We start from the raw sequence: 56,904 nt of genomic DNA on the forward strand, positions 1-56,904 counted from the left end.
AAACCATGAAATCGAGTCACTTTTTAGTTTCGTGTTGTTCATGATTTGACGTCGCCTTCCGGTTTATATCTGTCATTCACAGTAATAAAGGAACCGAAAGGTGAACCTTGAACAGTAGGAAGGCAAGAAGGGACGAAGGGACATGAATAACTTTACACAAACTCTGCCATTTCTTACACCAAACTAATTCAACCGATTCAAAGAGCAAATAATTAATTTGGCGAGCTGGTAATGATATTAATAATATTATGATAGTATAATGAGTGTATAGTCCAGAAATTCGAGAGACGCGATAGTTCAGTGAGTAGGACGTTGGCTCGTTAACTTGTAGGTCCCGTGTTCGATCCCTGCGTTGGTCGAAAATGTTCATCGGTATTTTCCGGCGTGGTTCCCCATTGTCAGTGATGTAGGACGCATAGCCGTTCGGGTAGGACGAAAAACCGAGGTGCCGTGTACAAATTGATGAGCACGTAAAAGAACCCTTGACGTTAAGTAAACATAGTTTGACACGTTACTTGTCATTGGAATTTATTGCGGAGCTCTTTTTGGGCGCTGGTTCAGCTGCACCGTACACAAAATGGCTAACAACTCTGTGGTGCCACCTTCTCTTGGTAAACAATTATGTGGTGCCACCTTCCCTTGGTAAACAATTCTGTGGTGCCACTTTCCCTTGGTAAACAATTCTGTGATGTCACCTTCCCTTGGTAAACCACTCTGTGGTGGCACCTTCGCTTGGTAAACCACTCTCCCCCCTCCTTGTAAACCACTCTCTGTCCCCCCATGTAAAGCACACTCTGGTGCCACCTCTCCTTGGTTAACCACTCTCTGGTGCCACCTCCCCTTGGTAAACCACACTCTAGTGCCACCCTCCTTTGGTTAACAAATTTGTGGTGCCACATCCCTTTCTTGATAAACCACCCTCTGGTGCCACCTTTTAGTAAACAACTCTCTGGTGCCACCACCCCTTGGTACACCATTCTTTGGTGCTGTGTCCCCTTGGTAAACCACTCTCTGGTGCCACCTCCCCTTAATAAACCGCACCGTGGTGCCACCTTCCCTTGGTAAACTACCCTCTGGTGCGACCTACCCTTGATAAACCACACTCTTGTGCCACCTTTTGGTAAACAACTCTGTGGTGCTACTTCCCCTTGGTAAACCACTCTGTTGCCACCTTCCCTTGCTTAACAACTATAAGTAGTCAGCGCCCCCCACCTCCCCCACTTCGGTAAACAACTCTGGCATGTCACCTTCCCTTGGTAAACCACATATCCTTATTTTGAATAGTGGTTTATACAGGGCTGGTGAAATTTTCTTTTTTGTTAATTTCCCATTATAACCCAAGCACATCAAAGTAATTGTTTTAAATATTTTCTAGAATAAATACCAAGAATAAAATATTAATCTAATATTTAAATATTACATCTAATAGCTATTTTGATATACGCTTATTTAAAAATAAAACAGTTCTTTTATTTTTAGCTAATATTTGTTTTTTCAAGAAGTACAAAGGCTATAATTTTTATACTTTTGATTAAAACAATACATTATTTGTGGCGTATAGAAAAACGCTAATCGCTTACATAAATTGGCTACTGATACTTTCCGGTTGGATCTGTAAAACTAATATCAGCTGCAAAAATGGTCCAATTCCGTTTACTAATAAGAAGTGTAGTGGGACTGCACCACACACAAAAAAATTACATAAGGCAAATTTACGGACAAGACACGTAATACGCAGAAATCACAAACAAACATACATATCAGATTTAGTGAATTGATCCGGGGCTAGCCGTAAGCGCCCACTGCGCTGAGCAGTCCCGGGTCTGTAGTGACACAGACTTCACTCAAAAATGAAAACTGAAAATAAGGAGGAATATTTCCCAAACGTTGTATAATACTGCTACTAGTCATGATCTGTTATAAGATATGATGAACTGAACATCTGTCAACATTTGGCCATCTCCTAAGGCGATATAATTAACACCATTATCACCTGCCACGATTGCCTTTAATTCCGATTGAATCCAAGCCGGGGTATATTCAGTGTTGACATTTTGACATAGCGTAGTCTCGATTTTCATTGCTACCGTTGTTACGATAATAAACACAGTCTCGATTATCCATATTTAAATTAAATATTTTAAATACATTATTCAAGTGCTTAATTTACCTATTACAAGTTTTTCTTTAGGCTTTAAATGCTATATAATTTATTATTTTATTAACATGACAAGACCACAAGCAACAGCTTAGCCATTTAATGATTTCATTTAAAAATTGAGAAGCGAGGCTAGGCCTCGAATATACCAGTAACGTGGTTACGTTGCACAGAATAAGGTAATTTGAATGAAATATTCAATATATTCGTGTTTGAACTTTTATAGCAAGAACGCACAGCTCTTTATCTAAATCTTACATAATGTATCTTTAAATAACGATGATGTTTCAATCCGTTTAAAATCACGATCATCTAGAGAGTTGATAATTGTCTAATTATTAATTTATATACAATCAAAGCCAAAAGAAAGATGTGTAATAGACAGTTTTAGCTTTTACATAAGGCATCTTTGATTAAAGGTTAATTAATCAATTTGAATACATTTGAGCGTGGATTTGCAAATGACGCACCAAGACTTAAAAATTTGGACAGAAAAGGCAGTAAAAAAAAATACTTTAACAAACTACACCACACCTTTAAAAGGACAATAACACTCTTGCTGGCTTGAAAGCTCCAGAAAATAAATAATATCTCTATCTAAGTACTAGATGCTTAAGTGTCCTACCTGTTGTGTAAATTATCCATTACATCATATTTTACTTGTCCAGAGGGTTCGAAAATATTTTTAAATCGAAGTTTCATTTGAAAAGGTTTACGTTAGACGTTTCAAACCATTATGTTGAATTTTTCAAAATTTTTAAATAAGGTGTGTTAAGATGAAATTTGTATCATCAACTAATTGAAATATTGTAAAATAGTACAATTTGTTGACCAGAATACAGATTGGGACATATTATTCAGTTACAAGAAGAGTGGTATTGACCCTTTAATATATTTCCTTGCTTGGCTGTTTTAATAGAATTGTTTTCTATAACTATACATATTATTATTTCTTCTTTCAATTAGTTCTTTGATGTATAAAAACAAATACATTGATGATTTTTAAAGAACTCTTCTGTTTAGATCCATTTTCAAATATTGTAAAATAAATATCAAGCTCATTTATAAATCGTCATGCACCGTTTCTTTCTTTGAATATTATTAAAAAAAAATATTCTGAGATATTTAAAAGAACATTAGCAAATTTGCACGAGTTGTTTAAACCAGGTTTCCAGATATAGAAAGAGCATCATTACTTAATGAACAAAAGGACAAATAGAAAAAGTTTTTTAAATTAGAGAGTTTCGATCAATTTAATTGCTTTGTTGAATCGATTATGAAAGGTATATATTCTCTTAATTTTTAAAGTGCGTCTCATTAGCATCTCAATTAAGCGTTACCAATTAAATAATCCAGTTCTTTGATACGAGATAAAAACACATAAGTATAGGACAAAGATACAGAGTTTGGGCGTGTATTTAGAACAATATGGTGGAATTTTACGATATACTTATTCTTAATTTATAGTCTATATTAGTTATGAATTCATCTATTTATAATAATCAATACGCCATCGCGTGCATATAAAGTGCAATATTATTCCTATGGTTATCCGGTGTATAATCGGAGGGTTGGATGGCTGAATGGTCAGCGTGTGCGCGCTGTATCATAAAGTCTGTCATTGAGTCAACTGGCGTGGTTTAGAATCCCCGGTTGTACGTGACAAGGAGTAGGGTCGCCTGTCCAACCTCGTGGGTTTTCTCCGGGTCCTCCGGTTTCCTCCCACTGCTAAAGACCCCTACGCGCATGCGAATTATTGAAATAAAATTAAACCATATGTTAGTCCCGAAATGACCTAGTGTCGAGTGGACGTTAAACCCCATTTCTCTCTCTCTCTCTCTCTCTCTCTCTCTCTCTCTCTCTCTCTCTCTCTCTATCTCAAATAGACTATCGCGAGACTAGATTCACGCTTATTACTGTATAGAAATCTTCCATGTGAGCAATTGCGGAACATTTTGGCTGGTTTTCGATGAAGCGGGACTTGGAAACATTTTGCGGGACTGTCCCGCGAAATGCGACACGGGTGGTCACACGAGGTTTGTCACTACTAACATTGGATCTGAATCACGACGCTAACATCGATGAAATGTCTTGTTATATAAAATCTCTCTCTCTCTCTCTCTCTCTCTCTCTCTCTCTCTCTCTCTCACACACACACAATGAGGTAAATCTTAACCAATTTTCTCAAATTAAGTGTGTATGCTATTTTAGCTTGGGGGTCATGGTGGCTAAGTGGGTGAGACGCTTGCTCGCTAGCCTGGAGGTCGGGTGTTCGATCCCTGCATTGGTCGAAAAAGTTCACCAAGAACGGTGGCTAAGTGGGTAAGACGCTGTCTCGCTAGCCTGGAGGCCGGGTGTTCGATCCCTGCATTGGCCGACGAACTTCATCCAAATTGTCCGGCTTGGTTCCCCTTTGTCAGTGATGGAGGAATGAGGGACTGACAAGGACGGTTGTCTAGTCGTTCGGATGGGACGAACAACCGAGGTCCCGTGTACACATTGGCGTGCACGTAAAAGATCCCTGGACAGCTGGAATTCGATATAAGAGGAGGCCTTATAGCACACTGTATGGCGTATGCCCGTCTTCATTAGCCCAGTCGGAGCAGAACAGTAGGACGTTAAACTCCATTTCATTCCATTCCATTTCGCTATTTTAGCTGAAAATAATATGTACTTAAACGAGAATTATATTAGAGCTAAATCTGGCCTATTGTAGGCCTTTCTTTAGCGGTTCGGTCATTTAGTAATTTAATTTAAAAATGGTGAAGCGAGGTCTAGCCTTGAACAACCAGTACGGTGGTTACAATCAGTGAACACATCTTGTCAAATCTTCAAAGGCTAATATCTTCGCTCAGAATAAAGTAATTTGAATGAAATCTTCAACATATTCATTTTGCAATACCTATTTTTGAACCGTTGTAGCAATATCGACCATCTCTTTATCTAAATCGTACTGCTTCTTTGATAAAACGTTATCAGACTGCAAAGTCGGCAGCAGATTACTACGCATGCCCAGAACTTAACCTTAAATATGATCCATCTTAAAATTAAAGGTTAAATGGCCCCCATTCTGTAACGCACCATTACCATTATCGGTAACTGAACTATCAATTGAAATTTAGTGGTCATATCATTTGGGGCGATAGCGGCAAAATTTAATGGCGACATCTCAGGTACCGTTAGTCAATCTAAATGAAATGAAATGAAATATTGTTTAATGGCACGTCAGCGCTAACCGGGCTCTAGTATTCGAAATTAAACCGTATACAGCCCAAATTAGCATATCAGCAGAATTTCGGCTAAATCGAAGGGGTGGTGTTTAATAGTTTCAATCTCGAGGGGAGGGGGGGGGGCAAGGAATGGCCACATAACTAACTATTCGACGTTTTTAGGACTATCTAAACTATCGATAGCTCTGAACGATTATATATGAGTTATGTCCCTTGTATGCTTCATGTAATTCGATAAAACATATGATTTCATCCAAAACTTCTCCATATATGGTAGAGATTAAGCCCAAAATCAAAACAAAAAATTAAAATTCGAATGCAGATTCTTGTACAAAACTGATCATCATGAAGTTATTATACAATTTATATGTTTAACTGGTTTCCTATAGCGAACAAACACACAAACAAACAAGTATTCTCTGTTATATCTAAAGATGAGTGAGCCTGGTGTTTTACGTCTGCTTCCACATAAGTGATATCGCAGATGAGTGAGCCACCCAGCCTGCGCAGTAATAGGTACAATTACAACCTCTGTGCCTAGTTTATTCATTTATTTCCAGACCTTATCATTGTCTACCTTTTCCAAACCATTGCTCGCAATGGCGAATTACCCATGGCGCACATGGCGTACCTGTACCAGTCCCCCAATGTTTAGGAGCGAGAGTGACAGAACATTGTAGCATTTATTAACATTGAGGGTGACTCGGGAATTTATCTTTTCAGATATCATTTATTCCTTTAGTGCAGTAACGACACATAAAGAACTAATTGTATTGTAGATTACTGAACAACAATTTGACACTTGACATACTTGATACTAAACATACTTGATACTAAACATACTTGTTACTAAACATACTGGATACTAAACATACGGGATACTAAACACACCTGATATTAAACATACTGGATACTAAACATACCTGATACTAATAATACTTGATACAAAACATACTGGATACTAAACATACTTGATACTAAACATACTGGATACTAAACATACTTGATACTAAACACACCTGATATTAAACATACTGGATACTAAACATACCTGATACTAATCATACTTGTTACTAAACATACTGGATACTAAACATACTTGATACTAAACATACTGGATACTAAACATACTGGATACTGGATACTAAACATACTTGATACTAAACATACTGGATACTAAACATACTGGATACTAAACATACTGGACATTAAACATACTTGATACTACAATGACCATTCACTGATTTCAGAGTGTACTTTTCTGTTTATAATGTACATTGCACAATCAAATATTTTTTTTTTTTGTGATTAAATTTCAAATAAACTTAACCTATTCTGGGGAAGAGGTTGAGCAAGGGCTCATGTTTACTCCCGTGTGCCAGCACTGTCAATCCAACACTGATTTATACAGTACGCTTCGGTCCAATAAACGATACCTCAGCATTCGAGAATGTGAAAATGGCTTAAATTTTTTGTTCTATAAATGTTTTGTTTTAAACATTTGGTTGGTGACGTTTGCATAAAAAAAATTGTAAGGCTAAAAATTTTCCGTTTTTGAAGCCAGATGGAAAAATAAGGGAATTTTTATGTTACTTCTTTATTTTCTGGCGTCATAGTCTTAATTAATGACCATCATATTATACACTATAACTCTATAAATTATTCCTTTGTATTCTTTATATTTATTTTCTAGCGTCATAGACTTGATTAATGACCATCCTTTTATATAATTTCTTTAACGCGGTAGTAAACATACGTCAAAGATGTAGAAAAATATCGTAAAAAGTATTAAAAAGATGTAAGACATCCTGTTACATTAGGCGATTCTCCTGGCCCCGTGACCTCTATACGTATATATTATATATGTTTGTATGTTCCTATGTGGTAAAACTATATATTTTGTGTATATATGTACGTGTAAGTCTCATAAAACAAATGAAATGAAATGAAATGGGGTTTAACGTCCTACTGTTCTGCTCCTATGCTGGGCTAATGAAAACGGGCATACGCCATACAGTGTGCTATAGGGGAAATTTTGCCCGGGCAGCGGCACTATCGCCTACTAATGAAAGATCATGGTCTCTCATGTGATAAAGTACTCTATAGCTTTCATCAAATTGAACGATCATTTAGGTGCATAAAACTTACTGACCTCCAGCTGGTTTTTGATAATATATATGATATTGACTTTTCAACTCTGTATATACTTCTGTTAGTCATGTTCTAATTAAACATGTAATTAATCCCATATGTCCTTTACAAGCTACATATGATCTGTGTACAAGCTCGCATGATTGCAAAGTAAATACGCATCTGGTCAGTTAATCATACCATGACGTGGTCAATAGACAATTCAATATTATGATCATGACTCTTAACCATTTTCCCTATTGTCGGAGGCTATGTAACCAGGAGTTTGATGACAGACGAGACGGGCGGAGAAGAGGGGAGTAGAGACTGAGAGAGAGAGATTGAGAAGAGGGGCTTGGGCGAGTGCATGGACTCCTCAGAGTTCAGCCACTTCCTTGGAAGAGAGGCCGAATGGTGGATTTAATATATTTAATGTACCGTCTTGAGGTGTTCCTGTATAGTTTAAGGTCCTGTATAATTTAAGTTCCTGCATTGTTGAGGTTCCTGTTGTATTTATGTATCTGATTGATATTCTGTTCTTGATGTAAATAAATCATATATTTACGAAACTGATCTACTGTTATCACTAGTAAGAACTGCCAGTTCTTTATCTATTCTACATAATGCAGCTCTATCTTTAAGTTTAAGAAAATATAAGTTATTTGCTCACAGTCTCGGAATGACAAATGTATTAACATATGATCTATTTCCCAAGGACATTTTCTAATTTACGGTACATTAGCAAGCTAAAATTTTAGATAAATTATAATTCTGGCGCTAATTACACTACGAGAGAGAGAGAGAGAGAGAGAGAGAGAGAGGGGGGTAACATCTACTCGGCACAAACTATATAATTTCGGGACGAACACATGGTTCAGTTTTATTTCATTTTCTTATACTTATGTATCCACTGCAGTGTAATTGAACTATACCGATGGTATACCTGAACACAATACATTTATCATTTTGATAAATTATAAAAATACCGTTAAATATGAGAATCCATGATCAACCTCATGCTTATTGATTTATCGTTGGAATATTCATTCTACCACGATCTCATTCATCTGTCTGTGCCGTTTTTATGCCATGAAAATATGATATAAAGGAAATGAACAATAAATCCTGCTTTTTACTTGATAGAACTAATAGATTAAAGACGTATTAATGACGTAATATTATTTAAAGATACATTATGGAAGAATGGTGGAAGAGCTGGCAGTTCTCTCTATAATAGTTAAAAACTAGAATAATGTAAAGGGGGTATTTTGAAAATTTCAGTCAAATTGGTTCACATTATTTTAGAATCACTGTAGTCTTGATTGTTATTGTTACCGCTGTCACGGTAATTAACCAAGTCTCGATTATCCATTTTTGCGGTTAATCATCAATGGGTATTGAACACCAGATCGGATTCAAATCCAATGAAATTCGAACAGATAAGATGGCATCGAGAGTTGATTATGGTCTTTTCATGTTAGTAAATGTCTAATTATATATAGTTTATATAACATTTCAGGCCTAAAGAAAGGACTGCAATAGGCAGATTTAGCTCTTGCATAATGTGTTTAAATTTTAATCATAAAGTAAATTCATTATAGTTGAGAGACTAACATTATGCTATAGTTTTAATTCAATAATCGACTGAACGCAGAGATCCTTGGTACAAGGACAAATAGGGTGAACACCTTTGCTTGATCATATTGCGAGACATTGTCTTTTTTTTAAAATAAAAACTGAGGCAGTATGCATAACAATGTTGATATGTTACTTCACTTTTCGTCATAGCAACAATAGAAAATCAAACTATGAAATATTCACACAAGCCTGTTTGTATTTGTGTGTCATATGATATTTACCACGAATCTTTTAGGATAATAATACATAGCAACAATATAAATTCAAGTCATATAATATTCATATAAGTGTTTTGTATTCGTATGCGAGCTTCATCTTGCATTTTAAAAAAAGGGAACACAATTTCTTTTGTAGCTCTAAAAATACCTTTCTTTCATTTCAAACAAAATATATAAATTACTGATTTGTGCAACTCAACCGTGTAGATATATATCATGAGGTGGAATGAAATGTTACAATCAAATGACTGCCGAATTATCATCAATTTACATTAATCATTTATCGCTAAAATGAAATCATACCGACGGTAGTGAAACGTATTGAGATTTTATCGCTAATGTTTTAATCAAGCTAAATGTTGTGAAACTGATTGAGATTTTATAATAACTGAGTATAAAGGATGTTATATGCTGGTTAAAGATGCATTATTTAAAAGCTAGGGGGTTGGATGGCCGAATGGTTAGCACGTGCGAGCTGTATTATAAGGTCTGTCACTGAGTCAACTGGCGTGGTTTCGATTCCCCGGTTGTATATGGTATATTCGAGACTTGGCCTCGTCCACTGGTTTCCTTCCAAAACAAAAGACCTTATGTGCAAGCGAATTATAGTTTGTGTCGAGTGGGCGTAAAATCCCATTTATCTTTTTCTCTCTCTCTTTTCTCTCTCCCTCGACTGTTTTGACAATAATTGGCGTTGGTAGTTTATTCCATACAAAAGGTCTAGCATATGACAAAGCACGTTTTCCAAGTTGAAAGTTAGTATTTGGAGATTTTAGAAGATGTACTGTCTGAGAACTGAGATTTCTACTGGTATTGCAGGTCTTTACAATATTTATTAAAATATAATATGTGAATTAATTATATTCATTTAATTCAATTTTATTTTCTTTGAGTATGGTGACGGTCGTGGTGTTGTCCCGCGAAATGCGGGGCGGATGGTCACACGAGCTTGTGATCTAAAATCTCTCCCAGGAGTCGTGGTGGCTCAGTGAGTAGGACACTGGCTCACTAACCAGCAGATTTAGGGATCACTGCCTGTTTTCCACGAGAAAGCTCCTCGGGATTTTCCTGTGTAGTTTCCCTTGTCAATGGTGTAGGACAGAGTCTAGCTGTCCGGGTGATACAAAAAAACCGAGGTCCCGTGTAACGCGTTGCTAAGCAGGTGAAACACAGTTGGAAATAAGAGCAGACCTCATCTCATTTCGTTTCCAATTTTAAAAATACGTATAATTATGTGTCATTATCTTTTAAGAGAGAGAGATGGGGTTTAACGTCCACTCGACACAAACTAGGTCATTTCGGTACTAACACATGGTTAAATTTTATTTCGATAATTCACTGGCACATAGGGGTCTTTAACAGTGGTGGGGGGACTGGAGGACCCGGAGAAAACCCAGGAGGTTGGACAGGCGACCCTACTCCTTGTCATGTACAACCGGGGAATCGAAACCACACCAGTTGACTCAATGGCAGTCCTTATGATACAGCGCACTCGCGCTAACCATTCGGCAATCCAACCCCCCTTTATTCATAGCACTCACTAGGTTTATTAACTGCAACTTTTCAATGAGGATACTCTCACCGTTATCAAGGAATGATACAATCAAACATGTTACAAAAAGTTATCTACAACGGGTAACAAAAATATAAATAACAATTAAAAGAAGTAAGCTATTCAAAGATACAGTATATGGTGTTATGTGTCAGTTGGATATGAATATTATTCCTAACAACTGTGTATTTTTTCATATTAACATTTAGAATAATACGTAACCCGGATAATGATTCTGACAGGTCAAAGGAAATTTAACAGCTCTTTGGTGTTTTTATGACGTCAGACATTTCAAAGCGAGATGAGTTTAGACACCTTGCGCCTTACTCTTGTCAAGAAACAAATGGATTTTTACTTGTAAAGCTGGACTAATGTAATCCTTACAACGAATAAAACTGGATTTAACTTGCCTGTCATATAACAGATCAGTCGGAATAAATCAGCTACGAATAAAATCTGGTATTAACTCGGCGAAAGCGACCAGATATTTTGAACGTCCTCAACTGGTCTCAAGAAGGTTTTAGTGAGTTGACCATGTTTGCAACTGGCTGCAGACAGTTCGATAGTGTTGTGTGACTTTATTTCATCTATGATACTAATGGCTGTTGAAATGAAATGAAATGGGTTTTAACGTTCTCCTGTTCAGCTCCGACTGGGCTAATGAAGATATCTAATGGCGGGCTTGGCTAATGTGATGCTATCGCAAAATGGCAAAACCGCCATGACTAAACGTCACAGAAGAGTGAGAATGGCCCCGAAAGAGCCCACGAGACACGATATGTTAAAGAGCACGACTGTGTCGTTCTCTACGGGGGTCGGGACTGCGAATTTATTCTTTGTTCATCCATTCCCGTCCTATGCTGAACTAGCCGGACTCATTTGTCCAGTGTCTTAGGAACATGCGTCTATGTTAGTGGGAGCCATTGTCAGGGCTGTAACTAGCTCAGAGCAACGAGGTGGGCGGGAAGTGTTGTCAAAGGTGTTGTAAAATTGACGGACAATGTATATCTATTTTCTTATGGTCGAAAATTTTTTCACAGGTTTTGGGGGGGGGGGGGTGCAAAAATTTGTGCAGGGGGCGACGCCCCCGCCCCCCACGCCTTAGTTACGGGCCTGGCCATGGTGAGTAAAACGCTAACCAGGGGGCATATGGTTCACTTCCCGTGTTGACCGCGAAAGTTCCTCGGAATTTTCCGGCGTAGAATTCGAAATAAGAGTAGATCGTAGCGCCGCTGACCTGGTGGACACTGAATGGTGTATGATCGTCTTCATTAACTAAGTCGGTGAAGAAAAATAGGATGCTAAACCCTATTTCATTTTGTCTGCGATAGCACGCATACGTTAACTGCCACGAGCAAAACTTTAAGAGCCGAGTCCATGGATGAATAAAACTATCTCTGAAAATAATCCCATAAAGTATATTTCATTTGCATGTTTATAAACCATTAATTGTTATTCCATATGTATATCTTAAATTGTTAAGTCCCCATTACACCAAATTATCTTGAGTCGCGTTGTAAAGCTGGTTACGGTCTTCGTGGATTGCGAAGGTCGCCGTCAGATCTTGGTGAATCGGGAGCAGGTCTGAACCACACAGAGCTTGGGTCTGACCGGAGCTTTACGCTTAATTTACTAAATGTGACTCTAAGAAGTAGGTTTTATTTTTCCGCTACTGTTGCTTGTTTGTGAAGTTGGTCTATTGACCGGGGAGCATTTATTAATCTCATATTTCTCAGAATACACGTCTTAGGTTTCTGAAAAGTCTACACATAACTCGATTTTCATTTTAATCAATTATATCGTCTTTTATGTTCCCTGGAGTAAAATTGGTTTAAGTTTAACTGTTTACTACCCTGCTCCCACTGGGCTAATGACGACGTGCATACACCGTACAGTGTGCTATGAGGGAACTCTTATATCTAATTCCAACTGCCAAAGGTTTTTGTTTTACGAGCACGACAATTTGTGCGCGGGAACATTGTCCCCTGCCTGGTCCTGCCCTGCACTACTGACAGGCATGCACAACTGACAGGGATGAATCACACAGAGAAATCCCGATGAACTGTCTCGGCCAACACTACGATCGAACATGGGACCGACAGGTTAGCGAGCCAACGCCTTATCACTGAGCAACTAGCAACATAGTATGATGTTGAATGTAATGATCATACGTGTTATTGTTTAGTTAAAAGTAAAATGGTATGATTCTGAAAGTAATGTTAATGCATATATATAGAGAATCTCCTACGAGTCTTTTTTGATATAAAATAAAACAAGTAGCAGATTTTATTTATCACCCAAACCTTTCTTACATGCACAAATAAATAAATATAATTCTTTGCTATAGATTTCACTTTTACTGAATCTGATTACATTACGGCGTAGTGATACATCATTTTTTGACAGTAATTCAACCATTGCAAAGTCCTTTATATTGACTAAGTGTTTCCATAAGGTCATTTAAATAAAGATAGTTCATTTTTAATTTTAAAAAAAGTTACTTTTAATAAAAAAAAATGAACTGTTCTTTGAAAATAAAAAAAGTAGTTCCTTTTCAGCTGACCAATCAAATTCATGTAAAGTGATATCTCCTAAGGAGATATCGCAGTAGATTATGAAATTCGTCACACAAGCGATATCAACTGTAGAATGTATTATTGGGTGATAAATATGTTTAATAGTAACATAGTATGATTTTCAATATAATGTTCATACGTATCTGAATTTTTTTTTAAACATAAAAAAGTATGATTCTAAACACAATGTCCATATATCTAATGCTGATGATTACACTTTGAACTCCATCCTCAATGTCATGAAGAGTATGTCAGATGCAGAAGAAGATGTGGTGTTTCAGTATATCAGGAAATGTGCCATAGGTTAGTCTTTATATATATCTTGTTTTTATGTTGTCTTCATAAACAATGTTTTACTCTAGGTAGAATTATGTAAAAAAAAATGCTCTAGGAATACCTTACTGAACAGGCATTTACTAAACCTTAAAGATTATTTCATATCTAAAATAAAAGCACTAAATTTATCGAGATACTTCCAGCGATGTTTGTTTGTTGGGTTTGTTTTGTTTTGTTATCATTTTTTGTTGCGATTTTCATTGGGTTTTACAAAAACATAGATATGGTCCACGAAGAGAGAAATTTTACAATAGAAAGAATTAAGTGTGCTGGATATTGAGCATGCAAGACAAATAGATTTTTTGAAATGGCAATTCCTAAATCATTTCATGTGTGTAGTTGTATTTCTCGTGCTTATTACAAATATCGTACTTTCATATGACCTTATTATCCTGGGGGAACGAGAGAAAGAGAAATGGGGTTTAACGCCCACTCGACTCAAACTAAGTCATTTCGGGACTAACATGAGGTTTTAGTTTTATTTCAATAATTCGCTTGCGTGTAGGGGTCTTTAGCAGTGGGAGGAAACCGGAGGACCAGGAGAAAACCCACGAGTTTGGACATGCGACCCTACTCCTGTCACGTACAACCGGGGAATCGAAACCCCACCAGTTGACTCAATGACAGACCGTATGATACAGCACGCACGTGCTACCCTTCGGCGATCCAACACCCCTATTATCCTGGAGGAACTATATTTTTAATTAAATTTTATGAAGGTGATAATATTAATTTTATCAAAATCCCAATTCCAGATGGATATCATCAGAATCGCCAGAATAGAGGACGTTGGTCTCACAGACCAATTGTAAAAGATGGTACATCAAGAATATGTAAAAATCCAAACACAGCGGTCGTGTTTTATTTATTACAGTTATCGTGTTTTGTTTATTACAGTAACCGTGTTATGTTTTTTGACTAACTTCCCGTCTTCATTGACGCAGCCGGAGCAGAACATTTCATTTCTTTTATTACAGTAATCGTGTTTTATTTATTACAGTAATCGTTCTATGTTCATAATCATGATTTGTTTATTAATCGTGTTTTGATTATTACAGTAATCGTATTTTGATTATTACAGTAATCGTGTTTTGTTTAATACAGTAATCTTGTTTTGTTTAATACAGTAATCATGTTTTGTTTATTGCAGTAACTGTGGTTAGCGTATCTTGGGTAAGAAAATATATGTTATTAGCTCACGGTCTAGGAATGACAATGAAGAATTCATCTTTTTTTATCTTAACATATGGTCTAGCCTATTTCCCAAGGACATCTTTTTTTTCTAATTTACGATACATTAGCAAGACAAAATTGTAGATAAATAATTAGTCTGGCGCTAATTACACGACAAACTTGGTTTCACGACATTCCTTTAAGATAGCACTGACTTATAATATATTGGTAACAAAGTTGACCGCAGAAAGTATGATGTAGCTTTGTACAAGAGAGAGAGAGAGAGAGACGTCGTCAAATATAGATGTGTCTTCAAACGTCACTTAAAGATGCCTAAATTTTTTGATTCTTTTGTATCTAAGGATAGAGAATTCTAGAGACCTATGTAATTAAATCCACGCAACTCTCGAGCTTTATTAATCGCCCGTGATAAATGATTCGTATATTAAAGTAGCTAAGTCTCTAACTCAGTATCACCAAAGTCTGACACGTTGAAAATACGAATTATTTGTCAAATCAAATCAACATTGATGTTGTTATCTTACAAGGAAAAGGTAGGCTTCTGATATCCAATATTTAAGTCCAAACAGAAACAATTGAATGTAAATCAGTTAATATACAATCAGATTACATTATTATATGCGTTGCGACCCATTTTAGTCAATTTCTAGGTCCCAAATATTAGCGATTTACCTCCTTTAAAGTAAATGAAATGAAATAGGGTTTAGCGTCCTACTTGTGCGCACCGACTGCGCTAATTAAGACGGACATACGCCAGTGGCGCTATGGATTACTCTTATTTCGAATTCCAACTGTCAAAGATTCTTTTACGTACTCCCAATCCGAACACCAACACCAGGAGCGAGGCCGATGTGTACACGGGGAACTCGATGTTTCGTCCCAGTCCGAACGCCAACACGTGGATCCCTTATCACTTCATAAATGGATAAGAAGCCTCCGGTAATTCATGTTGTCGATAGCTGAAACATATATTTACCTATATTACTATTGGCCGGAATTATTTAACACGGTTTTTGTGTAATAAAATCCACACGATTTTCACAAATAAATCAAGGCGTCGCGTTAATGGAGGTGTGATAAATTCTAACATCCTAATTATCTAAATTAAAATGAATGTATCACTTGTTGGTCTCTGGTCTGAAATCTGGTTTATCGCGAACTTTATTAGCCATACGTCCGTGATAAATGATTCTTAGACTGAAGTAATAATATGTTTTCCTTTAACGTTTCGACTAGGCTTCTCGAGTCATTATCATTAATAAGCAGTAATAAGCAGTAATTGTATTACATAGACTTGTGACCTGTTCAATTACTAAATGCCTTTGAAACAATTTATTTGTCAGTTGCCATAAGGGCTACTGAAATGATTGTGCAGCTCGAGTGTTGGATTGAATGGGGTTAAGCGTCTCGTCAACATAACACGTGCTAAATTTATTGTATATCTATAGTTAAATGCTCAATACCACTCTTGTTGTAACTGAATAATATGTCCCAATCTTCATTCTGGTCAACAATATTCCAATTAATTGATGATACAAATTTTATCTTAACACACCTAATTTAAAAAATTGGAAAAATTCAACTAAATGAACCCTTTGGACAAGTAAAATAGGATTTAATGGATAATTTACACAACAGGTAGGACACTAACACATCTAGAACTTAGAATAAGGCTATTTTTTAATTTTTGGAGCTGTCAAGCCAGCAAGAGTGTTATTGTCCCTTTAAGTGTGTTATTTACTCTTAATAAATAACAACCACGCCAATCCATTTCAGATTTCAAAATGGCCGAATGGTTGATTCCGCAACTATAAACGGGTTATTTTACGTACTAGCCCATGTTTACGAGGGACCTCAAACGGTTTTTCAACCTACAGTTAGAAAAGAAAAAAAACTATGTTTTTAAATAAATCTGTTTAATATCAAATGAGATATATGTACAGGTACAAGAAAATATAAATCAAATCATATTTTATATATAGTTGACAACTGTGAATTCTATTTTAATATTCAAATAATATCACCTTTTAGCACTCAACAGAATAACACGAACGTCTTTGTGATTAATACTTAGAACTTGGCTCACAGTCACAGTGTCATATGTAATGCTAGGGTCTCCACTATCGCGATTCATTCTACGATTGAAATCGTGGTTTTAATCGTAGAGTAAATCTGGGTGATCCTATCAGGTCTTATCATATATTGAGGTCAGTCGTGGCAATCGTGTTGATCGTATCAAAACGTATCCGAACGTACAAGATCGTGGACTCAATAGGGACAATCCTACCGTAACGCACCGCACGACAGTGGGAACCTAACATTACAAAAACATAGTGGACTGCAAATTCTACCGGGAAAGATTTGTATAAAATATATTGGATTTAAGCGAGGTAATACTCGATGCAGTTGTCCTCATTTATTATACGAATGATACTTTTTATGAACCGAATCGTAACGTTAATGGTTAAAAAATATCCAAAATATATTAAAGATGACATATGTAAGATGCAGATAAATAGCTGGCTGTTTTTGCATAATAGTTCAAAAATAGATAATGCAAAATGAATATATCGAAAATTTCATTCAAATTACTTTATTTTGAGCGCAGTTATCATCGTTTAAAGTTTTGACAAGATGTGGCATAGATTGTTTATTATCGTAACAACGGTACTTGGTATTCGAGACTTAGTCTCGCTTCACCATTTTTCAGATAAATCATTAAATTGCAACGGTGTTTTAATTCGTTTATATCTCAAGATTATATGCTTGTCATGTGAATAAATGTATAGGTAATGATGTATAACTTTTGAAGCCTATTTAAAATTTAAATACCTGCAATAGGCCGAGTTAGCTCTTATATAACGCAGCTTTAATGGAGACGCCTTAAATTGCATTGTTACAGAATATATTACTTTTATGCAACCTAAAACAACTATAACTTGTCAGATCTTCATGTAGTGTAGGCCATCGAGAGTATAAAAAACGAAACGAAATATAGATCTGTATTTTAATCAGATTGTATACGAATGATACGTTTTTTTTTTAACCCAACCGTCACATTAATGGTTGAAATAATCTCCAAAATGTATTAATGGAGACGCCTGAAATTGCATTGTTAAAAGAATATATTACTTTGTGAATATATACAGTTGGCCCACTTTTCTTGGTATATTACCTATATACATGATATATACACCCTATAAAAAACTTTATCACAATATCTTAACTTTTTATGATTCTTCATCGAGTTAACGTGGCATTTAGCGACCTCAAATTATACGATACACATAGAATAGAGGCCCTAGGCACTTTAACGTATTTGGTACCCCGATATATATATATAAATCATTATTAATCACACAATATATTTGCATTTGTCAAAATGAGATTTATATACATCATTGATAATTGAGACAAAGCAGGTAACAGTAAGAAAAGATACAAACAATAAAAAACTAATTCAAAGTTCATAATTAATTTTTCAATTAAACATTTTAAATTTTTCATTTAACAAAGCAGAAATTCTGTGGTACCCCTTGTCGTCCAATGATGCCCTAAGCGTTGCTTAGTTTACTTACCCAGCCCTGTATAGACATCCACACTATAACTAAGTGGACAGTCTGAGGCTAGTTATTATCTCCCTTGTGACCTCAATGATAAATCAGTGGCCTATAACACATTTTTTTTAACACTCCGAGGAATTTAATTTTTATACAAAAATAGACCCCAATATGTCACAATCATCAGATAAAAATATTGAAAGGGGATAATAACCACAAGACAATCGCTGAGGATTTAGACCACTAATTCTATCCCCACTGTCAACATTTCATGGCCTGTAACATTCTTTTGAACATTCCGATGATCTTTATAACCCCAAGGAGTCTAATATGTCACAATCGTCTGATAAAAATATTGAAAGGGGTTAACCATTTCGATTATATGCCAAGTCTGATCAACGAAATCTATAGGCAGTGACGTCATTTTAATAGATGATCACCCTAATTCATGTAGGTTTACTGCATGATCCTTCCGCCTCAAAATCATGAAGTTCCCACAAACATGGCAGAAAATGGAAATTCATAAACTCTAGACCAAAATGTCAGCAAAAATTGTCATGCGAAAAGGGGCGGGGTTGGGAAAGAAAGAATTGCTATAAATTCGTCATCATGAGATCAGCAATTACTGAATCGGGTCACTTAGAGTGCTTTGTATGTGTTGTTAAAGCTACCATATAACAGAAACATGAACATGACCGTATTGCATCATTGCACATATTTCTCTGAGACTAGTTTAAACCTGAATCAACTCAACAAAACAACTCCAAATACGAAGTCTTTTTTCCACATCACGATTATCAAGTCATCAAACCGGATATAGGTCGACATTTAAGAGTCTGTGTATTGTCGAAGAATGTGTTAAACAATCTTCTGTTCTAATCGACTTCGTGCACACATCAGACTTCAATTGAGTTTCGTTTCCCGTTATAATTGTTCCGAACATGAAATATACAATCACCCAGGAGACAAGCCATATCACATTTCTATGTATAACACAGTATCATTAAAGGTATCCCTTTTATTTAAAGGACTTCCGTTCATTTTGTGTTGACTTTACGAACACTATAGTTATCGCAGTCAACCACTTTGTGTCTTTAATCTCACTCCAAGTTTCGCAATATTCGAACCTTTATAACATCACGTGTAATAAGGTCAAAATGTAGTGACGTCAACTCGTTTATGACAGAAGCCTTCGTCTCGTTGACGTTTTAGTCCAACCGGTTTGAGTTTGATGTTGTTTAGCGAGTTCTGATTTTCCTCAATGATAATACTTTTTAACGGATACACATAATTATGACTCGGTGGTGGCTCGTCCATCTCTGGTAAAGTTTTATCAAATCCCTGTTTTCCTTCCAGGAAGTAGGTAGTCATTAACCCCTTGCCCTTGACCTCTATCTCACCACGACAGTGTAAATAATATCCACTTTCGTATTCCGATAACATTTCTGCAGAAATACTACTCAGATGAATCTTCAATGCTGAAAAATAAAAATATCACTAAATAATTCGCTCTATTTATCGAGCAATGGACTACGAAGCGATGATTTGACATTGGGATTCAGAAGCCGTGGGCAAAATTTGGACAATTACCACCAACCAACGTGTTTCAATATGACCAAATAGTAGTTAATAAGGCCCTTCTTCTTCTTTGATTGGCATTAGCTTTTTGGAAGGGAGGGAGGAAGGAGGTAAGGCGTGGTATTAGGTGTTCCATTATTCCTTTATAAAATATTACCAAATACTGACAACGAGTTCAATGAGTAGAAATCAAAGATGATTCGCAATTATAAATCTTAGACGATAAAGAATGAAAGAATGAGATACGTACGTGCACCGGTGGATTCCATTCTGGATCCCGTATTGACTGTATCACCGAATAAACAGTATCTAGGCATAGCTAAACCTACTACTCCTGCTACAACTGGACCTGAATGAATTCCTGAAACAAATGTATACAAATATTATTTAGCACATAAATTGATTTTATATAACGAAGGAATGGGTTCACCTAATTATGCAAGAACCCAAAAGTAACATTCTATTTTTGGGCGAAACTTGAAATGAAATGGGACTTTTTTTTCTATCACTATATATTTAATAAATATTTACATATTATAAAGTACAATATATAATTGTGGGATTTGAAAACGAGCCGGAGGCCGGAGCTTATAGAAATTCATCTCCCATAAGAAATTATTTATAAATACATTGTTTAAATTTATAATCATAAATTATATATTGGTATAAAAATACAAAGTAAAAGTGTTTACTTTCAATTAATTAATCAAAATGATAAATATATTGGATATAGTACAAATCAGTTCATATACAGAATGTAGTAGAAACCTAGTGTGGTTAGCGAAACGATTAACTGAGGCTTGACGTCATTTTAATATGTTATCAAGGACATTTGGCCCTTACGATTCCCAAGTGTCAGAGGATAGGGGCGTATTGTACTTTCATTTATAGAGACACGACGTAGGAATGTAGATGGCATGTTTTTCGATTACTGGCTTGATTCATGTCGTAATGAATATTATTGTATTTTTATCATTAGGTTGATGAATGTTGTCATGGAGATACTGTATGTTGGGGATTGAGAGATTGGTGCATTTAGTACGGAAATCGAAACATATTTTACGTATTGAAGCATTGGGTTGATGAATGTTGTTATGGAGACAATGTATGGATTCATAACAATGTTATTATAGAGATACAAAATTATTCTAAGTTTGTTATTACTATTAGGTTGACGTGGTATACTGAATGTTGTTATATAAATACGAACCTATTCTAAGTTTTTAATTAGGTTGATGAATATTGTTATAGAGATACGAACCTATTCCAGTTCTAATTTTTTATTAGGTTGATGAACATTGTTATAGAGATACGAACCCATTCTAATTCCTTTTTTTTTTTAGGTTGATGTAGTATACTAAATGTTGTTATAGAAGATACGAACCTATTCTGATTCTGAGTTTTTTATTAGGTTGATGTGGTATACTAAATGTTGTTATAGAAGATAATAAATCCATAGAACAATCAGCTATTTCTTTTATATGACGATCACCATTTCTTTTCGGTAAACCACTAGCTAACATATAGGCATCCCCAATAGTTTCAACCTGAAAATTAACATTATATATATAATGTTTTGAACAATATTTGAAATGTTTACAATTGTGTATTTAAATTAAAATAGCTTTCGAGATTTTCTTCAGTTAGTGGATACCTTACCATAGATTCAACGTCTATTGATCAATTTGTTGTATTCGTCTGTGCTCATTTGCTTTTGACTGGATGCGACCAGCGACAAATGACGCTTACATATAAACTTAAAGTCTGTTTCATTCTTTTCACTGGGCATTACTGTGTGATATTAGACAAGCTCTTTATGACCGGATAAATACATAGGAAGTTTGAAAAATTAATAATTATCAACTTACTTTATAGACGTCATAGTTGGTGATGATGTCATCAAATAGTGTGTACAAACTGTTTAATAAATTTACGACCTGGGAAAAAAAAGAATTCATTACATTTTTATTTTAAAGTATTAAAGGAGCTATTGTTGTGATACGCATAACAGACTTATTAATGGAGACTATCGGAAACAACGGAAACGGAACTGACAGTCCTGTGCTTCGCATCATGACAGCATGGAGGCAGGCTGACCCTACATGTGCCTATAATAAAAGGTTTATAGGTCATATTTCAGGGATGCCATATGACATAAACTTTATTATGTTAAGGAAAATCTTAAAAAGGAAGAACGTCACCGTTAACTAGCTAGTTTAGCGCATACGATGGTCCGCGGTTTCTATGATAAATTAAGAAAAAAAACAACAATGTTAGGACGTTCTTACCTCTATAGGAGTACTCTCTGAACAGATCTTGGTAAACCCCACAATGTCTGAGAAATAGATCGTCACGTGGTCAAATAATTCAGCTTTTACTGTTTTACCTAATCTTAGATCCTCAGCTACTGACCTACATTATAAAAACAAAGTAAACACATGTGATTCGATTTTACAAATATGAGAGAGAGAGAGAGAGAGAGAGAGAGAGAGAGAGAGAGGGGGCAATCTCGGCTCACAGAGTGAGGTTTACCGATCGTCTCTCTCTCTCTGGGGAATCAGTCTGAATTCGGTTCCTTAGCTCCTTCCCGAGTGGCTCCTGATTGGCTGGATTAGTTTGAACGAAATGATGCCGATTTCTCGACAATTAGGCATCGGTTCGATGCATGAGTTACATATGAATAATCAATGGAACATTTTCCACATCTTGATATCAAACATCAAAATTTCATTTGAAAACAGCCCATTTGATGATTTACCGGGAACTATTTTTAGCGCGCAATGGGATTTTGAGTCGCCATCTTGGATCTTTGTGAAGCGATCGGCGGACGGATACATTATATGACATTCAAAATGGCCGACGTTTCCCCAGAGAGAAACGAACGGTAAACTTCTCTCTGAGAGCCGTGATTGAGAAGAGATGGTCATTTTGGACTAACAAATGCTTCAATTTTATTTCAATAATTCGCTTGCGCATAGGGGCCTTTAGCAGTGAGGGAGGGGGGGGGGGGGGCTGGGGAGAAAATAACGTTACAGAAACAACACTAGTGCATACTCACTGAGGTAACATTCTGTAAAGGAGATTTTCTGTTTTCTTTTTCTCTGCGTCAAGCTCACTGGTTCGCTCGGCTACAAGTTCCTCTAGATGATTAGCATACTTCTCTAACATGGCAATCATATTATCTATCATAGTCTTATGTCTAAAATAAAAAAAAAACAATAAAGGTCAAACACAGTCCATTGTGAACTGGAGTCCGTTTCATGAAAAAGTAAGCTCAGTACAGGGTTCAGTAAGCGAAGCGGATACAGCAAACTGGGCGTATTTCTGTATTCATTGGAACCTTAAAATAGACTAAAATGGGTCAACACACATATATTAATGTAATATGAATATGTATAAAGTGATTTGTATTCAATTTTTTTTATTGTAATTTCTAATCGTTTATGTTCTATGAAATACGTGAACAGTCCAAATTGGGCGGCGGTCGTTTACGCTTGCTTAGTTCATTCTACACGTTTGTTTTATTATTATTTTGTCGTTTGTAAATCAGCCAATACTAATTACTTCTGCCATGTCTTGTAGGATATGTTTTTCTTTGTTCACTACTAATGGCGTCCGAAAGCATATAATACACGACTCCAGTACTGATTTTAAAATGTCCATTATGTCTTAAATATTGGATATTAGGACCCCATATTTTCACAGCAAGATAACCACATCAAAATTGAAATTTAAATTCGTATTTTTAATTTCGAATTGTAATGAAAATACTGAGTTAGAGATTTAGCCCCTTTAAAGTAAACTTTAAATATACATACTTGGAAGGATTGACTCTGTGTAGTGTTTTTAAAACTCTAGAAGGCGATGGTCTAACATTCGGATCGTCTGCCCAGCAGTCTTCTATTAATGACGTCAATTCCACATTCTGACGTACCTCGCGCGACAGGAATGGTCGGAAAAAAGTTCCATGCTGAGAATTTCTTACTTTATTGAGAATTTCTGAAATTATGATAATACTCATACAGACAACCCATACATTAGAAGGATAGAAGAGAAAAGTGCAGTGTGCTATGAAGGAATTTTCCCCGTACAACTGTCCTTACCTGCCCGCCCATGTGTACACAGGATCTCGGATTTTCGTCTCATCCGAACGACTAGACGGGGTCCTTGTCAGACAAGGGGGGAACCACGCTGGGAAATTTCGGATAAATGATCAATCCCGGGACCTACTGGTTAGTGAGCCAATGCCTTAATTAACTGAGAAGAAATGTAGGCCGTTAAAACCAATTTCATTTTTGTTTAATTCGTTGTGGGAGTATTACGCAGTTTTGATCTAAGATATGAATTTTACCGTTTCGAGTGGGTTTATTCATAATTTTTTATATTAAATTACTTAATGGGATTTATCACTTCCAGACGATTGATAATCGCTACGGCGCAAGTCTCTTACCCAGAGATCATCAGTGTTTCTAGACGTGCTTTGGCTTATCAATGGACCCGATATTAATAACTTAACGTTTTGTAATTATTAAAGTCTTTAAAGTGACAAAGTGTCTAGTCGATGGGTATGCCTAATTGTGTTAGGCTGCAGCCACTGCAATCGGCCATAGTGACTTGGTCAGAATGACGCTAGGTCGATCCTGATGTTAGCTGAGGATGTTATTAGAGATTGTCTAGCATAGTGTTCCCCTAATCCAGTAGTGCAGCACAGAGGACAGTTGAAACTGGCTGTTGAAATTCTATTAAGACTAGGCGGAAACGTCTCTGCCTGGCCAACAGTTCCGTATAACATAGTGAATGGCGTATGTCCGTCTTCATTAGCCCATTTCATTTCATTTCGATACAACTATATTGTCAGGTTGACATTGTCAAAAACGTTGTAGGTCTATATTTTAATATTCATTATTGTACAAGAAAGGTGGATGACTGACACACAGCTGGGTGTGCGTCATCTTTTGGTAGAGGGAGCTATGGGCAAAGGTTTTATCATCCGAACAAATTTGACTTGCCGTGCAAAAATTTCGTTGACGCTACGCCTATGCAAAAGATGATGGTCATGAGTTTCTTTTTTCATTAGAATCGTGTGTTCTAATCTTCAACCGTTTGTTTGTCTGAAGGGTGTCACGGTGGCTAAGGGTGTTCGATCCCTGCATTGGCAGAGAAAATTGTGATCTGTGTATCTCCTTGTTTGTAGATTATGTCGTTAAGATTTAGAGTACAACATGGTCTAAATAGGTCTTTACGAAGCTCTTTATCAATCCACTTGACCTAACCATTTTTATGTCATTAAAATTAGGGGATCACGTGGCTAAGTGGGTAAGACACTGGTTCGCTAGCCTGGAGGTCGGGTGTTCGATCCTTGCATTGGCCGGGAAAAGTTCATCCAGATTTTCCGGCGTGGTTCCCCCTTGTCAGTGATGCTGGACGGAGGGCCTGGCAAGGACAGCTGTCTAGTCATTCGGATGAGACGAAAAATCGAGGTCCGGTGTACACATTGGTGTGCACGTAAAATATCCCTTGACAGTTGGAATTCGATATAAGAGTAGGCCGTAGTGCCGCTGTCCGGACAAAATTTCCCTCATAGCACACTGTATGGCGTATGTCCGTATTCATTAGCCCAGTTCAGAGCAAAACAGTAGGACGTTAAACCCCATTTCATTTCGTTTGTCTGAAATAAAATGACCGTGTAACTTTAAAACATATACAATAGCTTCTGTTCCACATCAGTTTCTTTGTAGAAACGCAAATAGAAAGTTTTCTCCGCCAGAAACAACCCCCCGTCGCTTAAACAACATTAATATCTTCATCAATATCGTAGCATCGACGGTGGTAAGTGATTTATCTTTGATGTCAGGCACCCGATCATGATAACAGAAATTAATGTTTCTAAAAAACAGACTATATGAATAAGAAACGCATTTATTAACTCTAAATTGAATATTTATACGTCATGTCTAGCGTCAACATGTTAATTTAAAATCAGGAAACATATTAGTATTACCATATGAGAACTAGATCTCAGATTAAGATAGTTAGATTATCTAAAACGCTTACTGTTTAGTAACATTTCACTGCCTTTTAAAATTGTCTTGGCAGGTGCAAACAGTTAATTATTCAATATTTAAATTTATGAAAATAGGCGAGTTTAATTTAGAATCAAGGCCTGTATTTAATAAGAAGGGATTTATTTTAACTGTGACCTGTAAAAGTTAGTCGATATCTATAATCTGTTTCACATTACTGAACGCGTTTACCAACACAGATATTTCACCTACATCGTAACCCTTTAGTTCGTCATTCAAAAATGAGTTTTTATCTATAATCTGTTTCAGGTTATCGTTACTATTAAATAACATAGAAAGTCCACCGTTATCTTAACCCTTTGTTTAATCATTCAAAAATTAGGTTTTATCTATAATCTGTTTCAAATTACTGATACCGTTGAAGAACATCGGGAGTTAAAGGGGAAGATCAACGATTTTTAACAAGGTTTCCATAAATCTTAAATATATATTGATAAATAATCCCCTCTGTAACACAAGCAAAAAAAGTTTCTGTAAACGAGAAATTATTTTTTTATTAAAACCGGAAGTGATGAAGTTGGTTCAACACGCTCACTGGTCTCTATATAGTAAGCGTACACATTTGGCATACGTTTGCTGCTGTATTTTGTTCACGCGTCGTCCTTTGGCCAAACATCTGATCAATGGGCTGTTTATTAGAGATTTTATATGAATATATATTCAAGATTTTTGGAAACCTTGTTGAAAACCGTTGGTCTTCCCCTTTAACTTTTCATCCTAATTTTATTTCGTTCTTCAAAATTAGTTAATATCTATAATCTGTTTCAGATTACAGTCACCGTTGAATAATAATACAGAACCCTCAACCTTAATCTTAATACTCATTAATGGCAGTCCTTTATTTCGGCATATAAAACTTAGTTGTTACTTATAACCTATTTCAGATTACAGGTATAGCAACTTCAACTTCATCTTAAAGATACATTATGTAAGAGCGAAATCTGTCTTTTGCAGGTTTTTTTGCTTTTGGCCTCAAATTTTATACGAACTATTAATTAAACATTTATTAACATGGATGGACATAATCAACTCTCCCAACAATCAGATGCTCTCAGGTACAGGATCTTCAACTTCATCTTAAAGATGAATTATGAAAGAGAGAAATCTGTCTATTGCAGATCTGTATTTTGACCCAAAAGGTTATATGAATTATTATATAGGCATTTTGTCCACATAACAATCCTATAATCAACTCTTTAGACCATCGAGGCTAAGTCAAGGTTACCAAGTACCGTTAATACGACACTATTATACACTATATCTCCAGTCATAACGTCGCTCAGATAAAGTAATTTCAATGACATTTTTAATATATTCATTTTTCATTATCCTTTATAGCAAGAACGACCAGATTTTTATCTGAAGCTTACATAGTGCATTTTTAATCTAATAATTAATTAGTTGATGCCTATAATCTATTTTAGATTAGAGTTATAGGAACTTCAACTTCGTCTTAATCGAATTAACGACAGGCCTTTATATCGGCATGTAAAAAATCAACAATTCTTTTCGGCTTCTAATTTTGACTTACCCACAGAACTAAGAAACTGGAATTCTGAATAAGGACTGGAACGTGTGAACACTTCTTTAATGATAATACCAACAGCATAAATATCTACTTTTAGGAAATCTACATTACGTTCATTTCTCAACACTTCTGGTGCTGTCCACAATTGCTCTAAAAATAGAATAGTACGATTATAAGTCATGGTAATTGTACTTGGGGAAGCCACCGTGGCTAACTCGGTAAGACGCTGGCTTGCTAGCCCGGAGGTCGTGTACGATCCCTGGTATTTTCTGACGTGGTTTCCCATTGTCAGATTGTCAGTGGTGCAGGGCGGAGGGTATGACAGCTGTCTAGTCGTTCGGATGGGACGGAAAATCGAGGTCCCGTGCACGTAAAATATCTTGGCATTTGCAATTCGATATAGTGCCGCTGCCCTGGGCAAAATTTCGCTTATAGTTATAGCACACTGTATGGTGTATGCCCGTCTTCATTAGCCCAGTCGGAGCAAAACAGTAGACCGTTAAAGCCCATTTCATTTCATTTCAGTTGTATTTGGTCTGTCTATTTTAGGAGATTTTATTTGATGTATAGAGATTAGAAAACAGACATGAAACAATTTAATACGTTCTAAAATGTCTAGACGCTAGTCATTTGAGATTTAATGAGTGTTGACAACAGATGGATAAGATATGTCCAGTGGTTGTATCCATCTGTTAAAACTAAAGACAAAGTCACACTAGTGGATTTCGAGCCTTCAAAACAAACCTTATAGGACAAATCCTTTAGGTTATTATTATTCTTGGTTTTGCCCTGGTTGAGTTCGGCCTCAACCGTTTTGAGAAGAAATGCTGGTCAGTTCGTAAAGGTAAAATCCTATACGGGCGTTTGTATGCGTCAAGATTTAGGATTTATCACTCGGCTATAAATTTATAACTTACAGAACAGGTTTTACTATTCATATGAAAAGATAAATCGACTAGTTTGACTCAGCCCTTAGTGGATAAGCTGAGTAAATTACAATAAGATATTTATCTATTTCCAGCTTGGATGTAATCTTGGTCTATTGTATTTTTAGAAGCGGTTGTTTAAAATATTATTGCCAATGACAAAGCATCCTTAGATATAAAAACGAAACAGAAACGAAAGTAGGGTATATAATAGGTCCTCATAAAAAAAATACATACTATCGCCAGCTTCATCTCTACATCTGATTCTTGGTACCCCAAAATCTGTTAATTTACACGTCCATCGGCTATCCACCACGCAGTTAGAACTCTTTAAATTACCATGGTAACCAACAGAACTCTTGTGTATGTATTCCAAACCCTGAAGTTTACAACAAATTAATAAATACATTTACACCCTTTAGAAGAAGGATAATGCATGTCATTTGTATTCTTTGACATATAGCTGACTGAATCCTGGTTCAACAGCTCGGTAAAGGAGATTTTTATTAACACAAGGTACAATTTTATGGATACACCATTACCGAGTGTATCCATAAAATTGTACCTTGTGTTAATATGTTCAATTACTAAATGCCAATCAAAGAAGAGATTTTTATCCGCTGAACAAAAATAGCCGATTTGTAAAATCATCCATGTTATGCGCCCCGCGTCTAAAGAAACACGAAACGCCCTGTTGATTTCTTTTGAGAGGATGTTATTGACACCATATTTGACATTATAAGGACATCTATGATTTTTATAAAGTATATTTGAATGGTAAAAAGTTTGAATGTTTATTCCTTTATGTGGTAGATTTCGATTCTATACAAATCAATCACACAAGGAACCATTGCAATCACTTTCAAAAAATATCTGATATTTTAAGGTCTCTTTGCGCCATTTGCATTTTTCTGAAAATATCAAATTTTCCGGGTTTAACCCATACTAAAATGTATGAAAACTGATTAAACGGAACGGACTTAGACCATTTTTGGACTGATAATTACAGCTTTAACCTTCACTATATTGTAGTTTGTAAGGGTCAAATGGCGTTCAGACTTTTAATAAAAACAAGTTGACATGGAACTATAATGAGCAACCTGTTTCATCTAAATAGTGCCTAAGTAAGGCGTTGGCTCGCTAGTCTGAAGGTAGCGGGTTCGATCCCGGTGTTGGGCGAGAAAGTTGATCGGGATTATCACGCGTGGTTTCCTCTTATTAGTGCTGCAAGATGGAGGGCCTGACAAGGACAGTTGACTAGTCGTTCGAATGGGACGAAACACCGAGGTTGTTCGATGCTTAGCCTCGCTTCGCCATGGCCTTCTTCTTTGCTCACAAAATGAAGAAAACCGAATGTGGAGCCGTGATTCAGTATCTTCATTTGAGAAGGTTTACGCTGTTTAACTCTGCTAAGAATGCCTTTTTAAGGAAAAATCGAGTGTTGTATTTTCACAGAATGTGTACAAACCTTGGCTACATCTTGACATAGGGCAAACTTAAAAAGCTGGTCCAGTTTAATATTGGCATTCCATATAATATCCTATAATAGACATAATAATAATATAAATAGGTAATAACTTTGTTTTAAAATGGGAGTAAGGCCCTGGATTACTAGCCAGGAGGTGGGGGACATCCAGGTGTTCGACAAGAAGGTTCCTAAGGATCTTTTAGCCGGATTATTCCTTCTGAGTGTGTAGGACGGAGGACTTGGAATTGAAGAACGTACCGCCGCTCGGACTGGACAAAACTCCTGGTCCCGTGTATACCTTACTGTGCACAGAAAACAGCCCTTAGCAGGGTTAGATCTATTTGATAAGGTCAACAGGGCTAGCACCCCAACCCTAACCCTAACCTTGGACCTAGCCCTAACGCTTACCCTTACCCTAACCTACAATCTCGCCAACAATCACGTGTCCTAACATTATATACAACTCAGCGACTTTGACGAAAATTGAGCTGCCCTTAACAAATAGCTCTAGTCCCTTGGCAGTTGGAATTTGACGAAAAATAGGCGGAAACGCCGCTGTCCGAGCAAAATGTCCCTCCTATCACACTGTATGGTGGGTGGCCGCCTTCATTATCCACGGTGCTACAGAAGAGTAGGCCGTTCACCCACATTTCATTTCATTTATTTTGAAAAGTTCACACAACTATTAAACATCAAATAGGCATCTTAAAATAGACAGATGATAGATATATCTTAGATAATAATATTGTTTTAAAATATTCACGGGTTTATTTAACACTAAATGTTCCTTGTACGCCTCAAAGACAAAGACTAATAAATATAAAGAGATTGACATAAATATCATTCTAGCCTCAGTGAAATTTACACGATTTATATAACATTGACAGACACCTGAAATATATGAATTATTTATGACATATATCATAAAAAGACTAACCTGTAAACTGCCTTTATGACAATATTCCCAGATAAGTAATATTCTACCAGGATCTAAACATGCACCAACAAATGCGCAGACGTTCTGATGCTTTAGTTCCATTAACTGAAAAATAAACAATAAATGAAATTTGAAATTTAATTGCCTTTTTTATGTCTCATCAACGGAATGCTTCAGCAATTTGAAGACAGGCATATGGTTAATTATATTTCTATGGATCCGCGTGCAATACGAGGTTGGTACATGCAGAAGTGTTTCCGGATGCTGGTGTTTCAAATGCTTTTATGTGCATGCGCAGTGTGTACACGGGTGGACACGGGGTAAAGTCTAAAAATTAGAGCTAGCTGCAGATTTCGCCAGGTCGCGAGATATAAACAGGGCTAGGGCACGTGGTTGTTGACGGGATTGTGGGTTAGGGATAGGTCTAGGGGTAGGGGTTGGGTTAGTTCTAGCCTTGTTAACATCTCGTGACCTTTGACCAAATATGCAGCTGGCCTTAATTTTTAGACCTAACCGTGGACACGGACTCCCATCCACGGCTGAAACCCAGGGCCTCAAGAGCTATGGGTCTCCGGTCCAGGTGTATACCATTTCTTTGACGAAATGTAATCTCAAGCACCCATTGTCATCAACGATCTTTGATCTTCCTCTAGTCGCGAGGGTGTGGGGTTGGGAGGGGCCTTGTAACAATCATAGCCTGGGGTCTCTCTTTGTGTCTGTGTTCAAATAAACACAGAATCTTTTGACAAAAGACTCTTTGGGATACTAATTTGAACTGGTATCTGATCATTTAAACATACAGAAGCTTTCTGTCTCCGACTCAGTTTCGCACCGGAGTAATATTTTGGATCATGAACGAAGAAGCTTTCGCATTGGGAGAATTTTTCCTCGAATCCGTATGCATAACAATGGAAAAAAACTTTTATAAACACGCATACAAACCACCTGTTTATGTAGGTGTGCATAATAGACCACCTGTTTATGTAGGTGTGCAATTAAAATCAGTCTATTCTAACTATGATTCACGGAGATTTCCTGGTAAACCTAACCTAACACCTGCATATCATATAGCCTCAGGCCTAACACAAATCAAGTCCACGCTTGACATAATATCTTAACATAAGCCAAGTTTTATATCATATTTGATACTTAAATGAAGTTTATTACCAACCAACCTGATTCAGCTCCTGTAAAACTTCTTTAGTCAAGCTAACATTGTTTTTAGACATCCTCTTTACAGAGACCATGCTGCCTATAAATAGAAATGGGTGGAAATTAGGGAAATGTTTTGTCTGTGGATTTCATAGATTTAGACATCCTTTTTACAGAAACTAAGCTGTCTATAAATAGAATAAGGGTGAAATATGTAATTCATGACACATTAGAAATGCAATGGGGTTTAACGCCCCACTTGTATGTACAAGCTGGGCTAATGAAAACGGGTATACACCATACAGTGTGCTATGAGAGAAATTGGGTCCGGACCGCTGCGCTATGGCCAAATGTCAATGAACGCCTAGACGTTCGCCTTAGGTAGACACTCCGCCCTGCGTCACTGACAAAATGAAAACGCCAAACAAATCCTAAATAAATGAAATGAAATGAAATGGGGTTTAACGTCCTACTGGTCTACTCCGAAATACCAAAGAAATGAAATGAAATGAAATGGGGTTTAACGTCCTACTGTTCTGCTCGGACTAGGCTAATGAAGACGGACCTACGCTATGCAGTGTGATATGAGGGAAATTTTTCCCGGACAGCGGCGCTACGGCCTACTCTTATATCGAATTCCAACTGCCAAGGGATCTTTAAATGCACGGCAATGTGTACACTGTCATCATTTTTACGTCCCATCCGAACGATTAGACATCTGTCCTTGTCCGACCCTCTGTCCTGCATCACTGACAAGATAAAGCTATGCCAAAAAGTCTCAAAGACTGTTCTGGGCCAACATCGGGGCCGTAGCCGAATTTTTCTGGTTAGCGAGACAGTGTCGTACTCACTGAGTCATGACACATCGTATCATTAATTATTTTTTTTAACTTATCCAGTTTTGAAATGTATTACATTTATAGACAAAAAACAAAAGACGACGTTAAATAATGTATTAATTTATGCAAAAGCACAGTTTTGTATGGCAGTAATCTAATTCTGTTTCGTTATATAGTTTATATACTTGGCCCAAAACATTGAAATCTGACATATTTTTTGCTGACAGCGTTGAAATCACTTGGGCTATTGGGTTTAAAGTGAATTATGGGCATTAAAAACCACAAGCATATAAGAGTGATTCTGGTGGTTTTTCTTGCTATGCACCAAGGTGGAAGTGGACGTAAAAAAATCCCCAGTCGTGGGCTAATTAAAGCGAGCATAGCTATGCAGTGTTCTATGAGGGACATTGTGCCCGTACAATGGCGCTACGGCCTACTCTTCTATCGAATTCCATCTGTTAAGGATTCATTTACGTGTACACCAATGTATACACTGTCAACGGTTTTCGTCCCATCCGAACGACTAAACAACTATCCTTGTCAGGCCCTCCGTCCTGCGCCACTAACAGGAGAAACCACTAGGTCAAAAGAAGCTACATCAAGTGCGTTTAAAACATTCCCGAAATCAGTTAACGTACCTTTAAAATAAGCCACAGAACCAAACATGGTAGGGCCCGTCTCATTTAGATGGTTAGCCCTTGGTGATTCGGCACTAGCAATAGAATCCACACAAGAAATGGGCGTTCTGGTTTTAGTCACAGAAGTCTTCTTGGAACTTCTTCTTCTCTGTAAATTTTTGAAACTGGACTGAAAATGAAAGAAAATGATTTTTTTTCACTCTGTACCAGAGGTTCGTTTCGATAATGACGGGTGTTAATACGAAACTATAGAGGTGCGAGGTGGGCTGAAAGCACAGTCCCAGTTATTAAGTTCTAGAGGTTAATGTTGCTGATTGTCATCAAAGCTGAATCTCTAAAAGAAATATCAGTCCAAAAATGGTTCAATTCCGTTCGGTATTTACAAATAGGAGATCAATTGAAATTTGTCAACATTCGGCATCATCTGTAGATATAAAGGGAGGTTGGGTGGCCAAATGTTTAGCGCGTTTGCGTTGTATCATAAGGTCTGTCATTGAGTCAACTGGAGCGGTTTCGATTCCCCGATTGTACGTGACAAGGAGTGGGGTCGCCTGTCCAACCTCATGGGTTTTCTCCGGGTCCTCCGGTTTCCTCCCACTGCTCAAGACCCCCTACGAGCAAGCGATTTATTGAAATAAAATTGAACCATATGTATGTGTCAAGTGGACGTTAAACCCCATTTTTCTCTCTTTCTCTCTGTAGATATAGTTGGGATAAGCAAGCCAGCTCCACCTATACATTTCTCTAATGTCATTTGACGAGTCTCTTGTTAAACCGCTTGAATCGATGCCAGGATATTATTGTAATCGCATTTATTTATTCGTATCTAGCATTATTATATTATTTGCCGTTAATATTTTGATTTTGATTTCTTAATCAATTTGTGTCCATTTTAGCACGGATTAAGCAATTAATATTCTCCAAATCGGAAAGTTCACATCAAAATGTCTAATGAGTTAATTAGGAAACTGGGCAAACTATATCTCACCCGAATACTGCCACACAACAAAGCTGTTACAAAATCGATCTCTTCAAAACGTATCTGCCATATCATACTAGCTAACTGACGCTGACGTCGATATCTTCTGAAACGAAAAACCCAATGACAATACTGTTCGAAATGAATGAAATGAATGAAATATGGTTTAACGTCTTACGTTCTACCGGACAAGGAAGACGGGCATACTCCATGCATTGTGGAATATTGCTCGGACTGTGGCGCTACGGTCTATTCAAATTGGAACTGTCAAGGGTCCTTTACGGGCACGCTAACGTGTACATGGTTTTTCGTAAAATCGGGATGACTAGAAGATGTTCATTACCAGACCCTCCTTTCTGCGTCACTGACAAGAGGGAAATACGTCAGAAAATTCAGGGCAATTTTATCGACAAACACCGAGATCGAGTCAGTGACACGTCTAATTAATGTTTGTATTTTTTCTTTACATTATGTCATTGACTGCAATAATATAATTGCTATATGGATGAATTGGTAGGCTTCGGACGTTTCAATCCCTGTGGTGTATGAGAATACTTTCAGCTACGATTTTATTAGAACACATCAACTACATACTTAATAAAACAAAGGAATTATATTAACCGAAATTCCGAACACTGACCTAAGGAAGAACTGGGCAGATAAGGCTACAATTAACACGAACGATGATCCAGCTGCTGCTCCTACAATTGTATCAGTATATACTGGTTTGTGTTCAGGAGTCGGTTCTGAAAAAAAGAGTTTATATATAACTATTTGTGACTGCCGTGTGTCTATTCGGGGTTCGCGTCTACATTAGGGGCTGTTCCGAGGCTGAAATTTGGGGTATAAGGGCCGGTCGCGCCAGCGAGTGACAAAAGCCTTGTGGCGTTGTATTACTACTTCGGGTTTCGGAGTTACACTGCTTCCGTATATATCGGAATCAATTGTTATCACTGAGTCGCATCGACGTCACAATGGAAGCAGACAATCATGCTACAACTTCGTATACTGGTTTATTTATAAAATCACTGACATCTTGTGCATAACAGACTGCTTGAATAAGCGATAGACAATATTGAGATGTGGAAAATCAGAATCTTGAATCATATTGATCAAATGTAATACGACGGGGAGTGTTTAAAGATTACATACCAATTGCAGGTGTATCAGAAGGGGCATTTCTTCTGCCAACTTTACCATTTGGCCACCGAACTTTGGTGTTTTCTTTCATTTCCTAAAAATCAAAATACATTTATTACAATGATTTATGAAAACCGTGTGCTCATGTCATATCAATGTTTCAGAACATAGGACTTCCTTCTTTTGAAAAAAGTTGAAGACTATTTAACAACCTCAAGGTCTACATGCGGTACTCTTCCGGCATGCGACAGGAAACTTATTTAAATTCTTCTGTTCCTAGAAAAACAAACCTAACAAGAGTAACCTCCCTCGTTGTTTGAATATTTGTGAGAGCCCAGACAGCGTGGAAACAGCCTACTCTTATGTTTAATTCCTACTGTCAAGGGTTCTTTTACTAGACATTGTTCTTTGCCTGGCCCTCGCCCTGCACTTACCGTAAAGACGATTCCACCAGTCAAAGTATTAAAAATTTTAACTGTGGCGGTAAATTTACCATTTTCTTGCATGTCTAGAATCCATATATTAACCAGACGATCACAGTTCTGGTCTAGGATCAACATACCAGTTACACCTAGAAAATCATAGAATTACATAACGTCCTAGTATCCAATTACAACTGGCAGTGTATCTTTTGCGTGCACACCATCGAGTACACTGGTGGACCTCGGTTTTTCGTACCATCCTATTTTCTGCACCAACCGGGTTAATGAAGGACAGAGGCATTTCCGCCTACACTGTATAGAATTCTAACTGTTAAGGGGTCGATTATCTGCACTCCATCGAGTACAATGGACGACGTCGGCTTTCCGTACTACCCGAGTGAGTACCTTATCTTGTCAGGCCCTCGTTCTGTTTTACTAACAAGAGGAAATCACACCAACAAAGAGGAAAATCCCAAGTACAAGGGCGGATCCAGCGTGGGGGGGGGGGGGTCCACCCTGCTCAGCTACACATAAAAATTTGTAAAACAACTTTAATGAGAAAAGTGTCGCGGTCGTGTGCTTTATTCTTTATCATCAGATGGTGGGATGAGATGGGCATTCAAGGCGCGAGATATTGATATAGTCATATATGATATCCCATTTAATGCTTTGCATCAATGAAATTGAATCACAGCGTGATCCTATTAATTCATAATAAAAATTGACGTCAAACGGGGTCTTGGATTTCTCTCTTTTTAAAACCTCAGTGTGTATGTATGCCTACGTAATTTGGAGATGTTGATTGCATCATTAACGGGAACCTGACAAACCCCCTCCTGCAAAAATTCCTGGATTTGCCCCTGGAGTAATCGGTCAGTGCTCTATCGCTTTATTCACTGTACCAGTGTGGCTCCTACGCACGTCACGATGGAAACTTGCAATAAGGAACATCATTCTTCAGAAGCAATACAGGATGATTAAGATACCTTATCAAAAGGAAATTTTCCTGCAAATTTTTAAATCATCCGAGAATGATAATGCTTTGTAGTCAATCCAATGAAAATGTGCTAGCTACTGTACTCACCATTTGTCTCCGCCATTTGAGCCTGCTGGAATATAAGACTGCCATTTCTAGGGTTCTTGCCAGCTTTCAGAGTTTTATTCACCAGCTGTCCCCAAACGATAGACGCATCATAGAGATACGGTGCATAAGCATCCAGCTGAAATAAAACCATATAACATTACCAAATCAGAGTTTTATTCACCAGCTGTGCCCAAACGATAGACGCATCATAGAGATACGGTGCATAAGCATCCAGCTGAAATAAAACCATATAACATTACCAAAGCAGAGTTTTATTCACCAGCTGTGCCCAAACGATAGACGCATCATAGAGATACGGTGCATAAGCATCCAGCTGAAATAATACCATATAACATTACCAAATCAATGCCATTTCAGTTCTAGATTTTGGTATACCATAATTAATTATTTCAATCGAGATATGGGCACGAGTAGGCTTAAAAGAATTAATACCATATATTAATCAGTGTCCAGTAAGATAACTTTTATGAAAATTTGCCAGAGCGAAAAAGTTGTAACCCTGCCTGCATTTAGCCCATGGGGATGTTCGATATCTTTCTCAAAAGTGATATATAGTTTAATTTGAACAATCTTTGAACAATCTCGATAAAACACAAATCCTTTTGCGTTTTCATTCAGTTCTTTTTCTGTTCAAATTTCTTTTCATGTGTATTCACTACAGTGGAGTCCGTGAAAATTCTACACAAACTAAACAGAATTTAAACCAGCCTACGTGTATTCAGTTTGGGATTTAGATAAATCATCTCTTCACGTGCAATTATCAGATACCGTTTTGTCTTATTTTTATTATTTTTAAATCAGTTAATTTGAGGCAAAATCAGTGAAATTTCAGGTTACCTCATTACCTTGCGGCAATTCCCAATCTGGTGACGTTGTTTTTGCAGCTTGGAGCGATAAGTTTTTAAATGTTGCAAGTGTTTGGACATTACTAGCAGCCATGATGACCTGTTGTAAGAAAGTGAAAGTAGGTTTGTGATGGCAGTAGCATTGATATGACATTCACAATAAAATATACTATATTATCATTTTTATACACAAAAGTTTTGACACTGCCACATATTATTAAGAAAGTGGTGGTTTTAGATTGTCAGTCCAGAGAGTGCGGAACTGACGGAATAGTACTCCCGGAAACAGACGTGTTTAACCAGAATCATGACGTATTCAAAGTTTCAGCTACGGGGATTGGTCGTGATAGTATATTCAATTTGCGAATGCCTTGTCGCACTGGGGTCTATTGTTTACTTGATTGACGCGGAATTGATTCTGCCAGTGCCGAAAACAGATGTCGTGTGAGCAGAATCATGACGTAACCAATAGTTTCATTACTGGTGATTGGTCGAGGTGGTATCATATTTAGTTTGCGCATGCCTTGTCGCCCTAAATTCTAGTGTTTCCTTCACATCTTTTGACACATTTCGAAGGACTCAGAGAATTTAATTCCGGAAGTAGACTTACAATAACCAACATCTATTTCTTTCTTATTTATGGACTTTCATAATTATAATACTACTTACATGTATAACTGACTCAAAGGCAAATCTGGCTTCATTATCATGTTCATCATTTCTTCTCCAACCACGATTCGACATGACGTCATCTTCTAGAGCTTGACCAGTATATACCTAAACAATACCAGTACATAATACTCTGTTCATTAGACATTTGAATTCGTTTAAACATACATTATGCAAGAGCTATATCTAATGTAGGCCCGAATTGTTATCTAAATTATTAATTAGACATTAATTAACTTATCCAGACCATAATCAATTCTCGATGGCATCGCTAGCCTGCGATATCTGCTGCTTAAAAATCAACAAATGAAAAATCGAGACTATGTTTTTTATCGTACAGACTTTAGTAATGATGATCGAGGCTAGACCCAAAATTCAATCGCTAAAATCTCGATTCAGGTTAAATCAATTTGACTGAAATTTTCAGCAAATTCACTTTACATTTTCTAGTTTTTAACTATTATAGTGAGAACTGCCAGCTTTTTATCTAATCTTCCATAATGTAGCTTTTAATATCGGTATTAAATACAACTGAAACTCATCTTGTCGAACATAACATTCGAGATAATAGTAATTCAAATGCGAATCAGGCATTAAAAAAAAACACTGATCGAAAGTTTAAGTGATTTTGAATCGCTTGCGAACTACAATGTTGTGAATGTAGAGCGAGAGAGAAATGGGGTTTAACGTCCACTCGACACAACCCAGGTCATTTCGGGACTAATATATGGTTCAATTTAATTTCATTAATTAGCTTGCATTTAGGGGTCTTTAGCAAAGGGAGGAAACCGGAGAACCAGGAGAAAACACGCGAGGTTGGACAGGTGACCTTACTCCTTGACTCAATGACAGACCCCTTTCGGGGACACCAGCGCCCCCGCCCCCACTTGTCCCACTGGTAGTTCTCACTATAATAGTTAAAAAACTAGATAATGTAAAGGAAATTTGCTGAAAATTTCAGTCAACTTGATCCACTCTGAACCGAGATTTTAGTGATTGAAATTTCGACCTAGCCTCGATCGTCATTACTAAAGTCGGTACGATAAAAAAAAGCACAGTCTCGATTATCCATTTCATGATTAAATCATGAATGAAAGTTGAGCAGCAAATCTGATCGTAATCCAGTAAATATCGCAGGCTAGCGTTGACATCGAGAGTTGATTGTGGTCTGGATAAGTTAATTAATGTCTAATTAATAATTTAGATAACATTTCAAGCCTAAAGAAAGACGTGCAATAGGCAGATTTAGCTCTTGCAAAATGTATGTTTAATTAAATGGGGTTTTTTAAAATTAGTTCGATCAAGCTAACCATACTTATGAGTGAGCTGCTTAATGGGGCTGTCACACATTGACGTATAGCATCAGCGTATGCCGACTTATGAGAAACTTAGCAAACACGCTGGTGTATGTTGAATACGTTATGGGTACGTTTTTAACAAGTTACGATGGATAAGTTGTTGTACGCCGAACGCGGTCCACAATTTTGTACATGCATAAAATTTTCAGAGTATACCGAAGTATTGCTTACACGTTAGGCATAAGTTAGAAGTACGCGACAGGTAAGTTATGCACGCGTTCACGCACGTTACATGTAAGTTACACAAAGTTGACATAAGTCGACTACCAGCAGGGCTATTGAGCAGCGTACGTTAGGCAGAAGTTAGAAGTACGCGACAGGTAAGTTATGCACGCGTTCACGCACGTTACATGTAAGTTACACATAAGTTGACATAAGTCGACTACCAGCAGGGCTATTGAGCGGCGTACGCGTAACCTTTTTCTAACCTATAGGCAACGTACTTCTGACGTCCTTAAAACTTACTGAACGTGTTTGAAACGTGCGTAGAGATGGGCATGTGCAGAAGTCTACAATCATGGCGTACCCTGAGAGGCTGCTACGAGAGTACCAAATAGCTTGAGAGTCGGTAGAGGCCTGCTTGTCGTTAAGGGCTTGGGAGGACGCCACAGATACTACTCAGGACGCATTGAATCCTGCACAATATAAGTTATGTTTACGTTGGGGATAAGTTATGAATAAGTTACTCATACGTTAAACATGGGTTATATATTCGTTCAGCGCGTCAAAAGTACGTTATATATGCGTCTAAAAGGAGCGTCTTCTTGATTTTTAAAATCAGCTTTGGCGTATGCCAGCATGTTGAATAATTATTTTATACGTCGGAATAAGTTGTCTAAAACGTTATAGAGTGACAGGCCCATAAAACCTCTTTCAGTTTGACTTGAGATATAACTTGTTGGGATTTTAGGAGGAAGGAACATTGTATCTGTAGTGTGGTATAGCTAATATATTATAAAAATAATACATATCATGTGTTTATAGGAGACTAAGTAGTTACTGTAACCAAACAAAGAAAAAAAACTTACATCACCATTAATACAGAGAAAAGCAAATTCTCCATTTGTCATGCCTAGACGGTGAGCGACTAACATATATTTTCTTAAACTTAACCAGGGTACGGCAAACACGATTACTGTAATAAAAAAAACCACGATTAATGTAATAAACAAAACACGATTACTGTAAAAAAAAAAACATAGCACGATTACTGTAATAAACAAAACACGATTACTGTAATAAACAGTATATTCTCACAAATAGTGAATTTATCTGGACTTTTTTCTTTTAAAAATTATTAGTGAAACATTTAAATATAAATCAAAATTACATTCTTCTTTAATTCTAATAAATTTATTATTACGTTCATATTTAATTATACCAGATAATCCGTTCAGGGGCAAAGAACTCGTGCTCAAACGGTTTCGCAATCAGAACAAAAGATATGGAGATATTCATATATACATCAGTTCTCTTTAATTTTCCTCCGTTCAACCAACAAATTTGTATTTGTCTGATCTCTATGATCATCGTACTTTATAATAAGACCATTTGCACCACAAATATACGACTTGGTGATGAAATAATTCCATGGTTGTGACAGCGAAAGACGAACTTGTCTGAGACAAGTTGTACACGGTCTTGAACTAGTTTTATATATGCACCTATGTCGCTCAGGTTATTCTCACTCTCGGTCCACCAGTCGCATACAAATAGCCCAATTAAAACTATTTATAGGTGCGACCTAAGCTCCACTTGCCAATATCTCCTTATTCAATTATGTTCAAATGACATTTAGTCTCGGTCACCCAGACCTCATAGTCTTCAACCTACGGAGGATCGGGGTCGGTTGTCAACACATTTGGCGAAATTTACTGGATAATAAACCACATAAAAAAAATTCCGGTTACGCATTAGGAATGGAACGACGAATTTCGATTAATAAAACACGTAGATCTCCTTAAAAGAACCAAATTTTACAATTAAAAATATTATGAGTGCTGGATATTGAACAGGCAATGTAAATAGATTTTTCTGAAATGGCAATATTTCATGGGCGTCGACATCTTGTTTTAGGGCTAGTTACCTCTCTTAGATCTTGTTCATGATAATGTAAGAGACCGGAAAATCTAGTCAATGACCTAGTTATTCTCAAATGTTGACAACCCATCCAATGATAGAGACTAAATGTCATTTAGTAAATGAACTGCAAATACACGTCGCAATTCTATGGAATACATTTACTGCTTATTGCTGAACGACGTTTAGCCTAGCCTTTTCTAGTTTTTATCATTCCATAGAATTGTGATCTGTGTATCTCCTTGTTTGTAGATTATGTCGTTAAGATTTAGAGTACAACATGGTCTAAATAGGTCTTTACGAAGCTCTTTATCAATCCACTTGACCTAACCATTTTTATGTCATTAAAATTAGGGGATCACGTGGCTAAGTGGGTAAGACACTGGTTCGCTAGCCTGGAGGTCGGGTGTTCGATCCTTGCATTTGCCGGGAAAAGTTCATCCAGTTTTTCCGGCGTGGTTCCCCCTTGTCAGTGATGCAGGACGGAGGGCCTGACAAGGACAGCTGTCTAGTTGTTCGGATGGGACGAAAAACCGAGGTCCCGTGTACACATTGACGTGCACGTAAAAGATCCCTTGGCAGTTGGAATTCGATATAAGAGTAGGACGTAGTGCCGCTGCCTGGGCACAATTTCCCCATAGCACAATGTATGGCGTATGCCCGTCTTCATTAGCCCAGTTTAGGAGCAGAACAGTAGGACGTTAAACCCCATTTCATTTTCAAAAATAATTAATACATGTATATTAACAGTAGGACGTTAAACCCCATTTCATTTTCAAAAAGAATTAATATATGTATATATATATATATGTAAGTATATATATCAAGCTAACGTATATTTATATATTAGCATAGTCATTCAGCCCCAGGCTATACAATAAATTACATAATTTAGTTAAATCACAACGCGCACACCAATCAAGTTTGAAACGCAATACAGTCTTGTTTTGAAGTGACTTTAGAAATGAAATGAAATGAAATGAAATGGGGTTTAACGTCCGCGAAGTTTCGCCTAAAATACAGATATATTTCTTTAGATATTTACTGTTGTAGATTGTCCGCGTAAATATATGTTCCTTCTTTTCATTTGGGAAGAAAATACAAAACAAAAAAAAAATAACCAGCTAAATACTAACCTCTGGCATATTTCTTAATTTGCTCAAATATTTTAGCTACTTCTTCATCTGACATCCTCTTCATGACGTTGTGGGTAGAGGTCAAGGTGTAATTATCAGCATCAAGGGCATTAGATATAGCAACACTTACAGCACCATATGCATCATCTTCATCCTTTATCATAGCAAATCTTCTCCATGAAAACATACTTGATACGTATCTCATTAATGATGCTACAAATAACAAAATCAAATATAACGTGATTTCTTATTCAACCCACATACTAATTAGAAATGAAAACGGGGTTTAACGTACTTTTCTGGGTTTGGTCCCGTCCGAAAGACTAGACACCGTGTGTTCGTTAGAACCGCCTTAAAATCCCTGGGAATTTTCTTGGCTATCGAAACCGAAATCAAGCCACAGCCCAAATAGATAACAAATTCATTAGATAACGTTTTGTGGGTATTGGTGGAGGAGTAAATATATACATGTACATGTACATTATTTTGGAAAGAAATGTGGTTTAATGCACTAGCATATTCGACTACACTTCATCGAATTCAAACTGCCAGGGTTTCTTTAACGTGCTCGGGACCTCGGTTTTTCTTTTTGTACCATCCGAATGACTAGACGCTGTTTATCGCCAGCTACACACCCCGCCATCCCTCCGCACTGGAGAATCCCGAGGAACTCTCTCCACTATCACTGGGATCGAACCCAGAACTCTTGCTAACTGATGGATTAGTGCATACGTTAAACAATTAAAGATGCATTATGCAAGAGCAAATCTACCCAACGCAGGCCATTCTTTAGGGCTCAAATCTTATCTAAATTATTAATTAGACATTAATTAGCTCATAAAGACAATAATCAACTTAGTGGAATTGGATACGTTTTGTTGTGGATAAAATAGCCGTAAAAATTGATATTGAGACTGTTTATTATCGTAACAACGATAGTACTGACGATCGGGTCTAGCTTAAAAATTGAATCGTTAATATCTAGGTTCAGAGTGAAGTAATTTGACTGAAAATGTCACCATATTCTCTTTTCATTATCTATGTTTAACTATTATAGCGAGAACTTCCAGATCTTTATATAATCTTACCTAATATCCCTTTAAGCTATAGACCAGGTATATTGCGTGAACAATAAACAAAATACCTTGTCTCCAATATAATGTATAAATTTATAATTAGGGATAAAATAATGCTCACAGAATTGATTTAATGGTCCCAGTAAACGAACCAGGGTTGAATATATACTACGATCTCTCAAATCTACGTCATTTGAAACCCAGCCAAATACCGGTATATTCCAATGAGATGCTAATTGTGCTACGCCCCGCATTCCTGAAATAAATAATAATATATTTTATTTAAAGGGGGTTGAACAGTGAAGACTTTCTTAGCGTATCCGCTTCCATAAAGAACGAAAATATAAGAGTTTATATTTCCCAAGCGATTCGTCTTTGGCAAGATTTTAACTTTAATAAATGCAGTACCTTCTTGAATACCCCATCACTTGTTGAATTTAGACTTCAAATGCCAATCATGGTATTGTTCATCATTTTAATTTTTCGGTAAAATCCAAAGGCCCAATGTTTATTATCTTAGAAATGAAATGAAATGAAATGGGGTTTAACGTCCTACTGTTTTGCTCCTAACTGGGCTAATGAAGACGGGCATACGCCATACAGTGTGCTATGAGGGAAATTTTGCCCGGACAGCGGCACTACGGCCTACTCTTATATCGAATTCCAACTGTCAAGGGATCTTTTACGTGCACGCCAATGTGTACACGGGACCTCGGTTTTTCGTCTCATCCGAATGACTAGACAGCTGTCCTTGTCAGGCCCTCCGTCCTGCATCACTGACAAGGGGGAATCACGCCGGAAAATCGGGATGAACTTTCTCGGCCAATGCAGGGATCGAACACCCGACCTCCAGGCTAGCGAGCCAGCTTATTATCTTAGAACACGTGAGGGTAAACCCATGAGATTGAGAAGGCGCTGCAAACCACATTCGCTCACACCAGGGGTCGAAACCACGACCGTAAGCCAGAGGTGATCGGCCAGCTAGAGATCGAAGTGTGACACTCTAGACCACTAGGCCATCCCAATCTCCAAAAGAATACCGTGAAAGTTCCAACCGCAAGCCAGAGGTGACCGGCCAGCTAGAGATTGAAGCGCGAGAATCTAGATCACTGGGCTATACCGACCCCAGAGAATACCGTGAATGTTCCGTCTTTAAATGTAGAACCTTGAGAAAGTTGGTTCGATGGGTGTCTCCCTTTACGTTGTTAATCGGACGAGGATGTCACTTCGAGATACCTTAATGTCCCCTGTCATAACCATGACATATATATGTCACAACGTCACGCCGGCCAATAATAATGACATATTTTGTTTTATGTTTTTCGTCTTCTTATGAATTTTGTCTGCAAAGAGTTATCGCATCCACGACTGACCGTAATTAACCCATATTCATTTCAATAATAGGTCATCGCATTCCATTTGATGTCTTCTACACCGAGAGAAATGGGGTTTAACGTACATTCGACACAAACTCGGTCAGTTCGGGACTTAAATATGGTTTAATTTTATTTCAACAAGTCGCTTGCGCGTAGGGGTCTTAAGCAGTCGGAGGAAACCGGGGGACGCGGTGAAAACCGACGAGGTTGAACAAGCGACCTTACCCCTTTCCATGTGGAAGCTGGGAATCGAAACCACGCCAGTTAACTCAATGACAGACCTGATGATCTAAAGTGCACATGTTAGACCAGTCGGTCATCCTACCCCCTACTATGAATTGGTCTGTATTAAATTTGCCATACAGGCGGAAACAGCGCCATTCAAGATAAAGTCATTTATAAATCTATGCTAATATTTGTGACTTTCGTTTGTCTGTCTGTCTACTCAGGTTTGGCGGCTACTCTTAGACTACGGCTGTCCCGAAGCTGAAATTTGGTGTATAGGGGTAGATCGAATTGTGGAGCGCCGCGTTATCCATCTATAAAATTTTCTTTATTTATCTATTTTCTTAGTTACGTATCAAGTAGATGTATCAAGGGTTCTTTTACGTGCACGCCAATGTGTACACGGCACCTCGGTTATTCGTCCCATCCGAAAGACCATATACGTTGTCCCTCCGTCCTACACCACTAAAATTCCGATGAACTTCCGCGGCCAACACAGTGATCGCACATGGGATCTTCTACTCACTGAGTCATCGTGGCTGCCCGAATTATTTATGCAATAATGTATATCTAATAATAATTCATATCATACAGCTGTCAACTGATGAATGGGTGACATAATATTTCCTTCTTTACTTTCTTGTGGTATATTTCTCATCTTTTTTGTTTAGTTGTCATACATTAGAACTTATGTGAAATGGGCGGGAGGACTGATTCTGTTTACATTAAATTTTATGTGAAATGGGAGGGAAGTTTGATTCTGTTTACAATAATTTTAATGTGAAATGGGAGGAGGATTGATTCTGTTTACATTAAATTTTATGTGAAATGGGCGGAGGAGAGTACTGTCTACATTAAATTTAATGTGAAATGGGCGGCGGAAGGGGAGAGATATTCTGTCCTCATTGATTTTATAATCTTGGTCTGTTTACAGTATCGTACCCAAAGGCGGGAGCGGGGGAAGGGGGCGGCACCGTTCGTCACTACAATCAAAAAACAAAGATCTGGGGGGGGGGGGGCAATGGGAACAGTAGAGGATACACAAGACACGTGACACATTTTTATTCACAGTTTAAGTATATGTTTGGCGTGGATGGTGATGGTGGGTAGGATAAGCTAAACATAGAGACCGTCCCAGGCGGCTAGAATTCCCTGGTGTATGAAACTGTAAACTATCTGAACCTAAAAAGGTTGTGTGGTTTGAGAGATACCCTTGTAGTTTTTCATCGCTACGCCAATTTCCTCAAATTAAAATTCAGATAATAATATTATATTTTTAAGTGTCTTACCCGCTGAACATGGTGGGCCTAGAAACAAATCTGGTTTGAACTTCTCTTTAGCATCAACAGCCGCTGTTAGAGCAGATTTCGAATTACAATCAGAATCATACCATTTTACTCTGAAATACAAACAGTTAGAATGACATTCAAAATCACACCATTTTACTCGAAAGAACAAAACGTTGGAATTCACATCAGAATCATATCATTTTACTCTGTAATACGAAACGTTAGAATAGCATTCAGAATCACACCATTTTACCATGAAAAACAAAATGTTAGAATAGCAATCAGAATCATAATATTTTACTCTGAAATACGAAAAGTTAGAATAGCAATCAGAATCATACCATTTTACTCTGAAATACGAAACGTTAGAATTACAATCAACTACAACATTTTACTCTGAATAATCAGAGTCGTGTCATTTTATTTTTCCAATCAGAATCAAGTCATTTACACCTCGGATGCTTATATTCTGTCGATAGTGAGTTAAACTTGGATTTGATTTGAATATGGTCATATATAAAATAAATAACATTTGTTTTCCCGTTAAAGGGATGGTGTATCTTTAAATGCAGCATAAGTGAAACTGCTGATATTTGCATAAATTCAAGTATAATGAGGTACGTGAGATTTATGTTTCCATGGGTTGAGTTTAAAACTGTTTTTACTGACAGCCCTTGATGAATGTTTTGACAAGTTTATACTCGTAATACCAGTTTAGGTAACCACCATTTTCAAAATATGATATTATAAATCACCGAAATGAAATGAAATGGGGTTTAACCTCCTATTTTTCTCCGCCGATTGGGCTAATGAAATGAAATGAAATGGGGTTTAACGTCCTACTATTCTGCTCCGAACTGGGCTAATGAAGACGGGCATACGCCATACAGTGTGCTACGGGGGAGATTTTGCCCGGACAGCGGCACTACGGCCTACTCTTATATCGAATTCCAACTGTCAAGGGATCTTTTACGTGCACGCCAATGTGTACACGGAACCTCGGTTTTTCGTCCCATCCGAACGACTAGACAGCTGTACGCCATACGCATATGCCATACAGTGTGCTATAAGAGAATATTTGCCTGGGTAGCGGCGCTGCGGTTTACTCTTATTTCAAATTAAAATTGTCAAGTGATCTTTTACGTGCACGCCAATGTATACACGGGACCTCGGTTTTTACCCATCCGAATGACTGTACGTTGTCCAATGTCAGGCCCCTCTGTTACACACCACTGACAAGGGAGATCCTGCAGGAAAATTCAATTAACTTTCTCACCGAAACCCCATTACTGCATACAAATATGTAATTTATATTTGTTTTAAACATTTGTGTAATACGATTTGAGAAAACTACCATTTTCAAAATATTTCATATAATAATAAATCACCGAAACCCCATTACTGTATTCAAATCAAATGTAATTTATCATTGTTAGAACATCTATGTAATACCAGTTCGGGTAACCACCATTTTTAAATATATTTCATATCATACAAATGTGTAATTTTCTCGTTTTATTTTAGCTGACAATAAGACAGAATGTTTAGAATCTTCAATAAACACGCTTAATTTAGGATTTATTATAAGTATCATGGGGTTATGATCAAATGAATCTTAGGAGACAAGGAAAACTGGTCGTTGCATTCATTATTTTAACACTCTAATTCCATCTGAAGTTATAACGAATTGCATTTTGGATTTACAAGTTGCTTTAAACAAACATAATATCTGTACACTTGTTAACATAACCCGAACAATTTAATGAGCCAAGAATTATCTTATACAGTATATACTAATATTAAATCCTTACCCTGGTTGGATAGAGGGACAGGTAAGAAGACAAGTTATAGTTGTTCAGATGGGATGAAAAACTGAGGTACATATTGGCGTGCATGTAAAAAAAAAACACTTGACAGTTGGAATTTAGAATAAGATTAGGTCGTAGGACCGGTGTCGGGGCAAACTGTTCCTCATAGCACACAATATGGCGTGTCCCCGTCTACATTATCCCAGTCGATGCAGAAAAGTAGGACGTTAAACCCCCATTTCACATCATTACATTTATTACCCTGTTTTGATTTGTGACCTTTTTGTACCGTCTACATGTTTTGTCTTCCTGAAATCAGTTTGAATAATCTATAACGACAGATAATTAATTACTAACGATGTACTTAAAACTAGAAAGAAACGAAACCAAATGACCTCATTGTATATCTATGTTGATTGCCCCCGGGCTCTATAATAAAACGTAACATTGAAACAAAGCGGTGCTTGTTACCAACAAATCACACGGTAAACAAATAATATATAGCACCATGTGACATCACTATTCTACTTTCACTTTATTGATATATTAATCTTCAATTAAGTATCCAGATGAGGCGTAACTTAAAAAGAAAAGAAATGAAACGAAATAGGGTTTAACGTACTATTTTTCTACTTATTACTGGGCGACAATGCTTCTCTAGACTTGATATTCCATATGTGACTTGTTCGATTAATAAATGCCATTGAAACGATTATGAGCTAATGACGTCCGACATACGCCATACAGTGTGATATTAGGGATATTTTGCCCAGAAGACTTAAAAGGAAATAAATTAAATGTCTTTTTCACAATTGTCAAATATTAGAGATGAGTTTCGTAAGAATTAGATAAAGAGATTTGAAGCCAGAAAAAAGACTTGCAGTAGGCAGATTTAGCTCTTACATATCATGTAACCTTTATATATCTCTATTCCAACATCATGAAGCATTAGAATTGAAAACACTATAATTTTATATATGCCTGACTCCGTGATAAAACAGCAGTAATTTCCATAATAGTTTATAATAAGAGTATTAACACATCTAAGGAATAATCGATAACTTAGACGTGATCCTTGCTTGACAGCACAGATTTATAAAAATGATTATTGAGAATTTTAAGTCTATTAAGGATTTCAGACTATGATTCTAGACATTAATTTGAAACCCACCCACCACGATCAAACACAATTTCATATTCCTTAAATTTATTCACACCAAAATGCTTTGACATTCGCAGATGTCCGACAAAATAGAATATTTTAATGGCATTCACTTCCAATCCACCCACCGTTAAACACAATTCCTCAAATTTATTCAATTAAAAATGCTTTGTCAGAAATGACAATGGCATATGGTGTCAGAAAAAAGGTATATATCTACTGTGTCATAAGTACAGGAAGTCATTTCCAATCCTTTGTTTTGTGGTATTTTTCCAACCATCGCATTTGGGGACAATGTCATAAATCAGTCAAACTGACACCTACCAATCACTAGTATATGAACACAAATCAACCGAGACTATAGTCAACATCATAGTACTGTTTGTTACGTAAAGTTACTAATTGATCTGACATATGACATAAATGGGACTTCAATATATTGTCCTGAAACAGAGTCATCCTTGTAGGGTTTTAATATCCATAACGGATTCATTAAACGGATTCGTGACAAATGAATCTAAATAATCCCTAACATATTATAAACAAAATGGGTACTGATTTTGTTTTCATAGAAATTTCTGGAGTTTAGTTATTTTATAGCATTTTAATAGTTTTAATATGCGCATTTTTGTCAAAAACATTTTAATGTCACGGCGCATAACTTCCTTTAAGAACAAAAAACAAAGAAATATCTGTGCTGCAATAAGAGATTATAATCATGAAACAATGGAATATTTGTGATCGAGTCATGAACACAATTTAACATTTACTTTTCTAGTCTAAACGCCTAGCAATTGACGAGATAAAAGTTCAGAATTCATTTAATCATGTCGATAAAAAAAAAAGAAATTTATGAACAATTTGAAAATTAAACCAAAACTGGTTTAATAGCGTTTGCGAGTCATGTGACATACATTGGTACGATGTACAAGATTTATGAGTAAACAGTAAGCATTTTTATGGGGAATTTGAATGAATAAAGTAGAATGTCTAGAGGCTGGACGATGTCCACTACCAGGTCATAAAATGTATAAATATAGTCATTGCCCCCTTTTTTTTATATTATATATAACTCCTGTTAGGCTTTTATTAGATGATAATTCATAACGATACATATTCATCATTTTCCGACATTTTTATATCTCAGGAGGTCAGATGGTTTGTGGGAACTATGGGCGCAGTAGGGGATGAATATCATACTGATACTTTATCTTCTGACTTCAGAACTAAATATACATGTTTACCTAAATAGTTATAACTAATCCTAATATCTATTAATATCTATAAATAAAAGCATAATCGAAACCGTTTTAAATAATTGTATCGAATTAATTCATTTGTTCATCTCTGTTTTATTTAAAGATACAAGTTAGCTCGTCCCATGTATCTCGAAAAGGTCAACTAATATCTATGAATAAGAACTGTTGTCGGGATATACGGGCTTCCGTATTATTAAAACGTAATAAAAATGGTTTTAAATAATTTTATCGAATTCATGTATTTGTTCATCGCCGTTTTATTATAAGATACAACACATTAGATCGTCTCATATATCTGTATTTTGATGTTATTATGTAATTAAGTACCCACAGAGTGCGAAAAATGATGGTGGTGGAAAACCACTTGAAACTAATATATTATACTATTATAAAGACACTAACTTTATGTTTTGACCACATTTTTCTAAAAAAACATGCTTTTAATTGCAGGTGGTCGTCAACTCAATATTTAAGCTGTATTCTGGCATGTTGGAGTTTGTATGACCTCCTGTAACTCTTCGTGTGTCTGGTCTGTATAATAACTTTCAAGAAACCAGACCAGAATCATTCTGTTCATTAACCGCATTAAGTCAGATGGGTGAAGTACCAGCAAGAATCAATGCTGTTAAGTACACATGGAATAAATACGGTTAGCATTGTCGCAAAACAAAACTTGGGTAGGGATGGGAATGGTCTAGAAAAAGTTAGAAATATACAAACTGGAAGAAAATGACTCATGTTATTCACATTTTCCCTTTAATAAATCCTAAATTATCATCTAAATTGTACATATGTTTTATACTGTATATTTAAATTTATGTGTTCACATTATGATTGTCAGTTGCAAATCTGTTAAAGATTCAATCTAAGGAAGCTGATAAAACTTGTTATCAAATCCTAAAATAATCATATAATTTCTGTAAATTTATTGAATAAAATATTGTTTAAATCAAATACATGTACGATTTTTTAATAGGATTTGGGAAACCGGCATTGAACCCTTTTGTCCCAACCGAAGAGTAACAAAATAACATTTTTTTCAATATGAATTTGTTAATAATTATTATTAGAGAAAAAGTGTTTTTAATTTGACACTTACTTTAAGGGATATCCTTGTAGGTATACGTTCTTGATATATCTCAACGCGAGTTTTAACGAACCCACAGTTGACGCCACACTAACGCTGTTATATTCCTTTTTAGGGGCCATGAAAGCAATTCGGAATGGCTCTTTAGGCCCAATCATCTCCTCGCTGGTAACCGTAGCCAGAACGAGGAGAGCGACTAGCCCCAGTAATGACATTGTTAATAATGTTGGAAAGCCTAGAGACAATAAGGTGAAAGCGAATCGTACATCAAATAAAGTCGACACTTGTCAGGTTTTAGGCTTGAAGACAGATGACTGTATAATAACTTGAGTTGTTGTTATGTTATTAAACTATGTTCATACGCAAGATTTCACACTCGTAGCCAGTCAAAACAGAGCTTCTACTACAAGTTTTGAAACAAAAAGCGAAAGTGGAACGGTTTGGAATTAAATCTTTCATCAACCCCTAAATATTTTTTTTTTTTTTTTCAAAAACAATTTTCGTGATTTGCACAAAATAATCACCGCAACAATAAAAATATCTTATATCCGTTTGATCATCAAACATAAATTGAAAGCGATATTCCTGTGGAGAGCTGGTGCTGAAATAGGCGAGATGTCCTGATGCTGAAATAGCCGAGAATTACCACCGATTAGAACTACTTTAAACTGTTAATCTCTTCCGTTAAGAATATCGTTCCAGATAAGATAGATCTCCAGAAACGTTATCCAGTACCAAACCTATCTGAGAGGCACAGGGAAACTTAACACTAAAGATCCAGCTCCAGCGCTATCTTCACAAAACTCCCGCTAAGATGGAGGCTCTATCGAATACTGTCATTTCTTCAGTTTCAAACGTGGCGTCACAAAGGTGAAAGTATCAATCCTTACTCGTTCTACATGTCAGTATGATGACTTGAGGTGACATATTTCAACTTTTGCTTTATCACCCACTCTCGCTGTGTCGTAATATTAATACATATAAACCTACACGCTTTATTAAGGGACCCATTAAATTTACGTTTTTATATAATTTTATTGATGAGAGAGAGAGAGAGAGAGAGAGAGAGAGAGAGAGGGATTTAACGTCCACTCGACACAAACTAGGTCATTTCGGGACTAACACATGGTTCAATTTTATTTCAATAATTCGCTTGCGTGTAGGGGTCTTTAGCTGTGGGAGGAAACCGGAGAACCCGTAGGAAACCCACGAGGTTTGACAGGCGATCCTATTCCTTGCCACGTACAACCGGGAGATCAAAACCACACCCGTTGACGCAGGGGCAGATCTTATGATCTAAAGCACATACGTTATACCACTGACTTATATCGCTGGAAATGTACTTCCCGATATCATGTAAATGGTCCCTATATCACCCAAAACAAGCAAATAATAAGCCAATACTACCAAATATTTATCAAATACTACCAAATACTACTCAATATTATCAAATAACAACCTTATATTGTCAACTCTCTCTCTCTCCCTCTATCTCTCTCTCATGTCAACTATTAAGTAATTGCATATTTACTTAATGGTCGATGTTTTCTTTTAAAAATTAACGAAATTGCACATATTCATTACAAGCGTGTAATGCTCTACTAGTATATAAATCATCAAAGAAATCGACAGAGATTTAAATGTTTAAGCAGATTAGTGAAAGGGAGACTTTACGTCAAAATTGTTTATGACCATCTTATATAATACAGTAGATTTTTGATTTAATGATATATTAAAATATACACAACAAAATATTTGTTTTTCTTGTTTTAATTTCGTTGTTTTGGAAACCAACTGCAAGGCTAAAAAAGATGATTAACCTGGGTAGCAATCTTAAAAAGATTTATCGATTGTAAAGGGAGATAACTGGGTAAACATTTCAATTTTTTTCTGCAAAATATCGAATAGTAATTACACTAATGTGCTGTTATTTGACAATATTAAGTTGTTATTGGATCATATTGAGTAGTATTTGATGAGAATTTAGTAGAATTGGGTTATTATTGGCTTGTTTGGGGTGGTATAGGGAGGCAAATGGAACAGCCAAACATCGATTTCACATTTGAAGTACATTTCCCCCGATATAACTCTGTATTTTTGAAACAAAATAATTGATATGTCCATTTTGCATCATTATGTTGTAGTATTGGGTAGTTTGTGGGGATATTGGGGTGGTATTGGGTAGTATTGGGTAAATCGTCCCACCCCTGTTCTGCACTGACTGAGCTAATGAAAACGGGCATAGGCCATGCGCAGTGTGCTATGAGGAATATTCTGTCCAGATAGCGGCATTACGGCCTACTCGTATTTCGAATTCAAACTGTGAAAGGTTATTTTTCGTGTACGTCAATGTGTATGCGAGACTTAGGTTTTTGGTATCATCCGAACGACTAGATACTGTAACCTTAATCAATCAGAATCATTGCATATTATGGTGTCGATGCAATAACCAGTAAAGGCTGATTATGCTGCTAATATAAGATGTCTTCCAAAACAATGGTTACATTCTGGACTGTTATGGTTATTTTACGTGTACGTCAGTATTTACACGAGACCTCGATTTTTCGTCCCACCCGAACTACTAGATTGGCCTACTGTTTCCTTAATCAATCAGAATCATTGCATATTATTTGTCGATGCAATAACAAGCAAACGCCGCTTCTGCTGCTAATATAAAATGTCTTCCACAACAATGGGGACTTTCCGCTTCTACAATGGACCATGGAATTATTATGTCCCATCCGAACGACTAGACAATACTCTACTTGTCAAAATCGCAGTTGCTGCCGATGACCATTCTGTACATAGAGAACTGTCTATTCTACTTTAAGAATAGATATCTGTCCTAAATGGCCACCATATCCAACAATTAGCATAGGCCTACTCTTTTGAAATGCGGTCCTACTCTGGTTCACATATGTTATACATCAAAAGACTAATTAAACCTTTTCAAATTTATTAAATGAAATTAGAATATACACTTCTCAAAATTATTGAAATATACTTAGTGTTTTCAACGAAAATCGTCGATTTATGAATTAAAATGTCGGTCAACTAGCTTAGTGTCTGTTGTCAAGCGGAGCTAATCGTAGACAGACAACGTAGGTTTTAGTATGGCCTGCGACACGTGAGAACAATCTGCAGAATTATTTAACTTTCTGTCTCACTCAGCAAACCTCGGCAGATTCCGTTACTATACATCTAGCCTCGGCTGTATGACGGTAAGTGATGTGTAACAACGCCTGTACAATTGCGATGGGGCACCGATTTACTTATTAGTAAAACTTGTCGCTTTTAAAAAGAAGTTATCAAAATTGCGTCGTTCGAAGCGTGTTTAGAATTTTCAGTGCAAAGGTGTGCTTGTTTGAAGGAAATCGGATAAACTTGAAAGAAAAACAGCTTCAGACTTTGAAATATTTGTATGATAAAACATTCTTCAAAGGCGTCAAAGTAGTTCCAATGGCGGACTTCGTCTTAGAGCCGAGGCTAGGTGTAGGGTATTGGATTCTGCTGGGGTTTGCCGAGTGCTTTCTGTCTGTGATAATGAATGGCTGTTTTTATCATGCATTATGTGTAGGCCAACCAGGAAGAGTCTGGTAAATGATGGATTAGTTAATTTATCCAATGTAAGGGAGAAAAACATCTGTGATATACATTGAAACAATTTATATTGTGATAACCCGGCCATAGGGGTCACCGAAATTAACCAATAAGAAATAGGATTTCATCATATCGGGATATTTATTTTTATACGCCCACATTGCATGTAGGAGCATATTGTCATCACCCCTGCCCTCGGTAAGGCGCTGGCTCGCTAACCTGGAGGTCGCTGGTTCGATCCCGGTGTTGGCAGGGATAGTTCATCGAGATTTTCTGGCGTGCTTTCTCCTTGTCTTTGGTGCAGGATGGGACGAAAAACCGAGGTCTCGTGTACACATTGGCGTTCGCGTAAAAGATCCCTTGGCAATTGGAATTCGTTACAAGAGTAGGCCGTAGCGCCACTGTCCGGGCAAAATTTCCCTCATAGCACACTGTATGGCGTATGCCCGTCTTTTTATTAGCCCCGTCGGAGCAGAACAGCAGGACGTTAAACCCCATTTCATTTTATTTCATTTGAATTCCCCTCATCGGCTCGCATCAGTACTTTA

General features: G+C 36.9%; 1 protein-coding gene across 1 annotated transcript; it reads right to left on the reverse strand.

Annotated features, from left to right (window-relative positions):
• Positions 1 to 18,571: 18,571 nt before the first annotated feature.
• On the reverse strand, positions 18,572 to 52,914 carry LOC126824266 (atrial natriuretic peptide receptor 2). Its single transcript, XM_056101697.1, has 21 exons — positions 52,769 to 52,914; positions 47,441 to 47,550; positions 44,672 to 44,806; positions 43,475 to 43,687; positions 41,288 to 41,394; positions 38,902 to 39,009; positions 37,367 to 37,502; positions 36,295 to 36,431; positions 34,730 to 34,819; positions 32,288 to 32,404; positions 31,113 to 31,217; positions 30,176 to 30,247; positions 28,945 to 29,086; positions 27,785 to 27,931; positions 23,985 to 24,169; positions 23,229 to 23,362; positions 22,459 to 22,582; positions 22,039 to 22,107; positions 21,555 to 21,717; positions 20,421 to 20,531; positions 18,572 to 20,070 (listed from the first exon to the last, which is right to left on the reverse strand). Exons 1-21 carry the CDS (start codon positions 52,912 to 52,914, stop codon positions 19,745 to 19,747), a joined length of 2,877 nt encoding a protein of 958 aa, XP_055957672.1. The 3' UTR covers positions 18,572 to 19,744.
• Positions 52,915 to 56,904: the final 3,990 nt, after the last annotated feature.

The sequence above is a fragment of the Patella vulgata genome, chromosome 6 (genome assembly GCF_932274485.2).
Source record: "Patella vulgata chromosome 6, xgPatVulg1.2, whole genome shotgun sequence".
NCBI classification, from domain to species: Eukaryota; Metazoa; Mollusca; class Gastropoda; family Patellidae; genus Patella; species Patella vulgata.

Bases quoted from the DNA above. Each gene is read 5' to 3' on its own strand.
- LOC126824266 (XM_056101697.1), bottom strand. From the start codon at position 52,914: ATGATTGGGCCTAAAGAGCCATTCCGAATTGCTTTCATGGCCCCTAAA. The intron at 29,087-30,175 runs GTTTGTACACAT...TGTAAACTTCAG, and splicing joins TATGTCAAGATGTAGCCAAG to GGTTTGGAATACATACACAA. The intron at 23,363-23,984 runs GTATATTTAAAG...TTTAGACATAAG, and splicing joins GAGTCAATCCTTCCAAGTAT to ACTATGATAGATAATATGAT.